Raw genomic sequence first — 72089 nt, 5'->3', positions numbered from 1 at the left:
CATGACCTGCAAACTAGCATGACACGCCAGGTCAGTACATTGAATGTACTTGCAAGCTCACAATAACTAGAAGCATTCAAGACAAACAACAGCTTGGCAATTATAGATTAAGCAGGAATTTATCATGAGATCATCAGAATAACATGGCATGAACCACATGAACATGATACAGCTGGAACAATATGAGCATGGCATGAACATATAAATCTGACGATACTAGCATGCAACATGATGACACTATATGCACCATTTATTTTGCTCGGGTTACCTTGTAACCATCACACGCATCACTTAACAACCTCGAACATCACATGATCATCTCAGGGTCAAATCAAGCTTGGTATAAACAATACCATAGTAATCATTAAATGACCACAAGGAGCTTGATCTTTACCCGTGATTCTCGCACAACATCACGAATATCCAACAAATCGGTATCCTCGATACCATGGTGATCATCTCATGATCACGAACGGAACCACTCTTGGTTCAATGGGTTACCTCGGAACCAAACGGTGACCATTCAGGATCACAAACGGAACCACTCTGGCTCAACGGGTTACCTCGTAACCAAACGGTGATCATTCATGGATCACAAACAGAACCACTCTGGGCTCAATGGGTTACCTTGTAACCAAACGGTGATCATTCACGGATCACATAACCAACTTATCTCATCATCGAACCGTGGTTGTTATTAAGCACATCATTAATATTATTACTGTTGACTCATAGTGTGACCGACACGAACTGGGCCCTTATTTGCGGGCACGACTATCGATAGATTTAATATACACTCTACAGAGGTTAGTACATTGTACCCACACTATGGAACCCATGGCCTCGCACTCCCATTCGGGTGGACCAACGGCGTTCCGAAAAAACCTTCATACTGCCATGACACTCTCCCGGCCACTCCGACCAACTCCCCTTTGGGCTAAGTCCCGGGTGGCCCCGTACCTACCGAAGACACCAACAACCGCCGTCATGGCAAAACAGCCACCATCATTACAAAACGGTCCCAAACAGGGACAAGGATCCATACAACAACAACGGGCACACAAGGCTTATGTCCGCCTACCTGATCAGGGTAGCGCGCGCCTATAACCTTCCCTCATTGGAGGCACCTGCGAGAGGCACGACAATAGACCCAGTTAGGACCTTCCCATAAAGGTAAGCGTGGTTGCACTGGTCAGCTCGATATGGTGGCACCATGACTCAGCCAACAGTTGTTCAAGTTCAATTTAATCCGGTTAAACTTGAATGCAATATGCTGAGCCATGATAAAATAACATGATGCAATTACAATGCATGAGCATGATATCAACATAAGCATTGGGTGCAACATAACTATCCACCATATCAACAATGAATCCTCTCCAACTTAGCCTAACATAATACCGAGCATGAATATTACAAGTAAAACACTACTCATAGCATAACATGACCATTATCATCAGCAATAAGTACCATGCAAGAACACATCAATAACATAACCGAGTAAAGACTTAACCAGCTAATAGCAAGGAACAAAACATATTAATGGTGTTCGATAACTGACGCTAGTCATGCACCGAAGAACATGACCAAGACAACATGTATTACTACCAAGCATGGCCAATATGAAAGTAATACTAGCAGGTAGAAGGTGATAACAAAGTGCAAGAAAGCATAGCATGATGATAACCACCGATCCATAAGCATAACCGAAATAACGGCCGCAGTAGCAAAACAATCATACAGTTATTAAAGATTCAAGTTGAAAACCAATGCTACTTCATGTCTATCATGCAAATGGTGGTTGTGGCTTGCCTGAGGTGGAAGAAATCACCAGGAAGAAGTGCGAGAAGCTCGCGGAAAGAATCGTCGGAAAACGTTCTCTCTCAAAGGGGCTGATTAAGCGCAAGGGCAAAATGGTCATTTTCATAATGTTAAAACATAGTGAGAATTATACCAACAGAACGGGCTCGATGCAATGAAGAAGTGGGCATTGGAATCACCTCATTTGGAGTTGGGCGTAAAAAGATATTAGGGTTTTCTGCCAGGGACCTATCTGTAAAGAAATCATCACAAACAGGCCCTCGGCTGGAAAACTAAAAGCGCCTTCTCAGGAAATACGTTTTCCAGAACGGAAGACGTAATTTGGACTGAGGGAGAGGACGAATACACTTTCGTGGATGGGAAGGAGGCATCTTGGTGCTCGCTTGAGGGGTTGAGGAGGACTGAGGGAGTGAGGTGAAGAGCTTGGCGCGGTCAGGAGGCCTCGGGGCTGCTTAAATAGCCGAGGGGAGGGGGAGCCATGCTGCCGTCGCCACGGACGAGTGGTCGGCGTCGCGGACGCATGTGCACGCGCATGAGCTCGGAGGCAGGCGACGAGGGAGGAACAGGAGAGAGCTCATGGGGAGGAGGAGGCCAAAGGAGCGCAGGGAGGAAGAGATGAGGAGGAAGACGACGGTCGGTGCACTGTGCTCCCGTGGGCATTCGGCAGCGAGCGTCGGTGAGGAAGCGGATGGAGGGGGTGAGCTGTCCAGGGGGTGGCGACGATGAGGTGAAGACGTTGGACATGGTCACGCACGCGAAGGCGACGAGAGGAGGAGGTGTCGAAGCACAAACGGCCACTAGACGCAGCCACTACACACAGAGCGCGTGCACAGGCTCGCCATCGTCGCGGTCACCGCGTGCACTGGCATGTAGCGGGGGAAATGAGCTGGAACCTGTTGTCTAGTGGTAAGTTCATCCTGGGGAGGCTTCAACTGAGGTGGTAGATCGATGAAAACTGCTCTGGTTAAATGGTAATCATCATCTGAAGTTTACTGCAGTAGACTTGGCCGAGAACTGCTGATCAACAGGAAGGGGATTGGAGCCAGAGAGTTTGTCTGGGGTGATCAGCTTAGGAAGGACTATAATCCTGTTAATTTTGAGATGATTTGGACCAAGATACACCATAGTTGCTTCACAACTGCATATTTAGTCCAGAAACAAGATCAGGATGGTGCACTCACCTGGAGCATCAACTTGAGCTGGAATATGCACTACTAGGGAAAACCTTATGCACAGAATCTTAGCAGCAGCGCGGCATAAAAACAGGCGCTGCTGCTAAGTAGTAGCAGCGCGGCTACGGAAACCTCGCTACTGGTGCAAACTTAGCAGTAGCGCGTGACGCTTAAACCGCGCAGCTACAAAAATCCTTCGACAGTACACAACGACATAAGTTTACCAGTAGCGCGGAGCCATGGAGCACGCTGCTGCTAATGCCATAGTAGCAGCGCGCTTTTTTGTCACCTCGCTGCTGCTAATTTTGAAATTGTGCACATGGGTTGGCCCGTTTAGCAGTAGCGCGTGACAGGAAAGCGCGCTGTTGCTACGCTGTTAGCAGCAGCGCGCTTTCTCTCCCGCGCTACTGCTAAGACGCAGCACCCACCACCTTTTCCACCTCCCCTCCCCATCTCCTCTCCTCCCTTTCCCCTACCTCCCACATCCTCCCTCTCTCACTCTTCTTCTTCCTCAATACTTCTCCCCCCATTACTCTCCCTCTTCTACCTACATTTCTCTCTCTTCATTACTCCTAGCTATAACTACACCACCTCCATTAATTCATCTCCTTTCTCTTTTTCCTCCCCCCTCCACTAGTTGAAGTTGTCTCCTCCCAAATTAGCTAGCTAGGTAGATGTAGCATTTAGTTAAGTGACCTATTTGCCCCCTAACTAGATCTTTCTTTGTCAATAAGAGCTTTGTGCACTTTTGACCTCCCTACATCATCATCTCCACCGTGTGCTCGATCTCGAGATAGAGGTGTGATTAATATTTCATGCTTTTGCAAAATGGAAATATATGTTCCTATTTTGTATACACACTTAATTAGTCATTATTATGCATGGGTCCAATGATGTAATATATATATATATGTTCCTATTTTGTATACACACTTAGCCATTATTATCCAAGGGTCCAATGATGTAATATATATGTTCCTATTATGCTGAGGAAAACAAAAAAGGGAAACTGGTTATAGCAGTAGCGCTTTAGTGAAAAAGAGCTACAGCTAGTCAAGTTAGCAGTAGCGGTTTCTCCAGAAAATCGCTATAGCTGCTCGTAATAGTAGTAGCGCGTTTCGTGTAAACGCGCTACTGCTACGTCCACTTAACCCAAAATTCTCCCTCTCCCTGCTTCATCCCGCCTCTTTTCCCCCAAATCCCCACTCTCTCTTCCCCGGCCCCGTCGCACCGCCGCGCCTGCCCCCGACCTCGGCGCGCTCGCCCCCGACCCCGGCGCGCTCGCCCCTGACCCCGCCGCGCCCGACCCCGGCGCGCTCGCCTACGACCCCGCCGCCCCCGACCCAGGCGCGCTCGCCCCCGGCGCCGGCGCTCGCCCCCGACCCGTCGGCCCTCGCCTCCCTCCTCTGCTTCCTCCCCTCCCAACCTCGGCCGTCGTCGGGCCTGCCTCCTCGCCCTGCACCCTCTGTAAACCACCCCCCCTCTCTCTTTGCTAGCTAGGGTTAATTTACTTAGGTTTTAGTTATGTTAATTAGGTTATCTATTTAGTTATGAATTTAGATAGGTTTCAAAATTTGCTGAATTTATATGCAAATTTGAACTGGACATGTGATATGTGGATATGTCATGTTTTGGACATGTCATGTTTTGGTAAATGATCCGAGTTGCCTATGTTACGCTGGAATGTTGATTCATTTCCGTTCCGATGAATTTCAGGCACTCGATATGTCCATTTTTTAGCAAAGGTCATGCCGAAATTTCCCGTGAATAAAGGCATGATTTGTGCTACATAGTTGGCATATCGAGTGCTGGCACATAGATTTCTTTTTTATCTCATTTCTCATTTATTCATACTTTTAGAAATAAATGAGGACACTTAATCATAGGAAACATGTCGAACAACGAAGAAACTGGGCCTTCTGACCAAGATGCAGACGAGATGGATTATGAGGGTGAACAACACTACCTCGACTTTTTGACTGCTAAGCAAGGTTTGCAGGTCCGCCTCGATGATGGTACTAACGCCGACACCGACACCGACGGCGCCGGCATCGATGGTGGCGCCGAGACCGGTGGGGAAGGTACCGCCGGGGAAGATACCGGCGTCAATGCCGGTACCTAAAAGAGGCATAAGAAGCAGAGGATACGAAAACCTAACAAACTAGGGATTGGACGACTTGTGATCACAAAGATGGCACCTGGCAAGTTTGAGCCGTTGGAGCCGGAAGAACCTCGCAAGTGCTATGGGAACCAAGTAGGATGCATCCTACAGGAATGCGTGAGCATCAATGACGATGACTTAAGGAGTAAAGAACATTTGACGCAGTTGCTCCTAACGAAGTTGCACAAGAGATTCAAGTTCCCCGATCGGGATGATAACATAGAACAACCGTGGGATGATCCGAAGATGGAAAAGATTAACAATCACGCCATGGGCATGTTCAGCAATGATTTGGCTTCCTGGAAATCGAGGGTGAAACGAGCTATTGAGGCTGAGGAATCCCTGTCCAAGATTCTAGAGGAAAATCCGACACTTACGGAAGAGGAGTTCGAAAAGTTCAAGGACACTTGCGCTACCGAGGACGCCAAGGCTAAGGCTGCGAAATTCAAGAGCCTTCAGCAAAGGAACACGGGAAAGCATCGCCTCGGAAGCCGTGGCTACCTCGGTAAAAGGCCCATATGGGATAAGGAGGACGCGGAACGTGAAGCCGCGGGTCTCCCAGACCCCTTCATGAAGTTCACCAACCCCTTGGAGCATGACTTCATCAGGGCCCGCTACAAGTGGGACTAGGAGAAAAAGGTTTTTTACATGGACAAGATCACGAGGAAATTGATTAGACTACTAGAGAAGCAACACCAGCTTGCAGCCGAAAACCCTACTTCTCCGATGAGGCCCAAGTGGGACACCCCTCTCAACCGGGCCTTGAACGAACTTAAGGGACTCCCTTTGGGCCAGCGGCCGCAATATGGTCATGTGCACGGCGCTGGAGATGGCGCCATGTGGAAGGTGTTTTACAACGAGGGCCTGGAGGCCAAGAAGCAGAAAAAGAAGTTTAGTCATGCGGACATCGACGCGAAGGTGAAGCTTGCGGTCGAGAAAAAAGCAACTGAGGACGCGAAAAAAGCAGCCGAGGACAAATATGAGTTGCTACAGCAGGCAGTCAATGTAGCTGTAACTGCCTGCAGACATGATTTTGCTACTAACTTGGTTCCAGTTATCATCAAGTGGACGAAGGAAAATCCAGACAAGACGGTACATGATTTCCCGTTGCCCAGTTTCGTCGGGAGCAACTCCATCAACAACAACACCATCGCACCATCACTTGCTCACGCAACTGGGCCTCCTCTCACAGCCGCTCCCGCTCATAGCAGCCCGTCCTCAGTCTCTGGCGCACTTGGTGGGCCTTCGTCTTTGGTTGAGCTCGACGCCGTCACGGTAATTACATGTCGCACCAACATATGTATATATAAATATAATATTCCATTTTTGTTGCCTTTCGGATGTTTTATGCCACAGACATATGTGTTAGCAGGCGAAAGAAACCCCGTGCACCATACTCTACTTGATCAAAGGCCAGAAGGTGGACGTGGGAAAGGGGATGATAATGGACCCCTTGCAACCCACGTTCCACAACCAGCTGATCCCTGCTGGGCACTTCAGGGTTAGCTTGTCCAGTGTGAAATCGGGGCACGAGGATTTGCCTCCTCCAGTACAGCATGTGGGAGCGGACAACGAGACACCGCTGCGGATTGGAAGCTGCAAGGGTTGGGTGCTGCTATGGCCGAAGAATCTTAATCGTCTGGAGCCGGCCGAGAGCACACCAATAACCACACATCAACAAGCATGTGCGGAGACCACCACCCTGCCTACGCAATTACCAGCTCCTGTAGTGCCGGGTGAGAGCGGTGGACGATATGATGAAGGGGGTGCAATAGTGCTGGCTGATGTAATTTGTCCTGTAGAACAGAGAATGGATGATGAGACGGAGGTCGACCCTATGGATTTCCTCAATACAAACGCGTATGACTGTGACATAGAATTGATGAGTCAACCATATGACGAATCGGGCTATCATCTTGCTAATGAGGATATGGATGATATGCCCGGGCAGGAAGGTCGTAGCAAGGATTGCAAAAAGTCTCTCTTCATGAAATCCTCACAGGACACGCCTGAAGATGCCGGCTCAACACAAGCTCAACTATCTCAGCGCGAGGGTCGTACAGTACTTAGCCCGGGAACACTGGGGTAGGGGTTAAGGAAGGGTCTAGAAGGTGTGCCCAAGAAAAAGGAGAGAAAGAGATCGGGGAAGATAGCTTCCTCCAAACAAGCCAGAGCACATAGCAGCCAAATGATGCATTTTGAAGAGCGTGTACCCGTGAAAGGTGCGGCCATGTTCCATCTCATGGGCGAGCCGATGCTACCGCCGAAACCGCTGGAGGCACTACCAGGGGATCTCAGGAGACTGCACGACCATGTGCTGTCGACTGAGAAAAGCCTACTAGCCTCAAAGGATCCAGGATATCCGACATACGCGGCTCGTGTGCCTGAGGGGAAGTGCTACGTCGAGACACGGCCCGCGGAGGTGTTCTTCCTGCGGTTTGACCATATCTTTGAGATGTTTCTGACAAGGCGGCTCGATTTTACAATCTTCCGCCTTTTTGCGCTACATATGAGCTCTGTCATGAACAGTGAAGAAGTCTCGCAAATCTGTGTGGCGGATCCGTACTACATGCACGAGTCTTTCTTGAGTCTCGGCGACTTTGAGCGTGAAACTGCTAGGGACTACCTCCAAAACTTCATGGTACAGAATAAGGACCGGGAAATTGTCCTCGTGCCTTATCATCCAAAGTAAGTCAGTTTCGAACAACCCTTTCATACATTTCAATCATTCCTTCTCTCTCTATGGGGAATAATTTGAGGTGTCTTTTCCCCGCAGCAACGGGCGCGCCGTCCTTATCGTTCTTTATCCGCAAGTCTCCCACGCCGTGTATTTTGACCCTTCCAGAGACTACGAGAAAAAAGACTACACCCACATAATGAATATTCAAGATGATGCTCTCCAAGGCTTCAGCTTTAGAGGTGGCCACATGCAGATCAGGAAACAAAGGAACAAGAAGATGGGTTTCGCGCATAAAACTAACTTCTCCTGCATCCAAGTCCCAAAACCAAGCAAGAAGGATGGATTGTACATCCTCCATCTCATGATTCAGTTCAACACGGATCACCAAAAGCTTCGCATGAGAAGCAGAAATGATGATCATATCCACAAGTGGCTAGAATCTCATGGAGAAGCGGATTATAAACTTAGAGATGACTTCTTTCGCATCCAAAGCGACATTGCGACGATCATCATGAAAGAAGTCATCGATGAGAAGGGGATGTTCCACCACGGCCCTATATCGCGAGCTGACGTCCGAACTCGCATAGGCATGCAACGTCTAGACCTCACGCCGTTCAAGAAGCTAGGGTCCATCCTCGATGATATGGAAGGATGGAACTTCTAGTGATTTATGATGCCGATGATGATGATATGTGTCGGTTGAACTTGTATACTATTTGTGGCGATGCAACTTTGTGATGTCCATGATCCCTGCCGAACTTGCATAACGCTACTTTGTTAGTTTGCGTATGATGACCTGCGTACCTCTAGTTAATTAATTTGCGTACTGTATGTTGCATCTAGTTGCTAACCCTTTCTTTTTCGGTGTTCTCTAGTATATTTTGTTGCATATATATGATTGTACATCCTCTTCATGAACATGCATCTCTAACAGGTACCTAGTTTCTTGATGGCGAGATGGAACTGCTATGTCGTGTACAAAGGGAAGGTTCCGGGGGTGTACAACGAGTGGCATGAGTGTCAGGCGCAAGTGAATGGGTTCTCAGACGCCAGCCATAAAGGCTTCAAAAGCAGACAAGAAGGAGAAGCTAGTTACTTAAGGTTCACGCTAGCGCGAGAGAGGACTCGTAACCGCCATCTCATGTACTCCATAGTTCCGCTCTCACTCATAGTGATAGCTCTTCTCGCGTATACCTTTGTTTAGATGGATGACGTTGTAGTTGCAAGTATTCGAGACTTGCATGTATCGCTATTTTCGAGATGATGACAAGATACCACTTTGTGTTGGATGATGATTATGACGAGACTATTTGTATGTATATGATATGATTACATTTGTGGTCCCGCGGGAATTTGTATGTGTATCATGATGACATTTGTATGTGCTAAAGATTCTTCTATAAAGCATGTTCAAATACAAAACAAATATGCCGAAAAAAACAAAAAACTACTAAAATTAGCAGTAGCGAGTGGAGAAAAGTTAGCAGCAACGCGGTTGTAGCAGTAGCGCGCACAGGGGAAGCGCGCTATAGCTATTAGCAGCAGCGAGGTTCCTTTAAGCGCGCTGCTGCAACACTTGTGTAGCAGTAGCGCGGGTGGACCGGCGCTACTGCTATACGTTAGCTGTAGCGCCTTGCTAAGGCCTAATGATTTGGTCATAGTAAGATGCTGTAAAAATTTCATACCAGTTGGACAGTCCAAAATGGTACTTGCTTCACAAACATCTCCTCTGGATAGAAACGTGCAAAAATTCTAGAGGAGTATTGGCTTGATGGATTGGTCCTAAATTTTGTGGAGAGAAGTTATATAGGCAGGAGCATGATCTGGTAATTTATCAGGATTTTTGAAGCAATATAAAATGCACTTGCTTCACAACCTGAAAATATTGCCAGAATGAAAGATTTGATGTTGTGCTCACATAGATGATTGGATGGGGCTGAACATGGGTCGAGGGGGTTAATATGAGTACTTGAAGGAGTGTGCAAAATTTCAACTCATTTGGATAACCCTAGCTAGTACTTCCGTCAGAGTGGCTTCTATTTGACAAAAACTTTGAAAAATCACTGAGGAAGATTGGCTAGGCAAATAAAGTTGAATTTTGGCATGTGGAAATTATTTGGACATAAAAGAATTCCCAACAAGTTTGGGAGCAAACAAGATAAGATAAATGACACTTCATTCACAAAGTGCCACTCTGGACAGAAAGGAAGAATAATTATTGGGGAATTATTCTTGGGCTAGGACAGGAATGTTTGGGCATATTTGAGCAATATATGACCCAAAGAAATTATAAGATTTATTTAGGAATTCTTGGATGGACAGAAATATAGGTTGCTTCACAACCTAGCGCAGACAGGGTTATTCCTTTAATAGGAAAAGGAATATTCCTGAGAAAATGAAATTAGGGTTTGGTCAAGAAGTGGAGTGACATGATCTTGGCAAGGTTTTGATGATCATGAGTCACTTGGGAGAGGAAATGAAGATGATTTTCCCAGGTGGCAAGGCCACATAACCACTCCAAAAAGAAAAACAGAGCAAAAACCAATAAACCAAAAAGAAAAAGAAAAGGGCCAAAAACCAGGTTGTTACAAACCTTCCCCCCTTAAAGAAATCTCGTCCTCGAGATTTGGTTGCTCAGGGCCCGAAAAAGTATGACTTGAGGACACCGTTTCCAGCTTGGGTATCCTTTTTCCTTTATTTATTGTTACCCCAAGAATTTCAGATGATTAACTTACCTTGCCTTGGGGTGGCTTGCTTCACCTTTCCCAGATTCTAATGGGTCTTTGCTCATGTACCAATTCTTTTTTTACTGACGTTGATTCTCCATACCTGTGGTGATATCCAAGGGATCTGAGCATAAATTTTCTTTTGGTCATGAAAACCTTTTTACATCTATCATGAGGTTGCTTCAAATAAATACAAGTCTTATGGTTTCAATAAATGCTGAGAATTCATCATGGCCATCTTCTGACAGACTCTAACTGGCCATAAGTGGTACCGATTTATTTTGAAAGATTCCTTTTTGGCTCGAGCATGAGATATGTACCAAAGATTCGACTGCCTCTTTTTTTTCATGAGAAATATGGCGGGGTATCGAGTTATAGCTGTGTCATACCTCAAATATTTACATGTTGAGACTGGCCTGACAGGGGCTGACAGACAATTTCTTTTTTTCCTGACCGACCGACCGTGTACTTGATTCTGTCGGTGAGTATACCGGGTCGTCTGAGCTGATTGTTCGACTTTTGACTTTGTCATTTTGTCGGTATACCTATTTGGATTTTCCATATTAACCATTCCCAGCGGGTCAGTGGGATATGAGATCCTTGTAAAATAGATTATGCCTTTGTGGATCCATATGGAATTATGACCTCCAACTGATTTGGGTATCCGGACCCTGATGGTCATGCAAAAATCATCATATCGTTGCTATCAGCCTCATCCTTTTGATGGTCATGATTTTCTTTGTTGGGATACCTTATTGGAATAACTTGGCCACACATGTCCTTGATTCTTCGTATGACCAGGGACGTGATTAATGCAATATTTTTGACATTATTCCCTTGTGCCTGTTTTTTGACCTGGGTCCACACATATATGACATATAATCGGGACTTGTAGCGGTACAGAGCTCGTTGTTGATGCCAATCATACAAGAAGGTGACAAGGTTTTAAGGCATCTCCTTGTCAGTTGCGGGAATAACGACCTTGATGACCATTTTCAAGACTGTTGATTCGGTGATGTCATCCCCAGATCTTGTCAATTCTTGTAATTTATGGGACGTATCTCTGCTTATTTTGCTTTGCCTGACTCGTGAGGTTGTGGGATCCTCACTTTCCTTAGGTATATCAGCTGGATCCTTGCCGCAATCTCGTATGAGTGACTAATATGACTGGGGATACATGCTCACCATATATAAGAATCACATGCAACCAAACACTGGCTTTCCGAAGAAGACACATGCCCTGCCGGATTTGTGCTTCCGACAAAATGTTGCGAGTCTAATTCTTGAGCGGTACTGCTTATCATATAACCTCTGAGGATGGTGTATTAGTATGATACTGACGCAAACTGAATGGCTTACGAGAGAAGTCATCCGAGTAGCTTGCTAAGGAAGACTTGATATCATCTGCTCAAATCTTTTGTCTGGGTATCGTGCAGAAGAAGGCTCTATAGCTTACACACGAAGCTTGGTCTGATTATTTTGCTGGAGAAGCCTGAGTTCCGTACTTGAGAAGCTTCTCCTCAGGTTTGCTTGTTGAGAAAAATTCATTTTCGTCTGTCTAAAGCTTTTATCGAGGTATCTTGCTGAGAAAGATCGGGTATCTTGGACCGGAAATTTTTCACATCTCATGCTGAGGAAATTTGAGGAGCCTTTCATCATAAATTTCTTCTGATAACGTGTGGAAGAAGACTAAGTTTATTACATCCCAAGCTTCATACTAATGTTCAGACTGAAATCTACACACACGCCCATAATATTCTGGGGCTGATTATTTGCATGAGAAAATTTGTTTGATTGTCTGCCTTGAGCATATCACATTCTGACTTTATTTCGGATGATAACATATTTCAAGCATCATGCACTGCTGAGCCAAAATTTTGTATATGATCCATACATTTGACTGAAAATGTACCGTTGATCTTGTACCTGACTTGTCTTGCTGCTGACTTGATCATTACTGCTGTGAGGATTTTGTACTGATGTAGACTTGAGTTATCAATACTTTTGTGAGGAGTGCACACTAATGCAAAATTGATTATTAGCCTCAAAATCAGATATTCCCCATTTCACTGCTATCGGCTGAGAATTCCATTCTGTTTAGCTGAGTTTCCAAATATTTGAACTCCTTGCTGATTCTTTGGGTCCGGTGGCGGTTGATGAGCAACTTTTTATAGGGGGAAAATAATGTAACACCGGGGCCCAAAAGAAAGAAGCAAAAGAAAAATCAACTAAACAAAAGCACACAACAACAATCAATTCACACACAGTCAATGTCACATATTACTACTAGTCACACAATATGCATGCCTACTTAAGCACACAAATCTCGCGGGATCTCCAGTTCTACGATCTAGCATGTTGTGACGAGGTGCCCGAGGACGAATAAATGTGTGGAAGAATTGGTGTAAACAGTGCTACACCAAGTGCTAGCTTAGCCAAGTAGCAACCTGGACTAGCTTGGAGGCGAGGACGCACTCGATAAACCTGTAATGGGACATGAAGGTCGCAACCACATTATTATTAAGCGGATGGAAAAAGATCCGTACTCGTCCAAGGAATAGGATAGTGGGGGAAAACTGAGGCTGCTGACATTGCCCTTTCTTGATAACTAAGATCATTAAGGGTTTCCAACATGACAAAATGAAGAGCAATTCGGGATAAAAGCATGTCTATCACCGAAACGATAGGCGGGGCTGAAAGGAGGATATCGGCGAGATACCTGAGCACTAGTTTTGCAAACGGTGTCGGGATCACTTGGCATCACTCTGCTGGGACAGAAATGACACCAAACACCAAAGAACGAGCAAGAAAAGAAAACTGGAGAAATGCAAAGGCTGAGCTGTAGTGGATCCGAACCGATGCCAGCTACACTCACCAGATAAAATGTTAGCAACAAATACTAAGGCTATATGCATGCTATGCAACAAACAAATGCAGCAACCAAAAGCAATAAACAACCTGGACTTTAAACTACCGATTTCTACCGATTTCTACCGCTCACACTGACTAGGGCATCCTATAGCCAGACCTACTCTGATACCAAGCGTTGTGGCACCCTGGCTCGGAGAAACCAAAACGCCCCGTATTCTAGCCCAGAGATCGAGGAGAAGTCTTCTGGAATACGGCACTGCTTAGCATAGAACAAACCAGCTTTCTATTATTACACGAATATGAATACAAGGTCTCCAATATTACAATGAATAACATCGGTACGGCGACACTACGCCATCCTCAGTTGCTCTATGCGAGCAGCAGAACAACTCGAAGCAGCGGAAAAACTTCTAGCAGCGGAATAGCGACGACGGTGATGAACTCCACTCTGCAGGGACTCTGGATGGAATGCTTATCCTAGCTAGCACGAACGGAAACCACGATAAGCAATCAAGCAATCACGGCATGATGTGCAAACTGGCATGACACGCCAGGTCAGTACATTGAATGTACTTGCAAGCTCACAATAACCAGAAGCATTCAAGACAAACAACAGCTTGGCAATTACAGATTAAGCAGGAATTTATCATGAGATCATCAGAATAACATGTCATGAACCACATGAACATGATACAGCTGGAACAATATGAGCATGGCATGAACATATAAATCTAACGATACTAGCATGCAACATGATGACACTATATGCACCATTCTGCTCGGGTTACCTCGTAACCATCACAGGCATCACTTACCAACCTCAGACATCACACGATCATCTCAGGATCAAATCAAGCTTGGTTTAAACAATATCATAGTAATCATTAAATGAGCACAAGGAGCTTGATCTTTACCCACGATTCCCGCACAACATCACGAATATCCAACAACTCGGTATCCTCGATACCACGGTGATCATCTCATGATCACGAATGGAACCACTCTTGGTTCAACGGGTTACCTCGTAACCAAACGGTGATAATTCACGGATCACAAACGGAACCACTCTGGCTCAACAGGTTACCTCGTAACCAAACGGTGATCATTCACAGATCACAAACAGAACCACTCTAGGCTCAACGAGTTACCTCGTAACCAAACGGTGATCATTCACGGATCACATAACCAACTTATCTCATCATCGAACCGTGGTTGTTATTAAGCACATCATTAATATTATTACTGTTGACTCATAGTGTGACCGACACAAACTGGTCCCTAATCCGTGGGCACGGCTATTGATAGATTTAATATACACTCTGTAGAGGTTAGTACACTGTACCCACACTACGGAACCCATGGCCTCGCACTCCCATTCGGGTGGACCAACGGCGTTCCGACAAAACCGTCATACTGCCATGACACTCTCCCGGCCACTCCGACCAACTCCCCTTTGGGCTAAGTCCTGGGTGTCCCCGTGCCTACCAAAGGCACCAATGGCCACCGTCATGGAAAAACGGCCGCCATCATGGCAAAACGGTCCCAAACGGGGACAAGGATCCATACAACAATAACGGGCACACAAGGCTTATGTCCGCCTACCTAATTAGGGTAGCGCGCGCCCATAACCTTCCCTCCTTGGAGGCACCGGTGAGAGGCACGACAATAGACCCAGTTAGGACCTTCCCATAAAGGTAAGCGTGGTTGCACTGGTCAGCTCGATATGGTGGCACCATGACTCAGCCAACAGTTGTTCAAGTTCAATTTAATCCGGTTAAACTTGAATGCAATATGCTGAGCCATGATAAAATAACATGATGCAATTACAATGCATGAGCATGATATCAACATAAGCACGGGGTGCAACATAACTATCCACCATATCAACAATGAATCCTCTCCAACTGAGCCTAACATAATACCGAGCATGAATATGACAAGTAAAACACTACTCATAGCATAACATGACCATTAACATCAGCAATAAGTACCATGCAAGAACACATTAATAACATAACCGAGTAAACACTTAACCAGCTAACAGCAAGGAACAAAACATATTAATGGTATTCGGTAACTGACGCTAGTCATGCACCGAAGAACATGATCAAGCCAACATGTATTACTACCAAGCATGGCCAATATGAAAGTAATACTAGCAGGTAGAACGTGATAACAATGTGCAAGAAATCATAGCATGATGATAACCACCGATCCATAAGCATAACCGAAATAATGACTGCAGTAGCAAAATAATCATACAGTTATTAAAGATTCAAGTTGAAAACCAATGCTACTACATGGCTATCATGCAAATGGTGGTTGTGGCTTGCCTGGGGTGGAACAAATCACCGGGAAGAAGTGCAAGAAGCTCGCAGAAAGAATCGCCGGAAAATGTTCTCTCTCAGAGGGGATGATTAAGCGCAAGGGAAAAATGGTCATTTTCAGAATGTTAAAACATAGTGAGAATTATACCAATAGAACGGGCTCGACGAAACGAAGAAGTGGTCTTTGGAATCACCTCATTTTGAGTTGGGAGTAAAGAGATATAAGGGTTTTTCTGCTAGGGACTTGTCTGTAAAGAAATCATCACAAACAGGCCCTCGGCTGGAAAACTGAAAGCGCCTTCTCAGGAAATACGTTTTCCAGAACGAAAAACGTATTCTGGCCCGAGGGAGAGGACGAATACGCTTTCATGGAGGGGAACGTGGGCATTCGGCGATGAGCGTCGGTGAGGAAGCGGACGGAGGGGGTGAGCTGTCCAGGGGGTGGCGACGATGAGGTGAAGACGTTGGACACGGGCATGCACGCGAAGGCGATGAGAGGAGGAGGTGCTGAAGCACAAACGGCCACTAGACGCAGCCACTACACACAGAGCACGTGCACAGGCTCGCCATCGTCGCGGTCACCGCGTGCACTGGCATGTAGCGGGGGAAATGAGCTAGAACTTGTTGTCTAGTGGTAAGTTCATCCTGGGGAGGCTTCAACTGAGGTGGTAGATCGATGAAAACTACTCTGGTTAAATGGTAATCATCCTCTAAAGTTTACTGCGGTAAACTTGGCCGAGAACTGATGATCAATAGGAAGGGGATTGGAGCCAGAGAGTTTGTCTGGGGTGATCAGCTTAGGAAGGACTATAATCCTGTTAATTTTGAGATGATTTGGACCAAGATACACCATAGTTGCTTTACAACTGCATATTTAGTCCAAAATCAAGATCAGGATGGTGCACTCACCTGGAGCATCAACTTGAGCTGGAATTTGGTAAGGCCTAATGATTTGGTCATAGTAAGATGCTGTAAAAATTCCATACCAATTGGACAAGCCAAAATGGTACTTGCTTCACAAAAATATCCTTTGGACAGAAACTTACAAAAATTCGAGAGGAGTATTGGCTTGATGGATTGGTCCCAAATTTGGTGGAGAGAAGTTATACAGGTAGGAGCATGATCTGGTAATTTATCAGGATTTTTGAAGCAATATAAAATGCACTTGCTTCACAACCTGGAAAATATTGCCAGAATGAAAGATTTGATATTGTGCTCACATAGATGACTGGATGGGGCTGAACATGGGTGGAGGGTGTTAATATGAGGACATGAAGGAGTGTGCAAAATTTCAACTCATTTGGATAACCCTAGGTAGTACTTCCTTCATAGTGGCTTCTGTTTGACAGAAACTTTGAAACATCACTGAGGAAGATTGGCTAGGCAAATAAAGTTGAATTTTGTCATGTGGCAATTATTTGGACATAAAAGAATGCCCAACAAGTTTGGGAGCAAACAAGATAAGATAAATGACACTTCATTCACAAAGTGCCACTCTGGACAGAAAGGAAGAATAATTATTGGGGAATTATTCTTGGGCTAGGACAGGAAAGTTTGGGCATATTTGAGCAATATATGACCCAAAGAAATTATGAGATTTATTTGGGAATTCTTGGATGGACAGAAATATAGGTTGCTTCACAACCTAGGGCAGACAGGGTTATTCCTTTAATAGGAAAAGGAATATTCCTGAGAAAAAGAAATTAGGGTTTGGTCAAGCAGTGGAGTGACATGATCTTGGCAAGGTTTTGATGATCATGAGTCACTTGGGAGAGGAAATGAAGATGATTTCCCAGGTGGCAAAGCCACAGAACCACTCCAAAAAGAAAAACAGAGCAAAAACCAATAAATCAAAAAGAAAAAGAAAAGGGCCAAAAACCAGGCTGTTACATTTCACAACAACTAAAAGTGGCTTGGACACAGACACAAAACCAGGAACTTTCACAAAAATTACTCAAATCTACCCATTGGAGCCAGCAAAAATTGCAAAGATATACTGATTGATACCAATTAATAGGGACCATAGAAGTTACAAAGATCGATCGGTATCTTCATGTACTGGCCGGATTCACCAAGATGGGCACCTGGTAGCCATTAAGGAGCTAGAGGTTGAGGACCCGTATGATGGGCGTCCGGTCGACTCGTTGGATGGGTCCTGCATGTACTGGTCGGCATTTCTCTCTCGCTCTAAAAAGTATAAAACTGCAGGACCATGAGACTCTCCCGCAGAAGCATTTGGTGGTGACTGCTACGTTACCTCTACTTGCTTGGCCATGCTTTGCCGAGCGAGGTTGGAGCCATGGAGACGGCATGCGTGCGTGTAGTGCATGAATGCATGCAGCTACATGTTGAGGAACCCAGCTGCGTCCAGATCTCTAATGATAGAAAAACTTTATTGCATGTTTTTATGAAGTAACCAATTATCAATCGAAATGTGGCCAGAGTAACCTGCAAAACACCTAGGTGCTTACTGAAATATGCCTGAAGTAACCAGAAACCAAAGCAGAAGAACTGCCCCTGAAGCAAATCAACATCACATAAGATTTTGTCAGGCGCAAAAATGGCCTGCAGCATAGGTCAGACAATATGCTTTACCTGAAAGCTCGTGAATCATGACGAGTTGATGATCACCAATTTGTCCATTCAAAAAACATGGTAGCAACAACCTGTAGAACACACACGGGCTTACCCGCTAAGAGGACACCAAATAGAAACAAGGTTCCAACCAGCTCAACTGGAGATAAACAGCATCAGTATATACAGGTAGAACGTGATAAGGCAGGAGTAAACGTTGATTTCTTGTACACAGCACTACATATGTTACATGCTCATCAATAGGCAAATTTCTACTTCTCTATCCTATATGTGCAATAATATAAAATGGGACTTCCATATATGGTAAGTCTGACCAGACATCACAATTATTATGCCCTAATTTTCCGCATTAACTGGGTGTTAGAACCTTAACTTTGAGCATTAGTATGAATTCAAACACACATGTTAGAACATCAGAAGCTTTCAATTTCACTTGAATTAAATTTGCTAACACAAAAGTATCATGATACATCGAATCATTTACAGTGAAAAGTAAATGGTTAGACATGTAAATAATTGCACACAAGACATCAAACTGTAAATACTCACCATATATGTATGTTGCTGAAACATCTATGGACATATTACATCAAGCACTTCCAATGCAATTTTTAGAAATACCCATTTTTACATACACTGTTGGAGGTGCCAAAATTCTACAAGGAATACCAATAGCCTAGTATGTAAAACCCTAAACAAGAATACAATTGCCAAACCTGAGTTCTAGAGACCCAAGACATCTAAAAATACAAATACTAAAATATGTAAAAAAAAGTGGTGCACGGGTATAAAGGAACCCTACATTTTCTATGTTGGTGACTAGATTAATAAGCATAGACATGTGGTTGTATAGTAGAGGTACAAAGGAACCCTACATTTCCTTGGCGCAGATGTGATTGCCTGATATGCTTCATACCATGAAAACATATAGGCAATCCTCATCTATGGGGAACTATGTTCTAACAATAACAAGGTTGAAAGTGGCATTGTACCTTATTTATTTGACGCCACTGAATAATGCAGTCAGGATGGTATGAATGCTTGCAGGGAAGTGCAACCAAGGATTCACCTTTCTCAAATTCCATGCAACAAATTACACGTCTACCAACAATAATTACATGTTAGCATGACACTTTAATAATATATAGTATCGTAAGGCTATAAAACTTAAAAGTATTTGAATGTACTATTCTGTGTTGCCATCTTGCATATATTTTGTGTTGTAAGTTATTGAAGCTAAGGAAGAAAGTGTATCAATAGAGAGACCTCTACTTTCTATACCAACCACTTAACCTAATGCAACTAATTCCTGAAATCATGACTAGAAGTCTAGAACCATTAGCATTGCATCTCGGAAGTTCAGATGTAAGCCCGGGCACCAAAGGGAATAAAGCAAAAACTAACTTTCCTCATAAGAGTACTCATCTGGATAAACCTTGCCATGAGTCTTGTATTTCTTCAGTAACATGTCAATTTGTAAATGTCAGGTACACTTTCAAATTTGGCTGGTTAGTAAGCAAAAACACGATACCACAATTTGATCAAAGATAAAGTTCTCCATGCATAAATTAGACGAATTGGAGGTGCATGCCACAATCCCCAAACAAAACATGGCAGGAGGTAAATGTTACCAATTATAGCATACTATCTACATCATAAGTTGCTTTTGGCTTTCATTGCTATATCAGAGAATAATTTAGCTCTACCAAGGAATTGTGCCACAACTTCAGTTAAAATAAATAAGTACTCCTACTACAGTACTGTATGTCACACACATTAACATAATAAGAATTGATGTCTATCCAAGGTCATTTAATCAAAACTTTAGTGCTCCCAACTTCCAACTTCAAATACAAAAATTAAATCCATCCAAGAAAAGGAAACATAAATCACTACCTGTGCAGCGTTTATGTGATAATCAACTTGCTCCTCTGCCCGCCCTGCAAAGCAAAAGTACATCTGCACATCAGCAGCCCACGCGGAATGTGAAATGAGTTTAGAAACAAAACATACTCACAATCGTTGATCCCAGTGAGGGGCATAAGCCATGTGACAACCTGTACGCTGCATGGTCTAGTGCTGGCTCCACGTCCTGCACCTCCTCATCCTAATCGAACCCCACCTCTCCAAAGCCTCGGAGAGCTCATCCTCGTAGGTGGCCCTCACCCTCAGCCTTGAGATCATCGTCCCCATCACCATGGACGCCACCCAGGTGCTCCTGGAGGTGGACGCGGTGGTGGTGCTCTAGCTCCTCCTCATGCTCATGCTCGTAGCTCCCGTCCTCTGAGCTCCCATAATCGCTGTCCTCGCCGCCTCCATTCATCTACAAAATCATGAACGCCCTCTCCTGCATCTATACAAAAGGGATGTTATATGTTGGTCGCACCCTCAAAAGAAATTGGAACATCAGGATATCAGTCACGCACCTCGGAACCCTAGGGACGGGGACGGGACAGCCAGGGCCACAAGATCTAGCCAACTTGCCTGCTCCTGGATGTCGACGTGGACAGGGCTGAGGACCGTAAACGAGTGTCGCGCCTCGCCTTGCCATCGGCGCAGCAGCCCCCTCCGGAAGTGTTGGGAGGCAGGTGCTGATTCGGGCTAGGGTTGCGGTCGGCGCCGGGCCTCTCGCCGCCGCTGCACCCTTTTGAATCCTCCTTGGGCGCGATAGTGCAGTACGGGACGAAAGTGATCTGGTATATATATATACTCCCTCCATTTCTAAATATAGGTGTGTCAGATCAGAGTTCTAGAAACCTAGTAAATCATTTCGTACCATCTTCTGGTTTGATCAATAAGGCTAAATAGACGCATAGAATTTTGAGAGGTGCAACAAAACTTTGATAAGGTAACATGTTAAAAAAGTCTATCAAAGCCAAATGTCTTGAGTGGCAGTAATACAAAATGATTTACCTGAAAGCTGAGCCAAGAGAAGTGTCTAGATCAATTTGTCCATTCCAAGAAACACCATAGCGACATGCTGGCCTTCAACCATAAAGAAACCATGAAATATCATATTTAACTAGTCCAACGGGCATGTTCAGGGAGTTGAGTACATTTTTCTCTGCAAAAGAACAGTTTAACCCAGGTATATTTCATTGTTCAAAAACCCAGCGTTTACCCTTAAGGAAGGATGTTGCTACATAGCACAACATGGGGGTATACATGGGGAGTATACTACACGTCACCAGCACAACCTGGGTACATATGGTACACCCTTTTATTTTTTGTATGTGGAACCACCACTATACTTCCTCAGACCGGTAGTTCCCAAATCCCGGCCCAACGCAAGCCATCCCGATGAGTTTGTTTGTCCCTCGAGCCCCGTCGCCGGGGCAACATCCCCTCCGACCAGCTGCCACCCTGGTCTCCTGCAGGTCGTGTGTGCCGTCTCATCTCCATGGCCTACCCATTCGATCTTTTGCCTACACCTTCCGCATCCTCCCCGCGACCACCATTGTCTTAGATTAATGTTCCATTACACTGTGTTGTGTTAAGCAAATCTCTAGAATGGATGCTCATTAATTGGGAGCAATTACTATTGGCTAGCTATGGAAGCAGAAGGATAGAGATAGACGACCCATGAGCGTTACCGTCCTCGTGCTCCACAAAAGGAAGGTGGGCGGGGAGGAAAGGACAGAAGTCAGAGCAAGCATATGTGGCATCATCAGACTGGAACTACTTAGAGAAGTTCCTTTGTAGTTGAGGCTGGTTCCAATTCATAGCATACCTTGGGGGAATTCGGAATATGAAATGGCACCTGGTGCGAAAATTGTCGGAGTAATGGGCCACGGGTAGACCAACCCGAGCCACAGAACCTTTCAAGACATCGGAGCAGGCTGCGCCCCTCAAGACCCCAGGGCGAAGAGCTGCCTTCTAAGGAGTCGACGGCAAGACGACCGACTGCCCACTCATGGCCGAGTCCCAGGGATGACTTCAGGGTAAGCCGACTCCTGACTGGCGACTTCCAGAGAAGCCGGCTTTGGGGAGTCGGCCTGCGACTCCAACAAACTCCATGTCCTCATCGGGAGGGATAGGATCGGGGAGTGGCTACGGTAAAACCCGCTCCCGCCCCTTACCAAGGGCAAGCATGGGCACAGTACGCAGTACCCAGGAAGATCTCCATGCGGCGTGACACTGTTGTCGTGCCGGCCCTGACATCAGCACCGTAGGACCGAATCCAGCGCCCACAACGGCTTGTTTGTACGGCCCGGAGGCAGCAGGTCCCACCAGTCAGTGAGACCCCAGGAGACGGCAAGTGCGCCGCCAGTCGGCCCCCGGAGTCGGCCAAGCACTCCCCTGGGGGCCCATGCTCCATTAATCAGATGTGATGGAGAGTGGCAATAGTGATCGCCCGCCAGGCAGCGGGGCTATTGCCACGACTCCATGATCAAGCCCGCGTCATCAGAAGCACGGCTACAGTAATCAGCAGCCGGCAAGACCCGCCCGCGGCGGACACGGCCTGTCGGCTCCATACCAGACCAGTCGGCGGGGCCCACCAGTCGGCGGGCCCCAGCAATCGGTGGAGAAGACAGCGTGCATGTCTTCGCCTCATCTCGTTTCCAGGCACCGGCGACGTTCTACTCGCCCCCACCATGATAAGCCATCCTTTGGCATATGTCACACCCAACCCCCGACATTTGGCGCCCACCGTGGGGCCTGGTGCACCGTCGTTCGGAGACCTGTTCTAGACGGGAACCCTTTTCCTCCCTGGCGAGCGCAGCCAGCCAGGCACGCCAGACGGAGTTTGTGTCGACGCGCTGCGCGGCCTTGAGATCACCTGCGCAGCCAGTTGCCTCGCCGAACTTGTCGGAGAGGTTCGCCTCTCCGACGAACCTGCATCCAACGCAGGCACGGGCGGCTCCGAGAGCCTCCTCGCGGGCCTCCTCGATCAACTCCACGTTTCCGGCGAGCCTGCCGTAGACTTGGAGTCTGTAGGCTCCACCGACCCGATGCTGGTCGACTCCGACACCGCGTCGCTCGACGCGTTCCCCACTAATGTGGTGGTCTACGACGAACCTCTCCCTCGCGCGGAGAGCGACGGAAGCACCGTCACCGAGGTGCTCGTCATCAGTCATGACGAGCTCCCCGGCGGAGGAGCGCACGACTCACTCGGCGCGGAGCTACAAGACCTAACTGTGCCCATTCTGGAAGACGCTGACGCAGAGATGTTGGAGGTGCGCCGCCTTCAGCTCGTCGAAGGCACGAAGAAGCTGGCCAGCATGAGACGCTTGTCAGAAGCCTACCAGCGGGAGATGGATCGCGTCGTTGGCGGCTCACCGGCCCCGGCAGGGCCCAGCCGCTTTGGCGCGGTCCAGCAGTGCGGCGTAGCCATCGCCAACCTGTTTGGGGCCAGCTGCCCTGTGTACGCTACACCAGTGGAGAACATCCGAGCCGCCCAGGCAGCGGCGGACGAGATGGACAATTTCGAGGGCGAAGAACGCCGCCTGATGATGGAGCAAGTCCAGCGGCTCCTCGACGCGGCTGCCGCGCAGAACAAGGCCGGCTGCCGCACGGAGGCGCCGCAGTGGCAAAACGACAACCTTCGCCGAGATCAAGGCGCGACGTCTCGGACGCCGACTGGCGGTGCCCGAGGAAGAAGAGACAAGGATCCGGCTGTCAACCACAGTCGGACTCACATTACCATAGAGCGCGACCGAGACGGCCGCCCGAGAGCAGTGGAACGACGGGTCGACTGTCCGCCTCCTCCTCCTCGCAAGGAGAGGCGAGTCTCCCCGCCGCCTATTGACCATCCGACTCTCGGCGATCGCCTTGGCCGCCGAGAGGGAGTCGGAGAAAATGACGCCCGCCACCGGATCGACCGACTTCACCTATCCCTAGCATTGGAAGAAGAAGATGAGTTGGGTCCGCCTTGTTTCGGACCCCGCATTCGAGACGAGCCATTTCCCAGAGGGTTCACGCTCCCAAGAGACACGCCCAAGTATGCCGGCTCCGTGAAGCCGGAAGACTGGCTGGTCAACTACTCCACGGCTGTCAATATAGCAAACGGCAACAAGCGTGTCGCCATAAAATACGTTCCGCTCATGCTCCAGGGCACGTCACGGACATGGCTGAACAGCCTGAAGCCCAGCAGCATCAACAGCTGGGTCGACTTCACCGAAGCGTTCGTCCGCAACTTCACCAGCACGTACAAGCGTCCTCCCAAGCCTCGCCAGCTCTCCTTGTGCGTGCAAGGTCCCGACGAGTCGACTCACGACTACCTCACGCGTTGGGCCGAGCTTCGGAACTCCTGCGAGGGCATGCACAAGGTGCAGGCCATCGAGTACTTCACGACCGGGTGCAGAGAAGGCACCCTCCTCAAGCACAAGCTCCTCTGCGACGAGCCAGAAACCCTCGACGAGCTGTTGATCATAGCGGACAAGTACGCCACGGCTGACTCCTCCATGAAGGCGGAGATTCAAGTCAACACAACTGGCAAAGTGGCCCCTCAAGCTCCAAGAACTCCGGCGGGAGACGCCAATCGGCGACAACAGCAGGGCGACCACAAGCGCAAGGCCCCGCTGCCGGCTTCCAGCAGCTGGCAGGTCGCGACCGTTGAAGCCCAGCAGCCGGACGGGCAGCCTCCGCCCAAGCGACAGAAAGGCGGCAAGCCCAATTTGTTGCCGGCCTTCTCCTACGAGAAGACTCTGGATGGACCTTGCAAGTTCCATAGCGGTGCAAAGCCGTCGAATCACACCACCCGGAAGTGCCACTGGCTCACCAGGATCGCCAAGGGAGACGGCCTCCTGCCTCCCCCGCCTGCTGGGCAGCCGCCTCCGCCACCGCCCCAGCAGCCGGCTGTTAGGCCAGTCGGCGCAGTATAAGACAAATACCCTGAAGAACACGGAGCCTACGTGGTGTTTACCAGTATGGCCGATGATCGACGCAACAGGCGGCTGCAGCGACAAGAGGTGAATGCTGTAGCATCAGAGACGCCAGAGTTCATGCACTGGTCCGAGAAGCCCATCAGCTGGAGCAGGGCTGACCACCCAGAGGTGATGCCGAGTCCAGGATCCTATGCCTTGGTCTTGGACGCCACCTTTGCTACGGATAGGCGAGCCGCACGTTTTTCGCGAGTTCTGATAGACGGAGGCAGCAACATCAATATCCTGTACAAGGACACCATGGAGAAGTTACGAATCAAGCAAAGACAGCTTCAGAACAGCCGGACTGTGTTCCATGGCATTGTTCCTGGGCTTTCCTGCTCACCAATCGGCAAGATTTTGATGGACGTCCTCTTCGGAGACAAAGATCACTTCCGCTGAGAGTCGGTTTGGTTTGAGGTGGTGGACCTTGAGAGCCCATACCATGTGCTACTCGGCCGACCCGCCTTGGCCAAGTTCATGGCGGTCCCCCACTACGCCTACCTCAAAATGAAGATGCCCAGTTCCAGGGGAATTCTGACTGTAGCCGGCGACTACCGGAAGTCGTCTGCCTGTGCGGCTGAGAGCAGTCGGCTAGCCGAGTCCCTGGTGATCGCGGCTGAGAAGCGGCTCCTTGAGCGAGTTGTGGCGATGGCCGGCAAGCAGCCAGAGGTATCGCCCAACCCAAAGGAGTCGGAGGCTGAGGGTTCGTTCAAGCCGGCCAAAGAGACAAAGAAGATACCCTTGGATCTGGAGCACCCAGAGAGGTACGCTGTCCTAGGCACAAACCTCGACAGCAAATAGGAAGGCGAGCTCGTCGATTTCCTCCGTGAGAATCGGGACATCTTCGCATGGTCCCCCAAAGGCATGCTAGGTGTACCAACGGAATTCGCCGAGCACAAGTTACATGTCCGATCTAATGCAAAGCCGGTCAGGCAGCCCCTGCGCCGCCTATCAGAAGAGAAGAGAAGAGTTGTCAGAGAAGAGATAGCCCGACTCCTAGTAGCCGGCTTCATTATGGAAGTATTCTTTCCAGAATGGCTAGCAAATCCGGTCCTGGTACTGAAGAAGAACAAGCAGTGGCGAATGTGTATTGACTACAGGAGCCTCAACAAGGCCTGCCCTAAGGACCCGTTTGCTCTACCAAGAATTGATCAGGTGATAGACTCCACAGCCGGATGTGAGCTATTGAGTTTTTTTGATGCATACTCAGGATATCACCAGATCAAGCTGAACCCGGCTGACAGACTGAAGACCGCCTTCATCACGCCGCTTGGAGCCATCTGCTACCTCACCATGACGTTCGGCTTAAGGAATGCTGGCGCCACCTTTCAGCGTTGCATGCAGAAGTGCCTCCTCAAGTAGCTCGGTAGGAACGCCCACGTCTACGTGGACGACATGGTGGTGAAGACAGAAAAGCGTGGAACACTGCTGGAAGACCTCAAGGAGACCTTTGAGAACCTGCGCCGATTCCAGATCAAGCTCAATCCCGAGAAGTGTGTCTTCGGGGTACCAGTCGGCCAGCTCCTTGGCTTCCTGGTATCTGAACGCGGCATAGAGTGCAACCCTGTAAAGATCAAGGCCATTGAGAGAATGGAGGTACCCAGCCGACTGCTGGAAGTGCAAAAGTTCACCGGCTGCTTGGCGTCCATCAGCCGATTCATCAGTTGGCTGGGCGAGAAAGCTCTCCCCTTATACCAACTCATGAAGAAGACCACTTTTTTCGAGTGGAACCATAAGGAGGATGAAGCTTTTCTCCAGTTGAAGAAGATGCTGACTACTCCACCCATCCTTGCGGCTCCGACTCCCAAGGAACCCATGCTCCTGTACATCGCCGCCACCAGCCGGGTAGTCAGCACGGTCATTGTAGTAGAACGAAAGGAGGAAGGCAAGGCACTACCTGTCCAGAGACCAGTATATTACCTGAGCGAAGTACTGTCGACCTCCAAGCAGAACTACCCCCACTACCAGAAGATGTGATGTGGCGTACACTTTACTGCCAAGAAATTGAAGCCTTACTTTCAAGAGAATCCGATCACTATGGTCTGCACGGCCCCACTTGCCGAGATCATCGGAAGCCGAGATGCTTCTGGCCGAGCAGCCAAGTGGGCCATAGAGCTGGCTCCCTACACCATCCACTACCAGCCCCGCACCGCTATCAAGTCACAAGCACTGGCCGACTTCCTCGTCGACTGGGCCGAGACCCAGTACCTACCTCCAGCGCCTGACTCCACCCATTGGCGGATGCATTTCGACGGCTCCAAGATGCGCACCGGCTTGGGAGCCGACGTCGTCTTCACCTCTCCTAAAGGCGACAAGCTCAAATACGCACTGCAAATCCATTTTGCCGCCTCCAACAACGCCGCCGAGTACGAGGCGCTCATTCACGGGCTCCGGCTTGCCAAAGAACTTGGCATCCGCCGGATCTTGTGTTACGGCGACTCGGACTTAGTGGTCCAGCAGTCATCTGGCGACTGGGACGCGAAAGATGCAAACATGGCGAGTTACCGTTTTCTTGTACAGCAACTCAGCGGGTATTTCGAAGGGTGCGAGTTCCTCCATGTGCCAAGAAACGACAACGACCAAGCAGACGCCTTGGCACGAATCGGCTCTACCCGCCAAGCAATACCATCCGGTGTCGCCCTTCAACACCTCCTCAAGCCGTCTGTCAAGCCTTCACCAGAGTCAGACTCCATCTTTGTGCCGGCTCCTCCCGAAGACGTTGGATCCGACTCCCGAGCCCCGGCAGACGGTACGGGGATTTTGGCAGATGGCTCCAAAGCCGCCACAGTCGAACCCGGCCCGGGGACTGCGGCGGCGGACTCGAAGACTCCAGAACTCGACCCATGGGCCGCGCCAGTCGGCCTGGGGACTTCATTAACCCAGCAAGCGGTTGTTGACTCCAACCCGCCGCCTCCCAGCCCAACCGCCCTCTTCCAAGTCGCAGTTCTAGTAGTCAAAGAAATACCAGCACCCTCATGGGCCCAGCCCATCCTCAAATTCCTGGCGAGCAAAGAGCTGCCGACTGATGAGACCTCAGCTTGGCAAGTACAACGCCGGGCGGCAGCCTACACCATAGTCAACAGAGAGCTAGTCAGGCGCAGCGTCACTGGTGTCTACCAGCGCTGCGTAGAGCCAGAGCAAGGCCAAGCAATTCTCAAAGACATCCATCAAGGCGAGTGCGGCCACCATGCGGCTTCAAGAGCACTCATCGCAAAAGCCTTTCGACACGGTTTCTTCTGGTCGACTGCCTTAGAAGAGGCCAAGGAATTGGTCCAAAAATGCAAAGGGTGCCAGAAGTTCAGCTCCAAGCCGCACCAGCCGGCTTCTGCACTCAAGACCATCCCCATTGCCTGGCCTTTCGCAGTTTGGGGTCTAGACATGGTGGGATCATTCAAGACAGCACGAGGTGGCTTAACTCACTTACTCGTCGCAGTGGACAAGTTCACCAAGTGGATAGAAGCAAAGCCAATCAAGAAGCTGAACGGTCCGACTGCCATAACTTTCATCTCCGATATCACAATTCGGTACGGCATACCACACAGCATCATCACCGACAACGGCACAAATTTTAACAAAGGCGGCTTGGCCCGTTTCTGTGCAACACAGGGCATCCGACTGGAGCTAGCGTCCGTCGCCCACCCACAGTCAAACGGCCAGGTGGAGCGAGCAAACGGCCTCATCCTGTCTAGCATCAAACCTCGGCTGATCAAGCCTCTGGAGCGCTCGGCTGGCTGCTGGATCGACGAGCTACCAGCCGTCCTCTGGAGTCTGCGCACGACTCCAAACAAGTCAACTGGCTTCACGCCTTTCTTCCTCGTCTACGGTGCCAAAGCCGTCATCCCAACGGACATAGAGTTCGACTCCCCACGAGTCACCATGTACACCAAGGATGAAGCAGAAGAAGCACGACAAGACGGTGTCGATCTGCTGGAAGAGGGCCGCCTATTGGCACTCAGCCGGTCCAGCATCTACCAGCAGAGCCTGCGCCGATACCACAACAGGAAGGTCAAGCCAAGATCTTTCCAAGAAGGCGACCTTGTGCTCCTGCTGATCCAGCGAACAGCCAGCCAGCACAAGTTGTCGGCGCCTTGGGAAGGCCCTTTCATCATCAGCAAAGTACTGGGCAACGACTCCTACTACCTGATTGACGCTCAGAAGCCCCGAGCACGCAAGAGGGACGACTCCGGCAAGGAGACAGAGCGGCCATGGAATGCAAATCTCCTCCAAAGATTTTACAGTTGATGCAGTATGTACCATGCTACCTTTTGTATTAAAGTACCAAGACTTCGGGGGCCCCGAGACGAGCTCGGGGACTGCCCTCTTTTGTTTGTATGATAAAAATTATGCCTACAAGTATGTTACTCTTTGTTATGCCGCTTGGCACTGGGCTCAACAAGTCGGCCCGGGGACTTGCCGCCTTGCACTATGAAATGCTTCCTGCAGCCGGACAAGTAGTCTGTAACACCTAAACCGTCTCCTGTCAGAAGCCGCAGCTCGCAGAGCGACTGTTCGGTGGGCAGAAGTAAGGTAGAATGGGCGTTCGCATGAAAAATGGCTAAGGACTCAAAGCTACATAGTTCAAGACGGCTTCCAGCCTTTTTTTGCAAACCGACTCTCGAATAGTCGGATTGCCGCCTTCTATTCAACTTGCTCAAAAACTCTTAAAAACGGCTAAGTACTTGCCTTCCCAAAGTAGCCAAGCATTTGACCCAGCGGCAGTCCGCAGAGCGCTGTCCGATTGGCAAGGCAGGCAACTAAGAGAAAGCAGCAAAGGAAAAAAGCCAAAAGAGCAATGAGCAAGAAAAGATAGAACTCGGATAAATATATTTACATAACGTAAGCCCTTGGCCGAATCTTCGAGCAGAAGTTCAAAATACACCCCGCGGGTGGAATTGTGCGAACTAACAAGTTCTTCAAAGACTACTAAAGCAGATAAAATAAAGATAAGGCGGCAGCTTAGGAAGCAGCAGACGGATTCGAAGGGTCGGAGGAGGCGGCAGCGTCGGGGCGGCCGGTTGGGTAGTCTCGGCTTGATCGCCTCCGGCGGCAGTCGACTCGGTCGCACGTGGCTCGTTGCTGGAGGCGCGGTCGAGCTGAAGCTGGCCGTCTGCTCCATCTTCTGGTGCCTCCGTCTCGCCTCCGTCCTCCGCCTCGCCTTCCTCCTCGACGCTGGAGCCAATCACCTCCGCCGAGTCCTCGCCGTAGTCTGGGTTCATCACAAACCACTCCGGCGGTACCTCCTCGCCATCTTCAGACCGCTCGGGAACGAAGATGTTGGTGTCGGTGTACTCGACGATCGCCGCAGCACGCTTGATGAGGGCGTCTTCCGCAGCTGCCAGCTCCGGCTGGGCCTCCGACCGAAGTGTGGCCAGCCGGTCTAGATCCAGCCCCTGATACCATGCCTTGACGAACTCCAAGGCCCGGCGCGCTCCAGCTCGGGCCAAAGAGCCCTTCCAGGCCTCAAGACGACCAGCCGCGACCTCTAGCCAGTCGGCCGTCAGGCTGGGGATGCATGGAGCCTGCATGTCCGGCCACAAGGCGGCAATCGCCTGGGCACCGACACGCTGAAGCCGGCGCAGCATCCGGTGAGTCGGCCGAAGGCGAGCCTCGATGCTTAGGATGTGCTCGTCAAGGGTTCGGGGGGCGTCGGTGGCGATCTCTGCGCCCTCCGCCCTCCGACCTTCACGGTCAGCCTCGATGGCTTGGATGGCGGCCTGCGAGTGCCCAGGAAAGAAGTCTGCCAAGACGGAAGAAATGAAGAAGCAAGTCAAAAACTAGGAGTCGGCACGACTTATAATCGGCAGCTCGAAGAAAGAAAGTAAAGAAACTCACCATCAACGATGTCTTCAATCTCATGGAAGCCGGAGGCCAGCATCGCCTCCTTGTCAGACCAGGAGGAGCGCTCGCTCGCGAACTCGGCCAGGAGGGCGGTTTCCGTCTCTTCCGCCTCCCTCTGTGTCTTCGCAAGCAGCTCCCTCTGCTCTGCCAATTGAGTGGCCAGCAGATCGCGCTCTGTGGCGAGCTTGCTGCACTCCTCCCCTTTGGCGCGCAATGCGGAGTTGGCTTCACTCAGCTGCTGTTGAAGAGCAGCATTGGCTCCTGAAAAGAAGGAAGAAAGAAGGCGTTAAGTCATCAATAAAGAAGGTCGTCGGGGAGATCTGGCCCAACTGCTCAGCAGTCGGCCCGAATCTTGGGAACTATAGCCCGCGGGTGCGCCAGCGCGCCCCCGCAAAGAAGAAAAAGGACTTACTCCGGCTCTCCGACAAATCGGCGGTCCGCTTGCCCAGCTCTTCAATGTTACGGTTGAAGACAGTGACGCGGAGGTTGTGGTAATCCTGCGACAAGCGTTTCAGACAAAAAGTTAATGCCCAGAGTTCATCAATTGGAGTTCCGGGCCGCCTGCTCAGCAGCCAGCCCGAAACTCGGGGACTACACCCAGTGGGTGCGCTGGTGCGCCCCCACAGAGAGGAACAAGAAAACAAGGACCAAAGGAAAAAAACATACCCGGACGGATGCCCGCGATGCCAGGTACGCCTTCGTGCAATTCTGGAGAGCGTCGCCCTCAGCACGAAGCTTCGCCTGGATGTCCTGAAGCACCTGGTTCAGTGGCCCTGTGCCGCCTCCTCGCACCCACCCAATGGGCGCGGCGCTCGTCGCTTCGGCGTCTGGGATCGCCGAGCTGGCGGTGCCGGCCTCCAGGGGGCGGGGTGCCGAAGTCGCCTTCTCCAAACGGTGGCGCGTTGGCGAGCCGACTTGGAGGAGTAGCCTCACCACGGCCTGGTCTATGGTCGGCGGCACCAGAGGGTCCGCTGGCTATTTGCCTTGCGGGCTCCCAGACGGCGGCGGAGGCGGTGGCAGAACGATCACGTCCGGTGTAGAGGAGTCATCTCCTTCCCTCTCCATGACGGGGTTCTCGCCGCCGGCTTCCCCAGTCTGCCCCGTGAACTCCGGAGGCGGCGGCGCGGAGTTCAGCGGGGTGACGAACACCGCCGATTGGTGGCACGCGGCCTCCTCAGCCTACCGCTTCATCGCGGCGACGGCTTCGGCCTCCGCCAGTTTCTTCTTGGCGGAGGCCTCCGCCTTCTCCAGGCGAGCGGCCTCTTCTTAGTTGCGCTTCTCCTGCGCATTTTGCTCTGTTGCCTCCCGGAGGTCAGCAGTGGGGTCAATCCGCCGGGTGGTGGCGGACGTCTCCGCTGACCCCATGACGGAGGCGGCGGTGACCCTCTCAAGAGTGAGGGGAGCCCTGAAGCAAGGGAAGCAAGCAAAAGACTCAGACAAAGCCACAAAGAAAGAATAAAGCGTTGAGACAGAATACTCACGCGGAGACCAGCGGCGGCTTCTTCACTTCCTTACGGAAGCGGATGGCCTTCGCAGCCGCCTCGTCCCGCCGGGTCGCCGCGGCCGAACCCTTGGGTTTCTTCGGCCGACTGCCGAACAAAGTCGGCACGGCCCTACGCTTCTTCCCACCGTCCGGAGTGCCTGGCGCGGCAGAAGAGCCCGCGCCAGGCTGGCTGGCTCCTGGCCGATGGCGGGGGGCGACTTCCCCCTCGGCATCGTTGTCAGGCCAGTCGGCGAAAGTGGCCGAAGGCCTGGAGCCTCCTGCTGCTCCTCCTCCTCCCTCGACGTCGTCCTCTAGAGCCGCCGCCCCCAGATCAGGGTCGTCAACGTCGCTCTCCGCCCGGTCGGCAAGGAACTCGTGGGCCGGCCCCGAGGTGCCAGCTGGTGGATGGAGGAGGGGATTCTGACCAAAGCCAACTGGTCAAAACAAACTCGGCAAGAAAGAAGACAATCAAAGAAAGAAAGAAAAGGCAACTCACCACGGGCGGGGGGTTGGCACGGGAGTACGGCTCCTTACCGAACCGCCAATCCTCTAGGAGCTTGCTGTCCGAGAGGTAGTTCACCATGTAGGCCACCTCCTCGTGAGGCATGTCTTTGGTGCACATCCGACTCGGGTCGTGGCGCCCGCTCATTTGGCATATCATGTGGGGGCGACCTTGGAGCGGGAGAACTCGACGCGCCACGAAGGCGGCCAGCAAGTCTGGACCAGTCAAGCCCTCCGACTGCGTCAGCACTCGGAGTCGCGCGACGGTGCCGGCTCCCGCAGGCGTCAGTGACTTGGCCCGGTACGACCAGTTGGGCAGCCTCCCAGCCGGCGGGCCGGCTTCGAAAGCCGGCAGGTTGACCCAGTCGCCCCTCGTGGAGACGCTCCTGACATAGAAGTACGATCTCTGCCACATCTTCACCGACTTAATCAGCGAGATGGTGGGGAAGGGGTTGTCGGCCCCCAACCTTCGCACGGCGATGAAAGCGCCGCATTGAGCCGGCACGCCTGCAGCCTGGGTGCTGAGCTTGGAGAAGAAGAACTCCCCCCAGAGCTCGAGGGTGGGGAGGACTCCGAGGAAGCCTTCGCACAAGGCCACGAAGGCGGACAGCAGCACCACCGTGTTGGGGGTGAGGTGGCGCGGCTGGAGGCCGTAGAACTCCAGGAAGGAGCGGAAGAAACTGCTCGCCGGCAGCCCCAACCCGCGCAAGCAGTGCGAGCGGAAGATGACCCGCTCGCCCTCCTGCGGCGCGGGGGAAATCTCCCCCTTCGGCGCAAGACGCACCCGCACGTGATCCTCGCCGGGAAGCCGACGAGTCTTGCGGAGGAACTCGATGTGGTCGTCGTGAACTTCGGAGCCGTCCCAAGTGTCGGAGCGCACCGGGGGAGGCGCGGCGGCAGAGGAAGAACTCATCGCGAGCTGGTCGCCGCAGCGTTCGTCGAAGCTTGGGCGCGCGGCGGAGCGAAGAAGAAGGAGGAGGAGAGCGAGGAGCAGTGAGAAGGAGGAGAGCGAGGAGTAGTGGGAAGGAGAGGCGCGCGTGCCCCCCTCTTTCCCCTACTTATAGCCTCATGGGCTGCGAAGCCAAGGGGGCGGTCGTGGGATTTACTGCGCCCACGGCCCCACGACCCCCATGTTCCACGACAAAGTTACTGTGCGCAGTAACTCCATGGGAATCCCAACAGTCCGCTGGGGCTGCAGCGGATCCGCTCGGGCGCCGAGGCGCGGTAGTGGCGGGCCCTGCCTATGGGCCTGTCCCGTCGCGCACGTAGGCTGGCAGAATGGCCCAGCCACGTGTCATCGCATGACAGGCCTAGAACGGGCGGCGGCCTGGAGGCTTAGCTAGCACGCTACTTGGATCCCGCCGCGACATTCGAAATATTGTGCGAGTCAGAGTTGGGCGAGTCCGACTCCTTCTAGCCGGCCCGGCAGAAGTCAACCAAGAACCATGTGTTGAGCACCCGGAAAGAGAAACTGCTGAGGCTTCTCGGTCGATTGTCCGCGGCGCCTCACCAGCTTCGGGGACTACTGTCGGAGTAATGGGCCACGGGTAGGCCAACCCGAGCCCTAGAACCTTTCAAGACATCGGGGCAGGCTGCGCCCCTCAAGACCCCAGGGCGAAGAGCCACCTTCTAAGGAGTCGACGACAAGAGGGCCGACTGCCCACTCACGGCCGAGTCCCAGGGACGACTTCAGGGTAAGCTGAGTCCTGACTGGCGACTTCCAGAGAAGCCAGCTTTGGGGAGTCGGCCTGCGACTCCAACAAACCCCATGTCCTCATCGGGAGGGACAGGATCGGGGAGTGGCTACAGTAAAACCCGCTCCCGCCCCTTACCAAGGGCAGGCATGGGCACAGTACGCCGTACCCAGGAAGATCTCCGTGCGGCGTGACACTGTTGCCGTGCCGGCCCTGACATCAGCACCGCAGGACCGAATCCAGCGCCCACGACGGCTTGTCTGTATGGCCCGGAGGCAGCAGGTCCCACCAGTCAGTGAGACCCTAGGAGACGGCAAGTGCGCCGCCAGTCGGCCCCCGGAGTCGGCCAAGCACTCCCCCGGGGGCCCATGCGCCATTAATCAGATGTGATGGAGAGTGGCAATAGTGATCGCCCGCCAGGCGGCGGGGCTGTTGCCACGACTCCATGATCAAGCCCGCGTCATCAGAAGCACGGCTACAGTAATCAGTAGCCGGCAAGACCCGCCCGCGGCGGACACGGCCTGTCGGCTCCATACCAGACCAGTCGGCGAGGCCCACTAGTCAGCGGGCCCCAGCATCGGTGGAGAAGACGGAGGCCAGAGGCACTGACGGCTGGGCCCGTGTCCAGCCGGATTACCATTGTACCCCTGGGGGGTAGGCCTATATAAACCCCCCAGGGCACCCATGCAAAGGGTTGGAATCCATTAGCTCTAGACCAGATCATATAGGAGGGAGAGAGCTTGCCCTGCCCTCTCCTACCTCCAGGAAACAGCTCAAGGAGCAATCGTGTAAGCACTTTGCCATAGTGATCATGCGGAGACCCCGGAGAGCAGCAGTAGGGGTATTATCTCCCCAGAGAGCCCTGAAGCTGGGTAAGATTCGCCGGCGTGCATGTCTTCGCCTCATCCCATTTCCAGGCACCAGCGACGTTCTACTCGCCCCCACCATGATAAGCCATCCTTTGGCATATGTCGCACCCAACCCCCGACAAAAATCGCATCATTTCCTCCGTCGGAATGCCCCCGCTCTTTGTTGGGTCAGAAAGTGGCTTCAACACAGACACAAAACTAGGAATTTTCACAAAAATTAAAAGTGGCTTGAACACAAACACCAAACCAGGAACTTTCAAAAAAATTACTCAGATCTACCCATTGGGGCTAGCAAAAATTGCAAAGATATACCGACTGATGCCAATTAGTAGGGACCATAGAAGTTACAAAGATCAATCGCTAACTTCATATACTGGCCAGATGCAGCTAAATGGGCGTCCGGTAGCCATTAAGGAGATAGAGGTTGAGGGCGCCAGATGATGGGTGTCCGGTCGACTCAATGGATGGGTCCTCCACGTACTGGCCGGCATCTCTTTCTCTCTCTCTCTCTCTCTCTAAAAAGTAAAAACCTGTGGAACCATGAGACTCTCCCGCAGAAGCGTTTGGCGGCGAGTGCTACATTACCTCTGATTGCTTAGCCATGCATTGACGAGCAAGGTTGGAGCCTTGGAGACAGCGTACGTGCATGCAGTGCATGAATGCATGCAGCTACAAGTTGAGGAGGCCAGCTACGTCCAGATCTGTAATGATAGAAAAACTTTATTGCATGTTTTATTTACAAAGTAACCTATTATCAATTGAAATGCGGCCAGAGTAACCTGCAAAACACCTAGGTGTCTACTGAAATATGCCTGGAGTAACCAGAAACCTAAGCAGAAGAACTGCCCGTGAAGCAAATCAACATCACGCAAGATTTTATCAGGCGCAACAATGGCCTGCAGCGACGGACAGACATGATGCTTTGCCTGAAAGCTCCTGAATAATGATGAGTTGATGATCACCAATTTGTCCATTTGAAAAACATGGCAGCAACAGCCTGTAGAACACACACAGGATTACCCTCTAAGAGGACACCATAAAGAAACAAGGTTACAACCAACTCAGCAGGAGATAAACAACATGAGTATATATAGGTAGAAGGTGATAAGGCAGGAGTAAACGTCGATTTCTTGTACACAACACTACATAAGTTACATGCTTATCCATTTGCATATTTCTACTTATCTATACTATATGTGCAATAATATAAAATGGGATTCCATATATGGTATATTGAAGTCGCATCAGACATCACAATTTTTATGTGCTAATTTTCAGCATTAACTGGGTGTTATAACCTTAACTTTGAGCATTAGTATGATTTCATACACACTTGTTAGCAACATGAGAAGCTTTCAATTTAACTTGATTTTGAATAAAAATTTGCTAAAACAAAAGTATCATGATACATCGGATCGTTTACAGTGAAAAGTAAATGGTCATGACATGTAAATAATTGCACACAAGACATCATACTGTAAATACTCACCATATATGTATGGTGCTAAAACATCTATGGACGTACCTCATTAAGCACTTTAAATGCAATTTTTAGAAATACCCATTTTTAATTACACTGTTGGAGGTGCAGAAATTCTACAAGGAATACCAATAGCCCAGTATATAAAACACCAAACAAACATACAGTCGCCAAACCTGAGTTCTAGAGACCCAAGACATCTAAAAATACAAATACCAAAATGTGTATAAAAAAGTGGTGCACGGGTACAAAGGAACCCTACATTTTCTATGCTGGTGACTAGATTAATAAGCATAGCCGTTTGGTTGTATAGTAGAGGTACAAAGGAACCCTACATTTCCATGTCACAGGTGTGATTGCCCGATATGCTTCATACCATGAAAACATAAGCAATCCTCATCTATGGGTAACTATATGTTCTAACAATAACTAGGTTGAAAGTGGCATTGTATCTTATTTATTTGATGCCACTGAATAATGCAGTCAAGATGGTATGAATGCTTGTAGGGAAGTGCAACCAAGGATTCACCTTTCTCAAAATTCCTGCGAAAAATTACACATCTACCAACAATAATTACATGTTAGCATGCCACTTTAATAATATATATTATTGTAAGGCTATGAAACTGAAAAGTATTTGAACGTACTGTTCTGTCTTGCCATATTGCATATCTTTTGTGTTGTAAGTTACTAAAGCTAAGGAAGAAAGTGTATCAGTAGAGAGACATCTACTTTCTGTACTAACCACTTAACCCAATGCAACTAATTCCTGAAATCATGATTAAAAGTCTAGAACCATTAGCATTGCATCTTGGAACTTCAGATGTAAGCCCGCGCACCAAAGGGAATAAAGCAAAAATAACTTGGATCATAAGAGTACTCATCTAGATAAACCTTGCCATGAATCATGTATTTCTTCAGTAACATGCCGATTTGTAAATGTGAGGTACTCTGTCAAATTTGGCTGGTTAGTAAGCAAAAACACGATACCACAATTTGAACAAAGATAAAGTTCTCCATGCATAAATTAGACGAATTGGAGGTGCATGCCACAATCCCTGGAGAAAACATGGCAGGAGGTAAATGTTACCACTTATAGCATACTATCTACATCATAAGTTGCTTTTGGCTTTGATTGCTATATTTTGGCTTTGATTGTTATATCAGAGAATAATTTAGCTCTACCAAGGAATTATGCCATTGCTTCATTTAAAATAAATAAGTACTCCTACTTCACTATATGTCACACGCATTAACAAAATAAGCGTTGTTGTCGGTCCAAGGTCATTTAATCAAAACTTGAGTGCTCCCAACTTCCGACTTCAAATAAAAAATTAAATCCATCCAAGAAAAGGAAACATAAATCACTACCTGCACAGCGTTTATGTGATAATCAACATGCTCCTCTGCCCACCCTACAAAGCAAAAGTAAAGCTGCACATCAGCAACCCACGCGAAATGTGAAATGAGCTGAAAAACAAAACATACTCACAATCGCTGATCCCAGCGAGGGGCATAATCCATGTGATAACCTGTACTCTGTAGGGTCTAGTGCTGGCTCCATGTCCTGCACCTCCCCATCCTAATCGAACCCCTCCTCTCCAAAGCCTCGGAGAGCTCGTCCTCGCCTTCATCCTCGCAGGTAGCCCTCACCCTCAGCCTTGAGTGTAACGCCCATGATGCGGCTATATCTCCCACGTGTCGGGGCACGACTTAGAGGCATAACCGCATTGTGGTTTTGTCGCAAGAAGGGTCATCTTCACACAATCCCATGTAATGAACAAGAAAGGCATAAATAGAGTTGGCTTACAGTCACCACGTCACACAAATATCAAATAATTCATACATCATTCAAAGTACACACATAGTCTGACTACGGACAAATCCAAATGAAAAGATGATAAACCCAACTGCTAGATCCTCGATCGTCCCAACTGGGCACCACTACTGATCATCGGGAAAAGAAACGTAGTAACGACTAAGGTCCTCGTTTAACTCCCACTTGAGTTTGATAGCATCACCTGCACTGGTATCATCGGCACCTGCAACTGTTTTGGTAGTATCTGTGAGTCACGAGGACTAAACAATCTCAAAACCCGCGAGATCAAGACTATTTAAGCTTATAGGTAGGATAAGGTAATAAGGTGGAGTTGCAGCAAGCGCTAAGCAAATATGATGGCTAACATACGAGTACAAGAGTAAGATGAGAAACTATGCAACGGACGTGAAGCTAGAAGTGATCAAGAAGTGATGTTGAACTACTTACATTCAAACATAACCCAAACCGTGTTCACTTCCCGGACTCCGCCGAAAAAATACCATCACGACTACACACGCGGTTGATTCATTTTAATTAAGGCAAGTGTCAAGTTTTCTACAACCGGATATTAACAAATTCCCATCTGCCACATAACCGTGGGCACGGCTCTCGAAAGTTTATACCCTGCAGGGGTGTCCCAACTTAGCCCATCACAAGCTCCCACGATCAACGAAGGATATTCCTTCTCCTGAAAAGACCCGATCAGTCTCAGAATCCTGGTTACAAGACATTTCGACAATGGTAAAACAAGACCAGCAAGACCGCCCGATGTGCCGATAAATCCCGATAGGAGTCACACATATCTCATTCTCAGGGCACACCGGATGGGCCAGACATCGGGTTAGCTGAGACCCTGGTTGCCCAGGGGGCGCCGGACATCGCCCAAGTTGGACCAGCACTCAGAGGAACACTGGCCCAGTGGGTTAAATAAAGATGACCCTCGGGTTTGGAACTCCTTAGGGAAAAGTTTAGGTTGTTGTTAGGCAAAATGTTAAAACCAAGGTTGGGCCTTGCTGGAGGAGTTTTATTCAAAGCGAACTGTTAAGGGGGTCCCATAACCCCAACCACATAAGTAACGCAAAAATCAAGGAACATAACACCGGTATGAAGGAAACTAGGGCGGCAAGAGTGGAACAAAACACTGAGCAAAAGGCCAAGCCTTCCACCCTTTGCCAAGTATATAGATGCATTAATTAAAATAAGAGATATTGTGATATCCCAACATATCCATGTTCCAACATGGAACAACCTGCAAGGCACCTACAACTAGCAACGCTATAAGAGGGGCTTAGCAAAAGCGGTAACTTAGCCAAACAACGGTTTGCTAGGAAGGTGGGTTAAAGGCTTGACATGGTAATATGGGAGGCATGATAAACAAGTGGTAGGTAGCGCGACATGGCAATAGAATGAACAACTAGCAAGCAAAGATAGAAGTAATATCGAGGGTAATGGTCATCTTGCCTGCAGAGTTCTCAGAGTTGTCGAAAGCTTGCTCCTTGTTAGTGTACTCAACAGGTACCTCGTTCACGAACTCGTCTCCCGGCTCTACCCAAAGCAAGAACACAAGCAATGGAACAACAATCAATCACGGTGCAATGCACAAGCAACATGATGCAAGACATGACATGGAATGCAAGGTATGATGTGCAATGCATATGGGTACTCCGGAAGGAAAAGGATGATCAAGGCATCAACTTGGCAAACCAAGTATGCTGCTGGAAAGATGAGGTGATTTCGGTCAAAATCGATATAAGGATCACCGGAAATAGATGCATGGTTTGCAAATGACAAGCAAAACAAGAATGATACAAATCTACGCTTAACAGCATCATAGCACTTAAGATGCAACAAGAAACTATGCTACAACACTCCAACATAGTAACAAAGCACATGGCATTAAAGTACATGTGAAGCTCTACAAATCATGAACACTGAGCTCCTGCTAGAACTCACTAGAACAAGCTTAAAATGGCATGGCAAAAATGCAAATGATAACAGCTTCACGGACTTGGAGAAAATACTAAACATGTCAAAAAAGCATCAGGTAGCAATGTTTAGAGCTAGCAAACAACATGCTACAGGAACATATCATGGCAAACAAAGGCATGGCATGCTAGTACTAAAGGCATAGAACAAAACTTCCTTACTGAACTTTAACCAAAGATGCATGGACAAGATGGTAGCATCAATGCAAACATGGCGAATGGTATGATCAGTTTCAGACTTGGAAGAAAAACAAAGCATGGCAGAAACAGATTCATGATGGCAACTTTGCAAGCTCATGCCACTCACCACAAAGCATTTCATTGTATAACAAGGTAACCAACAGTAAGTAGACATATTCATGAAGCTAAGCATGGCAAGAGCAAGTTCATAGGGTACTTGTATCACTAGCAAAACACATGGAAAAACTGAACCTCATGTTACCAATCTGCTAGCAACAATATTTAGCAAAAGTAGAGCATGGTAATGACAAGTTATAGTACTCCATAATTGCAACCAGAGGCATAAATGGATAGAGCATAATCATATCTTCAAAACAGTCTTACTGAACTACCTCAAAATGTGCATGGATCTACTGGTAGCAACAAGTTTACATAGCATCAAAATATAACAGAAAAAAGACTTAGCAAAATCACTAAGTGTCTGAAATCAGCAACATCACAGCATAGCTAACTTTGCATGCTTGTGCTAGTCACCACAGAGCTCATAAAACTACAAGGCTTGCACCATTGTAAATATGGCATGATGGATCTGATAAAACATGTAGACATCATGCTCATAGCATGCACACACAAAATGCAACGAAAATGACAAATCAGCAAGTTATGTTGAATTCCAGCAGACAACATCATATAGCACTTTTGCAACGAATGTTAGGGCATCAATATGGACATTAACATGCATGAAAATGACACTAACATGAATAGCATCATGAGATGAACATTTTGATATATCATATGCACAAAACGGAGCTATGAGCATGGAGATATGGCATGATGAACATGGGCACATGATGCAAGATTTTCAGGACTTGGAATTATATTCGACCTCTAGATCTAGGGTTTCGGCGCGGAAACCGAGGCGAGGCCGGAGCAGCTCGCCGAAGCTGCAGGGGAGGCGGCGACCGGAGCTCGTAGAGGCCGCCAGCGAGGTGGAGGTCGTCGGATCCGGCATCGGGCGGCGCGGATCTGGTGGTGGCGCGGCAGATCCAGCCGGTCGGCAATGGTGGAGGAAGGCGGCGAGGCAAGGACTTGGCGGCGGCGTCTCGCCGCGGACGATGGCGGAGACGGCGAAGGATGGCGGCACCGGCGGGAAGGGAGCGGGCGGCGGCAGAATCGGGCGGGGGCGCGGGCCAAGCAGGCCGGAGGGGGCGGCTGCGGGCCTCGCCGGGCCAAGGCGGCGATGGGAGCGAGGCGAAACATGTCGGCTCGTGAGTGGTGCGAGGCGCGGCGGCGGACGCCTCCGACGCCGTCCAAACGTGTCCGACGCGGAGAGGGGAGGTGGCTAGGGTTTGGATCCGAGATTTTGGACGGGGAAGGCATATTTATAGGTAGGGGGGCTAGGAGTGTCTAAATGAGGTGCGGTTTTCGCCCACACGATCGTGATCCAACAACGGAGAGCATGGAGGGGGTTTAGATAGGTTAGTGGGCTGTTTTGGAGGGTTGTTGGGCTGCAACAAGAGAGGGGCTTTTATGGTTACCCGGTTAACCGTTGGGGCATCAAACGACCTCCAAATGGAACGAAATTTGAAAGGCGGCCTACGGGTGACGTACCAAGGCCACTCGACAAATCTCGGCCCATTCCGAGAATGTTTTTCTCCCGCGGGTGCAATGGGTGCATGTGGGAGTGTCGGATCGCGAAACGGACAACGGGGAAAATGACCAGATGCATGAGACGAACTCGAATAGAAAAGAGATGCACATGATGCCATGAAATGAGATGCATGACATGAACAAAATGCAAAAGGAAAGACAAAAACCCAACCACGGAGGGAATATCATATCACATAGCCGGAAATGGCAAGAGTTGGAGTTACAAATATGGAAAGTTACATCCGGGGCGTTACATTGAGATCATCATCCCCATCACCATGGACACCGCCCATGTGCTCCTAGAGGTGGGCGCGGTGGTGGTGCTCTAGCTCCTCATCATGCTCATGCTCGTAGCTCCCCTCCTCTGAGCTCCCATAATCCCTGCACTCGCCGGCTCCATTCATCCGCAACATCATGTACACCCTCTCTTGCATCTATCCAAAAGGGATGTTATATGTTGGTCACACCCTAAAAAAATTAGAACATCGGGATATCAGTCGCACACCTCGGAACCCTAGGGATGGGGACGGGACAGCCAGGGCCGCGAGATCTAGCCAACTTGATGCTCCTGGATTTCGGTGTGGACCTGGCTGAGGGCCGTAAACGAGTGCCGCGCCGCGCATCGCCGTCGGCCTCGACCGTCACAGCGGCTTCCTCCGGAAGCGTCGGTCGACGGGTGCTGATTCTGGTTGGGGTTGCGGTCGGCGCCGGGCCTCTCGCCGCTTGTAACGCCCTCGATGCGGCTATATCTCCTATGTGTCGAAGCACGACTTAGAGGCATAATCGCATTGAAAGCAATGTCGCAAGTGAGGTAATCTTCACAACAACCCATGTAAATAAATAAAGGGGAAAGGTACATAGTTGGCTTACACTCGCCATGTCACACAAATACATAAATAAGTCATTACATTCATCCAATACACTCAGGGCCCGACTACGGTACCAAAATAAAGATCAACCCCCAAATGCGACAAATCCCCGATTACCCCAACTGGGCACCACTACTGATCATCTGGGAAAGACACATAATAACGACGAGAGTCTTCATCGAACTCCCACTTGAGCTCGGTCATATCATCTGGAGCGACATCATCGGTCCCTGCATCTGGTTTTGGAAGTAATCTGTGAGTCACGGGGACTCAGCAATCTCACACCCTCGCGATCAATACTATTTAAGCTTATAGGTAAGGTAAGGTATGATGTGGAGCTGCAGCAAGCGACTAGCATATATGGTGGCTAACAAGCGCAAATGAGAGCGAGAAGAGAAGGAAAAAGCACGGTCGAACAACTATGATCAAGATGTGATCCTAGAACAACCTACGTCAAGCATTACTCCAACACTGTGTTCACTTCCCGGACTCCGCCGAGAAGAGACCATCACGGTTACACACGCGGTGGATGCATTTTAATTAAGTTAAGTTTCATGTTATCTACAACCTGACATTAACAAATTCCCATCTGCCCATAACCGCGGGCACGGCTTTCGAAAGTTCAAATCCCTGCAGGGGAGTCCCAACTTAGCCCATCACAAGCTCTCACGGTCAACGAAGGATATACCTTCTCCCAAGACAAACCGATCAGACTCGGCATCCCGGTTACAAGACATCCTCGACAATGGTAAAACAAGTCCAGCAACACCGCGCGAATGTGTCGACAAATCCCGATAGGAGCTGCACATATCTCGTTCTCAGGGCACACTCAGATGAGACTAGCTACAAGTAAAACCAACCCTCAAGTTTCCCCGAGGTGGCCCCGCAGGCAGCTCAGTCGGACCAACACTCAGAGGAGGACTGGCCCAGGGGGGTTTAAATAAAGATGACCCTCGGGCTCCGGAAACCCAAGGGAAAAAGAGGCTAGGTGGTGGTTGGGCATTGCTGGAGGAGTTTTATTCAAGGCGAAATGTCAAGGGGTTCCCATTATAACCCAATCGTGTAAGGAACGCAAAATCCGGGAACATAACATCGATATGACGGAAACTAGGGCGGCAAGAGTGGAACAAAACACCAGGCATAAGGCCGAGCCTTCCACCCTTTACCAAGTATATAGGTGCATTAAGATAAACAAGATAATGTTATGATATCCCAACAAATAAACATGTTCCAACAAGGAACGATCTCCAATCTTCACCTGCAACTAGCAACGCTATAAGAGGGGCTGAGCAAAGAGGTAACATAGCCAAACAACGGTTTGCTAGGACATGGTGGGTTAGAGGTTTGACATGGCAATTTGGGAGGCATGATAAGCAAGTGGTAGGTATCGTAGCATAGGAATAGCAAAAGAGCGAGCATCTAGCAAGCAAAGATAGAAGTGATTTCGAGGGTATGGTCATCTTGCCTGCAAAGTTTTCAGAGTTGCCTTGATCCTCGTAAGCAAACTCAACGGGCTCCTCATTCACGAACGCGTCTCCCGGCTCTACCCAAACAAGAACACCAAGCAAAAGGAGCACAATCAACCACGTGCAATGCTCAAGCAACATGATGCCAACATGGTATGATATGCGAGATGCGGTATGTGATGCATATGCAAGATTTGCAAAGGAATGATTGAACCTGGCCTCAACTTGGAAATCCAAGAGTGCCACTGGAAAGGTGAGATGATTTCGGTCGAAATCGATATAAAGATCACCGGAATCGGATGCACGGTTTGGAAACGGCAAGCAAAACAAAAATGGCACCCTGCGATAATCAGCAAGTGACCATCTAAATGCATCAAGATAAATATGCTACAACACTCAAACATGATAACAAAATACATGGCAGGGATCCACTCATGATGCTTGACAAAAGATGAACACTGAGCTACGGCTAATTCATCCATTAACAGGTTCAAACAAGCATGGCAAAAGTGCAAAAGATTACTGATTTCAGACTTAGTGAAATTAACAACAAATCAGGAATTTATCATCAGGAATCAATCTTTAGAGCACGAAAACTACAAGTTACAGGAACATATAATGGCAAATCAAGGCATGTCATGAAGCTACTCTAAGCATATAACAAAAGTCCCTGAGTGACCTTGAGCCAAAAGGGATCAGAAAATACAATTGCAAGCATGTGAACATAGCAAAAACATAAACAGATTCAGACTTGGTGAAAAACTGGAGCATGGAAAACAGATTAACAAGTAGGCATGTTTACGAGCTCGATGCACTCACTACAGAGCATGGCATGACAAACTAAGCATACACCCATCAAGAAGACATGGCATAGAAGCTAGAAATGGCAAGAACAACATCATAGAATGCACGGATCAATAACAACAAGCTCGGCAAAATCGCTAAACAGGTTAACAATCTGCCAGGAACATTTTATAGCAAAAGTAGAGCTTGATTGACTCAAGCTAGGGTGCTCCATAATTTCAAACAAAGACATGGATGGATAGAGCACAACAATATTAACAAAACATCCTTACTGATCATCCTCAAAAGAGGCACGGATCACTAGGAAATAACATGAACATATGGCATAAAAACAATATCAGGACAAGGACTTAGTGAAATTCTAAGTCCCTGAAATCAGCATCATTGAGTAGGCTACTTTGCATGCTTGTGCTAGTCACCATAAAGATCACAAAAATACATGGCGACACCCCTGTAAAGATGGCATGGCATTCTACAAAACACATGTAGAGCTCAGGATCATAGCATGCACACATTAATCATGGCAAAAATGACAAAAGGCCATTTGCTGAAACAGATCTGAAATATTCCTCACATAGCCCTCTTCCAACAGCATTTCGGGTATCAAGATGAAATGATGTACTCGTCAAGACGAACATTTTGATATGCTACACACACGAATCGGAGCTACGGATGCAGAGTTATGGCATGTCAAACTATGCAAAAATAATAATAGGAGGAGAGGGAAAAGTCAACCCTCAAGAACAGATCTAGGGTTCCTGTAGCTTCACGCAATCCGAGGATCGCCGGCGAGGTTGCAGCGGCTCCGGCGAGGAAGGAGATGCGACGGGGAGGCGAGGGAGAGGCTGATCCGGGCTCTCCTCACCGAATCCGGGCGGCGGCGCTGACGAGGGCGGCGCGCGGCGGGGAGGGCCGGCCGGTGGTGCGGCGAGCTCCGCAGGGCGGCACGGCGAGCTCCGGCCACCGGAGCTGGGCGGCGCGGCGGAGGAACAGGCGCGGGCGGCGGCGCGAGGTCGGGGATGAAGGGGCGCGGCGCGGGCGCCTCTGGCCCAGGCGCGGCGCGGGCGGCGGCGGGAGGCGGCGAAGTGGGGCTCGTGCGCCACGTGGCGGCTCGGGACTGGCGGCGTGATTGTGTCCGGCACGTCCGGACGTGTCCGGCGCTGAGGACGAATGGACTAGGGTTAGGGTAGGATTTGACCTGGAATTTTCGGGGGAGATCTAGTTTTATAGGTATAGGAGCTAGGAAGCTCCAAATGAGGTGCGGTTTGCAGCCACGCGATCATGATCGAACGCTCTAGATGATAGAAGGGGTTTTGCTGGGTTTTGGGCCACTTTGGAGAGGTGTTGGGCTGCAACACACACGAGGCCTTTTCGGTCCCTCGGTTAACCGTTATAGTATCAAACGAAGTCCAAATGGCACGAAACTTGACAGGCGGTCTACCGATAGTAAACCAAGGCCGCATGACAAGTCTCGGTCCAATCCGAAAACGTTTAACACCCACACACGAAAAGAGGTAGAAAGGGACACCGGAGGACATAGGAGCGCCGGAATGCAAAACGGACAACGGGGAAAAAGCTCGGATGCATGAGACGAACACGTATGCAAATGTAATGCACATGATGACATGATATGAGATGCATGACAAAGACAAAACACACGAAGACAAAACCCCAAAAACGAGGAAATAAAATAACTTAGTGCCGAAAACGGCAAGAGTTGGAGTACAAATAAGGTAAATTACAGCTGGGGTGTTACACCGCTGCTGCTCCCTTTTGAATCCTCCTTGGGCGCGATAGTGCGGTGCGGGGTGAAAGGGATCTGGTATATATATACTCCCTCCGTTTCTAAATATAGGTGTGTCAGATCAGAGTTCTAGAAACCTAGTAATTCATTTCTTATCATCATCTGGTTTGATCGATAAGGCTAAATAGACACATAGAATTTTCACAGGTGCAACAAAATTTTGATAAGTTAACATGTTAAAAAGGTCTATCAAAGCCAAATGTCTTGAGTGCCAGTAAGACAAAATGATTTACCTGAAAGCTGAGCCAAGAGAAGTGTCTAGATCAATTTGTCCATTCCAAGAAACACCATAGTGACATGCTTGGCTGCAACCATAAAGAAACCATGAAATATCATATTTAACTAGTCCAACAGGTATGGCCATGGAGTTGAGTACATTTTTCTCTGCAAAAGAACAATTTAACCTAGGTATATTTCATTGTTCAAAACCCAGCGTTTACCCTTAAACAAGGATGCTGCTACATAACACAACATGGAGGTATACATGGGGAGTATACTACAGGTCACCAGCACAACCTGGGTACATATGGTACACCCTTTTTATTTTTTGCGTGTGGAACCACCACTGTACTTCCTAAGACCAGAAGTGCCCAAAGCCCGGCCCACCGCAAGCCATCCCGATGAGTTTGTTTGTCCCTCGAGCCCTGGGCAACATCCCCTCCAACAAGCTGCCACGCTGGTCTCCTACAGGTCGTGTGTGTCGTCTCATCTCCACGGCCTACCCATTCAATCTTATGCCTACAGCTTCCAAATCCTCCCCGCAGCCACCACTGTCCTGGATTAATGTTCCATTACACTGTGCCGTGTTAAGAAAATCTTTGGAATGGATGCTCATTAATTGGGAGCACTTACTGTTGGCCAGCTATGGAAGGAGAGGGATAGAGATAGACGATCGAGGAGCGTTACCGTCTTCGTGCTCCACGAAAGGAAGGTGGGCGGGGAGGAAAGGACAGAAGTCAGAAGCATATGTGGCATCATCAGACTGGAACTACTTGGAGAAGTTCCGTTGTAGTTGAGGCTGGATCCAATTCATAGCATACCTTCGGGGAGTTCTGGATATGAAATGGCACCTAGTGCGAAAACTGCATCATTTACTCCCTCGGAATCCTCCTGCTCTTTGCTGGGCCAGAAAGTGGCTTCAACACAGACACAAAACCAGGTATTTTCACAACAATTAAAAGTGGCTTGAACACAGACACAAAACCAGGAACTTTCACAAAAATTACTCAGATCTACCCATTGGAGCCAGCAAATATTGCAAAGATATACCGATTGATACCAATTAATAGGGACCATAGAAGTTACAAAGATCGATCCGTAACTTCATATACTGGCCGGATGCAGCCAGATGGGCGTCCGGTAGCCATTAAGGAGCTAGAGGTTGAGGACGCCACATGATGGGCGTCCGGTCGACTCATTGGATGGGTCCTCCACGTACTGGCCGACATCTCTATCTCTCTCTCTCTAAAAAGTAAAAACCTGCGTAGCCATGAGACTCTCCCGCGGAAGCATTTGGCGGCAAGTGCTACATTACCTCTGCTTGCTTGGCCATGCATTGACGAGCGGGGTTGGAGCCTTGGAGGCGGCGTGCATACGTGTAGTGCATGAATGCATGCAGCTATAGGTTGAGGAGGCTAGCTGCGTCCAGATCTATAATGATAGAAAAACATTATTGCATGTTTTATTTACAAAGTAACCTATTATCAATCGAAATGCGGCCAGAGTAACCTGCAAAACACCCAGGTTCCTATTGAAATATGCCCGAAGTAACCAGAAACTTAAGCAGAAGAACTACCCCCGAAGCAAATCAACATTACAAAAGATTTTATCAGCCGCAACAATAGCATGCAGCGGCGGACAAACAAGATGCTTTATCTGAAAGCTCGTGAATCATGACGAGATGATGATCACCAACTTGTCCATTTGAAAAACATGGCAGCAACAACCTGTAGAACACATACGGGATTACCCGCTAAGAGGACACTATAAAGAAACAAGGTTACAACCAACTCAGCAGGAGATAACAGCATCAGTCCATAAAGGTAGAATGTGATAAGGCAGGAATAAATGTTGATTTCTTGTACACAACACTACATAAGTTGCATGCTCATCCATTTGCATATTTCTACTTCTTTATACTATATGTGAAATAATATAAAATGGGACTTCCATATATGGTATATTCAAGTCTCATCAGACATCACAATTATTATGCCCTAATTTTCAGCATTAACTGGGTGTTAGAACCTTAACTTTGAGCATTAGTATGAATTCAAACACACATGTTAGCAACATCAGAAGCTTTCAATTTAACTTGAATTTGAATAAAAATCTGCTCACACAAAAGTATCATGATACATCAATCATTAAAGTGAAAAGTAAACGGTCATGACATGTAAATAATTGCACACAAGACATCATACTCTAAATACTCACCATATATGTATGCTGCTAAAACATCTATGGACATATTACATTAAGCACTTTCAATGCAATTTTTAGAAATACCCATTTTTACATACACTGTTGGAGGTGCAGAAATTCTACAAGGAATACCAATAGCCCAGTATATAAAAACACTAAACAAACATACAATCGCCAAACCTGAGTTCTAGAGACCAAAGACATCTAAAAATACAAATACTAAAATATGTAAAAAAAAAGTGGTGCACTGGTACAAAGGAACCCTACATTTTCTATGCTGGTGACTAGATTAATAAGCATAGACATGAGGTTGTATAGTAGAGGTACAAAGGAACCCTACATTTCCATGACGCAGGTGTGATTGCCTGATATGCTTCATACCATGAAAACATAGGCAATCCTCATCTATGGGGAACTATATGTTCTAACAATAACTAGGTTGAAAGTGGCATTGTACCTTATTTATTTGACGCCACTGAATAATGCAGTCAGGATGGTATGAATGCTTGCAGGGAAGTGCAACCAAGGATTCACCTTTCTTAAATTCCCTGCAACAAATTACACATCTACCAACAATAATTACACGTTAGCATGCCACTTTAATAATATATATTATTGTAAGGCTATGAAACTTAAAAGTACTTGAACATACTGTTCTGTCTTGCCATCTTGCATATCTTTTGTGTTGTAAGTTACTGAAGCTATGGAAGAAAGTGTATCAGCAGAGATACCTCTACTTTCTGTACTAACCACTTAACCCAATGCAACTAATTCTAGAAATCATGACTAGAAGTCTAGAACCATTAGCATTACATCTTGCAACTTCAGATGTAAGCCCGCGCACCAAAGGGAATAAAGAAAAAATAACTTGCCTCATAAGAGTACTCATCTGGATAAACCTTGCCATGAATCATGTATTTCTTCATTAACATGCCGATTTGTAAATGTCAGGTACTCTGACAAATTTGGCTGGTTAGTAAGCAAAAACATGATACCACAATTTGGACAAAGATGAAGTTCTCCATGCATAAATTAGACGAATTGGAGGTGCATGCCACAATCCTTGAAGAAAACATGGCAAGAGGTAAATGTTACCACTTATAGCATATTATCTACATCATAAGTTGCTTTTGGCTTTGATTGCTATATCAGAGAATAATTTAGCTCTACCAAGGAATTGTGCCACTGCTTCAATTAAAATAAATGTGTACTCGTACTACACTATATGTCACACGCATTAACAAAATAAGCATTGTTGTCGGTCCAAGATCATTTAATCAAAACTTGAGTGCTCCCAACTTCCAACTTCAAATACAGAAAATAAATCCATCCAAGAAAAGGAAACATAATTCACTACCTGCGCAGCGTTTATGTGATAATCAACATGCTCCTCTGCCCGCCCTACAAAGCAGAAGTAAGGTGGCACAACAGCAACCCACGCAAAATGTGAAATGAGCTGAAAAACAAAACATACTCACAATCGTTGATCCCAGCGAGGGGCATAAGCCATGTGACAACCTGTACTCTGCAGGGTCTAGTGCTGGCTCCACGTCCTGCACCTCGTCATCCTAATCGAACTCCTCCTCTCCAAAGCCTCAGGGAGCTCATCCTCGCCTTCATCCTTGCAGGTAGCCCTCACCCTCAGCCTTGAGATCATCATCCCCATCACCATGGACGCCACCCGGGTGCTCCTGGAGGTGGACGCGGTGGTGGTGCTCCAGCTCCTCCTCATGCTCATGCTCGTAGCTCCCGTCCTCTGAGCTCCCATAATCGCTGCACTCGCCGACTCCATTCATCCGCAACATCATGTACATCCTCTCCTGCATCTATCCAAAAGGGATGTTATATGTTGGTCGCACCCTCAAAAAAATAGAACATCGGGATATCAGTCGCGCACCTCGGAACCCTAGGGACGCGCACGGGACAGCCAGGGCCGTGAGATCTAGCCAACTTGCCTGCTCCTGGATTTCGGCATTGACCTGGCTGAGGGCCGTAAACGAGTGCCGCGCCGCACATCGTCGTCGGCCTCGGACGTCGCAGCCAGTGGTGGAGCTTTGTGGAGGGCAACCTGGGCCATCGCCCCCCGCCCCCCCAGCCCATGAGAAAGTTAGCAAATATCCCCTAGTATTCAGCCCATATGTCCAGTTAAAATCAGCCTAAAAGCATATTTCTTGCCCCTCCAGCCCATTTGGCCATGCACAAATTCAGCCCAAGCTCCGCCACTGGTCGAAGCGGCTTCCTCCGGAAGCGTCGGCCGTCAGGTGCTGATTCGGGCTAGGGTTGTGGTCGACGCAGGGCCTCTCGCCGCCGCTGCTCCCTTTTGAATCCTCCTTGGGCGCGATAGTGCGGTGCGGGACGAAAGGGATCTGGTATATATATACTCCCTCCGTTTCTAAATATAGGTGTGTCAGATTAGAGTTCTAGAAACCTAGTAATTCATTTCTTATCATCATCTGGTTTGATCAATAAGGCTAAATAGACGCATAGAATTTTCACAAGTGCAACAAAATTTTGATAAGGTAACATGTTAAAAAGGTCTAACAAAGCCAAATGTCTTGAGTGCCAGTAAGACAAAATGATTTACCTGAACGTTGGGCCAAGAGAAGTGTCTAGATCAATTTGTCCATTCCAAGAAACACTATAGCGATCAATTTGTCCATTCCAAGGAACACTATAGCGACATGCTTGGCTGCAACCATAAAGAAACCATGAAATATCATATTTAACTAGTCCAACAGGCATGTTCAGGGAGTTGAGGACATTTTTCTCTGCAAAAGAACAATTTGACCCAGGTATATTTCATTTTTCAAAAACTCAGCGTTTACCCTTAAACAAGGATGCTGCTACATAACACAACAAGGGGGTATACATGGGGAGTATACTACAGGTCACCAGCACAACCTGGGTACATATGGTACACCCCTTTTATTTTTTGCGCGTGGAACCACCATTTTACTTCCTAAGACCAGTAGTGCCCAAAGCCTGGCCCACCGCAAGCCATCCCGATGAGTTTGTTTGTCCCTCGAGTCCCATCGCCTGGGCAACATCCCCTCCGACAAGCTGCCACGCTGGTCTCCTGCAGGCCGTGTGTGCCGTCTCATCTCCGCGGCCTACCCATTCGATCTTATGCCTACAGCTTCGAGATCCTCCCCGCGACCACAACTGTCCTGGATTAATGTTCCATTACACCGTGCCATGTTAAGCAAATCTTTGGAATGGATGCTCATTAATTGGGAGCACTTACTGTTGGCCAGCTATTGAAGGAGTGGGATAGAGATAGACGACCGAGGAGCGTTACCGTCTTCGTGCTCCACAAAAGAAAGGTGGGCGGGGAGGAATGGACAGAAGTCGGAGCAAGCATATGTGGCATCATCAAACTGGAACTACTTGGAGAAGTTCCTTTGTAGTTGAGGCTGGATCCAATTCATAGCATACCTTGGAGGAGTTCTGGATATGAAATGGCACCTGGTGCGAAAAACACATCATTTACTCCGTCGGAATCCTCCTGCTCTTTGATGGGTCAGAAAGTGGCTTCAACACAGACACAATACCAGGAATTTTCACAACAATTAAAAGTGGCTTGAACATAGATGCAAAATCAGGAACTTTAACAAATTTGAGGGGTGCGACGGGTGCATGTGGGAATGTCGGATTGCGAAACGGACAACGGGGAAATGACTGGACGCATGAGACGAACACGAATACAAAAGAGATGCACATGATGCCATGAGATGAGATGCATGACATGAACAAAATGCAAAAGGAAGGGCAAAAACCCAACCACGGAGGGAATATCATATCACATAGCCAGAAATGGCAAGAGTTGGAGTTACAAATATGGAAAGTTACATCCGAGGCGTTACATTGAGATCATCATCCCCATAGCCATGGATGCCACCCGGGTGCTCCTGGAGGTGGGCGTGGTGGTGGTGCTCTAGCTCCTCCTCATGCTCATGCTCGTAGCTCCCGTCCTCTGAGCTCCCATAATCGCTGCACTCGCCGGCTCCATTCATCCGCAACATCATGTACGCCCTCTCCTGCATCTACCCAAAAGGGATGTTCTTTGTTGGTCGCACCCTAAAAAAATTTGAACATCGGGATATCAGTCGTGCACCTCGGAACCTTAGGGATGGGGACGGGACAGCCAGGGCCGCGAGATCTAGCCAACTTGTCTGCTCCTGGATTTCGGTGTGGACCTGGCTGAGGGCCGTAAACGAGTTTCGAGCCGCGCGTCGCCGTCGGCCTCGGCCCTCACAGCGGCTTCCCCCGGAAGCGTAGGCCGGCGGGTGCTGATTCGGGTTGGGGTTGCGGTCGGCGCCGGGCCTCTCGCCGCCCCTGCTCCCTTTTGAATCCTCCTTGGGCGTGATAGTGCAGTGCGGGGTGAAAGGGATCTGGTATATATATACTTCCTCCGTTTCTAAATATAGATGTGTCAGATCGGAGTTCTAGAAACCTAGTAATTCATTTCTTATCATCATCTGGTTTGATCAATAAGGCTAAATAGACGCATAGAATTTTCACAGGTGCAACAAAATTTTGATAAGTTAACATGTTATAAAAAGTTCTAACAAAGCCAAATGTCTTGAGTGCCAGTAAAACAAAATGATTTACCTGAAAGCTGAGCCAAGAGAAGTGTCTAGATCAATTTGTCCATTCCAAGAAACACCATAGCGACATGCTTTGCTGCAACCATAAAGAAACCATGAAATATCATATTTAACTAGTCCAACAGGCATGTCCATGGAGTAGAGTACATTTTTCTCTGCAAAAGAACAATTTAACAAAGGTATATTTCATTGTTCAAAAACCCAGCGTTTACCCTTAAATAAAGGATGCTGCTACATAACACAACATGGACGTATACATGGGGAGTATACTACAGGTCACCAGCACAACCTGGGTACATATGGTACACCCTTTTTATTTTTTGCGTGTGGAACCACCACTGTACTTCCACCACTGTGCCCAAAGCCCGGCCCACCGCAAGCCATCCCGATGAGTTTGTTTGTCCCTCGAGCCCCGTCGCCTGGGAAACATCCCCTCCGACAAGCTGCCACGCTGGTCTCCTACAGGCCGTGTGTGACGCCTCATCTCCGCGGCCTACCCATTCGATCTTATGCCTACAGCTTCCAAATCCTCCATGCGGCTACCACTGTCCTGGATTAATATTCCATTGCACCGTGCCGTGTTAAGAAAATCTTTGGAATGGATGCTCATTAATTAGGAGCACTTACTGTTGGCCAACTATGGAAGGAGAGGGATAGAGATAGACGATCAAGGAGCGTTACAGTCTTCGTGCTCCACAAAAGAAAGGTGGGCGGGGAGGAAAGGACAAAAGTCAGAAGCATATGTGGCATCATCAGACTGGAACTACTTGGAGAAGTTCCGTTGTAGTTGAGGATGGATCCAATTCATAGCATACCTTGGGGGAGTTCTGGATATGAAATGGCACCTGGTGCGAAAGCCGCATCATTTACTCCATCGGAATCCTCCTGCTCTTTGCTGGGTCAGAAAGTGGCTTCAACACAGACACAAAACCAGGAATTTTCACAACAATTAAAAGTGGCTTGAACACAGACACAAAGCCAGGAACTTTCACAAAAATTACTCAGATCTACCCATTGGAGCCAGCAAAAATTGCAAAGATATACCGATTGATACCAATTAATAGGGACCATAGAAGTTACAAAGATCGATCGGTAACTTCATATACTGGTCGGATGCAGCCAGATGGGCGTCCGGTAGCCATTAAGGAGCTAGAGGTTGAGGACGCCACATGATGGGCGTACGGTCGACTCATTGGATGGGTCCTCCACGTACAGGCCGGCATCTCTCTCTCTCTCTCTCTCTCTCTCTCTAAAAAGTAAAAAACCTGCGTGGCCATGAGACTCTCCCGCGGAAGCGTTTGGCGGCGAGTGCTACATTACCTCTGCTTGCTTGGCCATGCATTAACGAGCGAGGTTGGAGCCTTGGAGGCGGCGTGCGTACGTGCAGTGCATGAATGCACGCAGCTACAGGTTGAGGAGGCCAGCTGCGTCCAGATCTATAACGATAGAAAAACTTTATTGCATGTTTTATTTACAAAGTAACCTATTATCAATCAAAATGCGGCCAGAGTAACCTGCAAAACACCCAGGTGCCTACTGAAATATGCCCGAAGTAACCAGAAACCTAAGCAGAAGAACTACCCCCGAAGCAAATCAACATCACAAAAGATTTTATCAGGCGCAACAATGGCATGCAGCGGCGGACAAACAAGATGCTTTACCTGAAAGCTCGTGAATCATGACGAGATGATGATCACCAACTTGTCCATTTGAAAAACATGGCAGCAACAACCTGTAGAACACACACGGGATTACCCGCTAAGAGGACACCATAAAGAAACAAGGTTACAACCAACTCAGCAGGAGATAACAGCATCGGTATATAAAGGTAGAATGTGATAAGGCAGGAATAAACGTTGATTTCTTGTACACAACACTACATAAGTTGCATGCTCATCCATTTGCATATTTCTACTTCTCTATACTATATGTCAAATAATATAAAATGGGACTTCCATATATGGTATATTCAAGTCTCATCAGACATCACAATTATTATGCCCTAATTTTTAGCATTAACTGGGTGTTAGAACCTTAACTTTGAGCATTAGTATGAATTCAAACACACATGTTAGCAACATCAGAAGCTTTCAATTTAACTTGAATTTGAATAAAAATCTGCTCACACAAAAGTATCATGATACATCAATCATTAAAGTGAAAAGTAAACGGTCATGACATGTAAATAATTGCACACAAGACATCATACTCTAAATACTCACCATATATGTATGCTGCTAAAACATCTATGGACATATTACATTAAGCACTTTCAATGCAATTTTTAAAAATACCCATTTTTAGATACACTGTTGGAGGTGTAGAAATTCTACAAGGAATACCAATAGCCCAGTATATAAAAACACTAAACAAACATACAAACGCCAAACCTGAGTTCTAGAGACCAAAGACATCTAAAAATACAAATACTAAAACATGTAAAAAAAAAGTGGTGCACTGGTACAAAGGAACCCTACATTTTCTATGCTGGTGACTAGATTAATAAGCATAGACGTGAGGTTGTATAGTAGAGGTACAAAGGAACCCTACATTTCCATGGCGCAGGTGTGATTGCCTGATATGCTTCATACCATGAAAACATAGGCAATCCTCATCTATGGGGAACTATATGTTCTAACAATAACTAGGTTGAAAGTGGCATTGTACCTTATTTATTTGACGGCACTGAATAATGCAGTCAGGATGGTATGAATGCTTGCAGGGAAGTGCAACCACGGATTCACCTTTCTCAAATTCCCTGCGACAAATTACACATCTACCAACAATAATTACACGTTAGCATGCCACTTTAATAATATATATTATTGTAAGGCTATGAAACTTAAAAGTACTTGAACGTAATGTTCTGTCTTGCCATCTTGCATATCTTTTGTGTTGTAAGTTACTGAAGCTAAGGAAGAAAGTGTATCAGCAGAGATACCTCTACTTTCTGTACTAACCACTTAACCCAATGCAACTAATTCTAGAAATCGTGACTAGAAGTCTAGAACCATTAGCATTACATCTTGGAACTTCAGATGTAAGCCCGCGCACCAAAGGGAATAAAGCAAAAATAACTTGCCTCATAAGAGTACTCATCTGGATAAACCTTGCCATGAATCCTGTATTTCTTCATTAACATGCCGATTTGTAAATTCCAGGTACTCTGTTAAATTTGGCTGGTTAGTAAGAAAAACATGATACCACAATTTGAACAAAGATAAAGTTCTCCATGCATAAATTAGACGAATTGGAGGTGCATGCCACAATCCCCGGAGAAAACATGGCAGGAGGTAAATGTTACCACTTATAGCATATTATCTACTCCCTCCATTTCGAATTACTTGTCACATGTATGGATGTATCTAGATGTATTTTAATTGTAGATACATCCATTTCTAAGACGAGTAATTTGGAACGGAGGGAGTACATCATAAGTTGCTTTTGGCTTTGATTGCTATATCAGAGAATAATTTAGCTCTACCAAGGAATTGTGCCACTGCTTCAATTAAAATAAATATTTACTCGTACTACACTATATGTCACACGCATTAACAAAATAAGCATTGTTGTCGGTCCAAGGTCATTTAATCAAAACTTGAGTGCTCCCAACTTCCAACTTCAAATACAGAAAATAAATCCATCCAAGAAAAGGAAACATAAATCACTACCTGCGCAGCGTTTATGTGATAATCAACATGCTCCTCTGCCCGCCCTACAAAGCAGAAGTAAGGCGGCACAACAGCAACCCACGCGAAATGTGAAATGAGCTGAAAAACAAAACATACTCACAATCGTTGATCCCAGCGAGGGGCATAAGCCATGTGACAACCTGTACTCTGCAGGGTCTAGTGCTAGCTCCACGTCCTGCACCTCGTAATCCTAATCGAACTCCTCCTCTCCAAAGCCTCGGAGAGCTCGTCCTCGCCTTCATCCTTGCAGGTAGCCCTCACCCTCAGCCTTGAGATCATCATCCCCATCACCATGGACGCCACCTGGGTGCTCCTGGAGGTGGACGCGGTGGTGGTGCTCTAGCTCCTCCTCATGCTCATGCTCGTAGCTCCCATCCTCTGAGCTCCCATAATCGCTGCACTCGCCGACTCCATTCATCCGCAACATCATGTACGTCCTCTCCTGCATCTATCCAAAAGGGATGTTATATGTTGGTCGCACCCTCAAAAAAATTAGAACATCGGGATATCAGTCGCGCACCTCGGAACCCTAGGGACGGGGACGGGACAGCCAGGGCCACGAGATCTAGCCAACTTGCCCGCTCCTGGATTTCGGCGTTGACCTAGCTGAGGGCCGTAAACGAGTGTCGCGCCGCGCATCGTCGTCGGCCTCGGATGTCGCAGGCTCGCAGCGGCTTCCTCCGGAAGCATCGACCGGCATGTGCTTGGGCTAGGGTTGCGGTCGGTGCAAGGCCTCTCGCCGCCGCTGCTCCCTTTTGAATCCTCCTTGGGCGTGATAGTGCAGTGCGGGACGAAAGTGATCTGGTATATATATACTCCCTCCATTTCTAAATATAGGTGTGTCAGATCAGAGTTCTAGAAACCTAGTAATTCATTTCTTATCATCATCTGGTTTGATAAATAAGGCTAAATAGACGCATAGAATTTTCACATGTGCAACAAAATTTTGATAAGGTAACATGTTAAAAAGGTCTAACAAAGCCAAATGTCTTGAGTGCCAGTAAGACAAAATGATTTACCTGAAAGTTGGGCCAAGAGAAGTGTCTAGATCAATTTGTCCATTCCAAGAAACACTATAGCGATCAATTTGTCCATTCCAAGAAACACTATAGCGACATGCTTGGCTGCAACCATAAAGAAACCATGAAATATCATATTTAACTAGTCCAATAGGCATGTTCAGGGAGTTGAGTACATTTTTCTCTGCAAAAGAACAATTTGACCCAGGTATATTTCATTGTTCAAAAACCCAGCGTTTACCCTTAAACAAGGATGCTGCTACATAACACAACATGGGGGTATACATGGGGAGTATACTACAGGTCACCAGCACAACCTGGGTACATATGGTACACCCCTTTTATTTTTTGCGTATGGAACCACCATTGTACTTCCTAAGACCAGTAGTGCACAAAGCCCGGCCCACCACAAGCCATCCCGATGAGTTTGTTTGTCCCTCGAGCCCCATCGCCTGGGCAACATCCCCTCAAACAAGCTGCCATGCTGGTCTCCTGCAGGACATGTGTGCCGTCTCATCTCCGCGGCCTACCCATTCGATCTTATGCCTACAGCTTCGAGATCCTCCCCGCGGCCACAACTGTCCTGGATTAATGTTCCATTACACCGTTTCGTGTGAAGAAAATCTTTGGAATGGATGCTCATTAATTGGGAGCACTTACTGTTGGCCAGCTATGGAAGGAGAGGGATAGAGATAGACGACCGATGAGTGTTACCTTCTTCGTGCTCCACAAAAGAAAGGTGGGCGGGGAGGAAAGGACAGAAGTCAGAGCAAGCATATGTGGCATCATCAAACTGGAACTACTTGGAGAAGTTCCTTTGTAGTTGAGGCTGGATCCAATTCATAGCATACCTTGGGGGAGTTCTGGATATGAAATGGCACCTGGTGCGAAAAACACATCATTTACTCCGTCAGAATCCTCCTGCTCTTTGTTGGGTCAGAAAGTGGCTTCAACACAGACACAATACCAGGAATTTTCACAACAATTAAAAGTGGCTTGAACACATACACAAAACCAGGAACTTTCACAAAAATTACTCAGATCTATCCATTGGAGCCAGCAAAAATTGCAAAGATATACCGATTGATACCAATTAATAGGGACAATAGTAGAAGTTACAAAGATCGATCGGTATCTTCATGTACTGGCTGGATGCAGCCAGATGGGCGTCTGGTAGCCATTAAGGAGCTAGAGGTTGAGGATGCCGCATGATGGGCATCCGATCGACTCGTTGGATGGGTCCTCCATGTACTGGCCGGCATCTCTCACTCTCTCGATCTCTAAAAAGTATAAACCTGCGGGACCATGAGACTCTCCCGCGGAAGCGTTTGGTGGCGAGTGCTATGTTACCTCTGCTTGCTTGGCCATGCTTTGCCGAGCGAGGTTGGAGCCTTGGAGACGGCGTGCGTGTAGTGCATGAATGCATGCAGCTAGAGGTTGAGGAGGCCAGCTGCGTCCACATCTGTAACGATAGAAAAACTTTATTGCATGTTTTATTTACAAAGTAGCCTGTTATCAATCGAAATGCTGCCAGAGTAACCTGCAAAACACCTAGGTCCCTACTGAAATATGCCCGTAGTAACCAGAAACCTAAGCAGAAGAACTGCCCCCGAAGCAAATCAACATCACACAAGATTTTATCAGGCGCAACAATGGCCTGCTGCGGCAGTCAGACAAGATGCTTTACCTGAAAGCTCGTGAATCATGAAGAGTTGATGATGACCAATTTGTACATTTGAAAAACATGGCAGCAACAGCCTGTATAACTCACAGGGGATTACCCACTAAGAGGACACCATACAGAAACAAGGTTACAACCAGCTCAGCAGGAGATAAACAACATCAGTATATACAGGTAGAAATAAGGTAGGAGTAAACGTTGATTTCTTGTACACAACACTACATAAGTTAAATGCTCGTCGATTTGCATATTTCTACTTCTCTATACTATATGTGCAATAATATAAAATGGGACTTCCATATATGGTATATTCAAGTCTCATGAGACATCACAATCATTACACCCTAATTTTCAGCATTAACTGGGTGTTAGAACCTAAACTTTGAGCATTAGTATGAATTCACACACACATGTTAGCAAGATCAGAAGCTTTCAATTTAACTTGAATTTGAATAAAAAATTTCTAACACAAAAGTAAATGGTCATATGATCATTTAGAGTGAAAAGTAAATGGTCATGACATATAGATAATTGCACACAAGACATCGTGTAAATACTCACCATATATGTATGCTGCTGAAACATCTATGGACAAATTACATTAAGCACTTTCAATTAATTTTTAGAAATGCCCATTTTTACATACACTGTTGGAGGTGCAAAAATTCTACAAGGAATACCAATAGCCTAGTATATAAAACCCTAAACAAAAATACTATCACCAAACCTGAGTTCTAGAGACCCAAGACATCTAAAAATACAAATACTAAAATATGTAAAAAAAAAAGTGGTGCGCAGGTACAAAGGAACCCTACATTTTCTATTCAGGTGACTTGATTAATAAGCATAGACGTGTGGTTGTATAGTAGAGGTACAAAGGAACCCTACATTTTCCATCGCGCAGGTGTGATTGCCTGATATGCTTCATACCATGAAAACATAGGCAATCCTCATCTATGGGGAACTATATGTTCTAACAATAACTAGGTTGAAAGTGGCATTGTACCTTATTTATTTGACGCCACTGAATAATGCAGTCAGGATGGTATGAATGCTTGTAGGGAAGTGCAACCAAGGATTCACCTTTCTCAAATTCCCTGCGACAAATTACACGTCTACCAACAATAATTACACGTTAGCATGCCACTTTAATCATATATATTACTGTAAGGATATTGAAACTTAAAAGTATTTGAACGTACTGTTCTGTGTTGCCATCTTCCATATCTTTTGTGTTGTAGGTTACTGAAGCTAAGGAAGCAAGTGTATCAGCAGAGAGACCTCTACTTTCTGTACCAACCACTTCACCCAATGCAACTAATTCCTGAAATCATGACTAGAAATCTAGAACCATTAGCATTGCATCTTGGAACTTCAGATGCAAGCCCGGGCACCAAAGGGAATAAAGCAAAAATAACTTGCCTCATAAGAGTATTCATCTGGATAAACCTTGCCATGAATCATGTGTTTCTTCAGTAACATGCCGATTTGTAAATGTCAGGTACTCTGTCAAATTTGGCTGGTTTCAATAAGTAAGCAAAAACACGATACCACAATTCGAACAAAGATAAAGTTCTCCGCGCATAAATTAGACGAATTGGAGATGCATGCCACAATCCCCGGAGAAAACATGGCAGGAGTTAAATGTTACCGCTTATAGCATACTATCTACATCATAAGTTGTTTTTGGCTTTGATTGCTATATCAGAGAATAATTTAGCTCTGCCAAGAAATTATGCAACAGCTTCAATTAAAATAAACAAGTACTCCTACTACACTGTATGTCACACACATTAACAAAATAAGCATTGCTGTCGGTCCAAGGTCATTTAATCAAAACTCGAGTGCTCCCAACTTCCAACTTCAAATACAAAAATTAAATCCATCCAAGAAAAGGAAACATAAACCACTACCTGCACAGCGTTTATGTGATCCTCAACATGCTCCTCTGCCCGCCCTACAAAGCAAAAGCAAAACTGCACATCAGTAGCCCACGCGAAATGTGAAATGAGATGAAAAACAAAACATACTCACAATCGCTGATCCCAGCGAGGGCCATAAGCCATGTGACAACCTGTACTCTGCCGGGTCTAGCGCTGGCTCCACGTCCTGCACCTCCTCATCCTAATCGAACCCCTCCTCTTCAGAGCCTCGGAGAGCTCGTCCTCGCCTTCATTCTTCCAGGTAGCCCTCACCCTCAGCCTTGAGATCATCGTCCCCATCACCATGGACGCCACCCGGGTGCTCCTGGTGGTGGACGCGGTGGTGGTGCTCCAGCTCCTCGTTCTCGTGCTCGTAGCTCCCGGCCTCTGAGCTCCCATAATTGCTGCTCTCGGCGCCTCCGTTCATCCGCAGCATCATGTACGCCCTCTCCTGCATCGATCCAAAAGGTATGTTATATGTTAGTCGCACCCTCAAAAAAAAATTAAAACATCGAGATATTAGTCATGCACCTCGGAACCCTAGGGACGAGGAGGGACGGCCGGGGCCGCGAGATCTAGCCAACTTGCCTGCTCCTGGAGGTCGGCGCGGCCTGGCTGAGGGCCGTGAACGGGCGCCGTGCCATGCCTCGTCGTCGGCCTCGGCGGCCGCAGCAGCACCCTCCGGAAGCTTCGGCCGGCGGGTGCTGATTCGGGCTAGGGTTGCGGTCAGCACCGGGCCTCTCGCCGCCGCTGCTCCCTTTTGAATCCTCCTTGGGCGCGATAGTGCGGTGCGGGACGAAAGGGATCTGGTATATATATACTCCCTCCGTTTCTAAATATAGGTGTCAGATCAGAGTTCTAGAAACCTAGTAAATCATTTCTTATCATCATCTGGTTTGGTCAATAAGGCTAAATAGACGCATAGAATTTTCACAGGTGCAACAAAATTTTGATAAGGTAACATGTTAAAAAGGTCTAACAAAGCCAAATGTCTTGAGTGGCAGTAAGACAAAATGGTTTACCTAAAAGCTGAGCCAAGAGAAGTGTCCAGATCAATTTGTCCATTCCTGTCCGTTCCAAGAAACAACACAGCGACATGCTTGGCTGCAACCATAAAGAAACCATGAAATATCATATTTAACTAGTCCAACAGGCATGTTCAGGGAGTTGAGTACATTTTTCTCCGCAAAAGAACACTTTAACCCAGGTATATTTCATTGTTCAAAAACCCAGCTATGTTTACCCTTAAACAAGGATTCTGCTACATAACACAACATGGGGGTATACATGGGGAGTATACTACAGGTCACCAGCACAACCTGGGAACATATGGTACAGCACTAGACAAACCGTACCACCCAACTAACTCCAGGTTGAAACAAGTGAAAGAAGGAAAAACAGTTAAGCGGGAGCACAGAACAAGCGCATGTGGCATCATCAGACTACTTGAAGAAGTTCCTTTGGAGTTGACCCTGGATCCAATTCATAGCATCCCTTGGGGGAATTGTGAGCTTCTTCACCAGTAAGGATATGAAACGGCACCTGGTGCGAAAACCGCGTCATTTCCTCCTCTGGAATCCTCCTGCTCTTTGCTGGGTCAGAAAGTGGCTTGAACACAGACACAAAGCCAGGCACTTTCTCAATGGGCATGACAGAAAGGCCTTCACTTGGGCTGTAGCTGTCAAGAACCTGCACCAAGTCATACTTGTACATTGTCTCATCAGGTACAAGTTCATCCCAGTCGGCAGACCAGTTCTGGTACAGGGCCCAGATATCACCTTTCCGTGGAAGAATTCTGATGATTCTTCTACCTGGACCTTTCTGACATGCGACAAGATGAGAGAATTTATTCAGCTCGTCAGCATCTTCGGATGCACCAGGCTTGAAATCGCCACAGGTCTTGGAGAATCCACATGAGAGCCAGTTTGAAGCCCCAAACTCGTCGGGATTATCCGCCTTGAGGAATGCAAATGTAACCTTAAAAGGGCGTCTGGAGTGCACTGTCTGGATCAAAGCATAGTAGCGAGGCATGCCATCTTCTTCATCATATGTGGCCCACACTTGATCCTTCTGGAAAGAGTTCCCAGAATGATCACCAAAGGCATAGAAATCTGCATCAGGGACAAGCATTTCATCGGGAGATGGCTCTTGTTCCCTACGGCTTCTCCTGGTGTAAAAAATCCGTATTTCAGGTTTCTTCCACTCCCATGACCCCATTTCTTCTGAACCGGCATGCTTCCTCTTCTCTGCCCTCTTTCTTTCACTGTTCAGTTTCTTCCCATTATCATCTTCTGGATGAACAGAACTACTTCGTTGTGTCCTCTTCATTTTCTTGGCATCAACTGATGTGCTGCATGTGGCCGCTTTGTTTGTTCTCTGACTAGTCTGCATCTTTCGTCCATTCTCCATATCAGCCTTCTTCCTGTTGAACTCCTCTAATTTGTCCCGAAGTTGGAGTTTCATCTTGTTAATTAGTAAGCTTCGCATATCCAACTTCTCCATCTCCTTGATGAAGCTGCTCCCTGCAGATACAGGACAATTAGATGTTTCCTTGCGCCTCTTCGCTCCCGATGCCCGGTCAGTGGAGCGAGCCTTCCTTTTGGCTTTGTTCTGTGAACTTGAGTCGCCATCAAGGCCAGAGCTTGTTGACTGCGGCGCCACTTTCTTGTATCGCTTCTTTGCGGCTTCCTTTTCCTTCCTTGCTGCAGCTTTTCTAGGGATTGATGATCCGGAAGAGCCTGAAACAGTACCATGTGTCTGTTGCACTGAATGTGAAAAAGTGTGTGCACCACCTGCAGATCCCTGAAAAGAGCACCGCTGCTGCATAGGATTATGATGATTCCGGCTACCACTAGCCACTCCTGTTCCTGCCATTCCCTCACCAGGACATGCTGTGCGACCCCTACTACTATTAGTATCCATTGACTTTGGTTGGTAGGTGTGACTTGAAGTAGGCGGAGGAGGAACTTCTTCAGCCTTAAAAGGTTTATGGCACTCTGGGCATATCATATATTGGTTCACGTATTGCCTTGGGTACTCAAAGTTCATGCGACAAGAAATGCAGACTGTCCAAAATGTGCTTAGCTTTGGGATATTTGGAGTAGGCACATTGGGAGGTGAGGCTGGACCAGTATTTTGCCTGCAGAAGCCATTCATACTTGGCATGGATGAACTGGAAGTGTTATCAACACTTACTTGGGAGTTATTCTGAAGGACTCGTAAAGAGCTCATATGCCTCCTCTGATCATGAAGTATTCTCTTGTTTTTGTCAGACAATACATTCCAAGCATCTGAGATGAGATTGAAAGCACTATCAGCACCAACGAAACTGTTCTTGTCTGGATGAGTTTGTAAGGCCAGCTTCTTGTACTGCTTCCTGATAGTCTCCTCATCAGCCCAGGTTGATACTTCTAGGATGCCATACCAGTCATTCTCCCCTTCAAACTTTTTCAGTGACCTTAGGTGGACATCCAAGGCTACAATCATCTGATCGATGCCCTCAAGATCGAAAAGACCCTTTGCTTTCAAGGCAAACTTCCTTGCGCCCGCAAAATCGTTCACCTTGTACTTCCTTTCAGCCATCTCCTTTGATCTGATCGCTTCATCTTTGTTGCACTCCATATCTGTAGAAAATACTGTGTCAGCCTTGTTTCATAAATCAATCATAACGTTCAAATAAGTATTGTGATAAGCTACCATCGTATCAAATTTTAAAATACTTCATTGAGGGAGTGCACAAAATGTGGAGTACACTGCCTGTGCACTCGTCTCTATGGTGTCAAATCCATATCCATATAACACATTTTATTGAAACAAAAGCAAAGAGAGATAACACATGATTGGGTACAGCAGCATTCAAACAGAAGAAAACAAGGGCACTACTATAACACATCAAAATCCATGCATGAAGTGCTATGTTTAGTTTACAACCACGTCCTAATCAAAAGAATTGGACATGCTACTAGAAAACTGGATGCGGTTACTACATTCCAAGTAGTAAGGTCATTAACGAATATGCACTTCCACAATTCCACCATGTGCAATTGAATAAAAATAAACAATCAATCTGAAAGAAGCCGCATTTCGGACCATGGAGTGAGTTTATGGTTGACTGATTACTATTTCAGGGGTTCATACTTGATCTGTACCTTTAAGTCCCTAGTCCAAATTAACTAGTTTCAACCATTGCAGAAATATAGACAGTAATCAATACGAAAACCATGCTAAACAATAAAGAGCAGCATACTCTCCAATCAGCCTAGAGAGATTTTAGCTAGATACAAAAACTACAATAGCGAGGCAAAGTTGATCAAAATGTCTCCAGCAACTCACAGCATGCAAAAGGATTAGTGTTTGGCATACACGCTGTTGGGCGAGTTAATATCTGACTGCTGTTTCCCCAAAGTTGATACTTAATCTAGACCCTAGCAGCCCTAGTAGTCCAGTACTGCCAAATTATGAACTAAAAGCTAAAAAATAAATAATCTTTCCCAAGCAATGCTAAACAGTAGATGAGCAGAACACTTTCCAATCATGGCAGAGAGATCCCACCCCAAAACAGCAAACTGTAGACCTAGACAAACTTGATCAAGCAAAGCATCCCCCCCCACCCCCCAAAAAAACAAAAACAAAAGGAGTGGCGTTTCACTTTCGCGCCATCCAGCGAGTTAATTTCCGCTTGCTGTTCCCAAAGCTGATGCTTAATCGATCATAAAACTGAAGATAAACAGCAATCATGTCGAACCAATGCTAAACAATATTGAGAAGAACACTCTCCAATCATCACAGGGAGATTCTACTTAAACCTACATAGTAGCAAGACAAACCTGATCAAGCGTTTCCCACAATAACAACTCACGGCACCAAAACACGAGTGTGGCAATGTGCAGCTGCTGCTTCTAATCACGGGGAGGAAACGAACCTGTAGAATATTTTGTCAGCCTTGTTTCATAAATCAATCATAACATTCAAGTAAGTATTGTGATAAGGTACCATAGTATCAAATAATACTTCATTGAGGGAGTGCACAAAATGTTGGGTACACTGCCTGTGCACTCGACTCAATGGCGCCAAATCCATATTCATATAGTAAACATTTAACTGGAACAAAATCGAAGAGAGATGACGCATGATTGCAAACAAAAGCATTCCACAAGAAGAAGAAAAAGGGGGACGACTAACACGTCAAAAGCCAACCACATCCTAATTAAAAGAATTAAACATGCTACTAGAAAACTAGACTTGGTTACTATGTTCCCAAACAGTATTAATTCGGTATACTGCATGATTTAAGGGAAAATATTACCATCCTTGCACGCATTCCAAAAGAAGCAAATTAGACTACAACTAGTACAAGAAACTCTGCAGCATTAGCATTTATGTTTAGGTTTCACAGTAATTATTATCTTTAACAGCTATGATGTCCCAGTAGTTGAATTCATCATCAGCTACTATGTTTTCTCAAGACTATGACCATTGATTAACCTGCCTGAAATGTTTAATAACCCTGCACGTGCAGTTATCTCGATCCTGCCAAATCCAGTATTCACACAAAACTACGCATTTCATGGGACACTACCAGGTCCCAACACTTGCACCTTTGTGTTACTGAATAAAATTAATCAAACAAATCAAAAGAAGCCACATTTTGCACCATCTAGTGAGTCAATAGTTGATTGCTTACTATCCCAGTAGTTCATACTTGATCTGTACCCTTAAACCCCTAGTCCAATTTAACTAGTTTCAATCATTACGGAAATCTAGACAGTAATCGTATCAAAGCCATGCTAAACAATAAAGAGCAGCACACTCTCCAATCATCCTAGAGGGATTCTAGTACGAAAACTACGCACAAGGCAATTTGTCGTTTAAAATGTCCTGAACAACTCACAGCATGCAGAAGCATCAGCGCTTTGGTGTACGCCATTGGGTTAGTTAATATCGGTTTGTTGTTCCAAGGTTGATACTTAATCTGAACCTTGCAGTCTAGCACTCTCAATTATAAACTATAAGCTAAACAGTAATCATGCCCAAGCAATTGTAACAGTAATGGGCAGAACACTCTCCAATCATGTCAGAAAGATCCCACCCAAATACAGCAAACTACAGACCAAGCCAAACTTGATCAAGCAAAGCATATCTCAAGAAAAAAAAGGAGCAGCGCTCCGCTCTCACGCCATCGTGCGAGTTAATCGCCGTTAAACGTTTATAAAGCTGATGCTTAATCAGTCATAAAACTGAAGATGAACAGTAATCATGTCAAACCAATGCTAAACACTAATGGGAAGAACACTCTCCAATCATCACAGGGAGATTCTACTTAAACCTACATACCACAAAGAAAAAAAAATCGATCAAGCGTTTACCCCCAAGAACAAGTCAGGAACACGAACGTGGCAATGTGAGGCGCCGCTTCCAATCACGGGGAGGAAACGGAGGTTCCAACCCGCGTATGTGTAGAGCGCACAGGAAACGACGATTCCAACCCGTGTATGTATGTGTAGAGCGCACACACGAAACAAATCGGAGTCCAACCTGGGAACGGCAACCAACCAACCAACCCACGGAGAAGCGCACCCAAACCCCAGGCAGATTGAACCAATGCACCCACCCAAAGCGGCGCCGCCGGGCGTGGCGGCGGAGCCTACGCGATCGCCATCGGTCCACGAACCGGATAGGAGAGCCCCGGAACCCCCGCGCCCGCCGCCGATTCGCGCCGGTGCTCGAAGACGCCGGCCGGTATCTCTGTCTTCCCCTGTATGTAGAAAAAGAGGCCTTTCGTCCCGAAGCAAGTGTCCCGAACCAAACCCAACCCAACCCACCGGAAGTTGCGGGAATCCCACTTCCGCGGCGACGGCGGCCGGCGGCGGCGAGCGAACCAGGCGAGAATCGCGCGGGCGGTTTTGAACGCGTCGCCCAATTTTTGCGCGCAAGTAGAGAGGGAGAGCGAGCAGCGGGCGGAGAGGGGGAGGGAGGGGGGTGGCGCTCACCTCGTTTTCGTCGAGAGGCAGGGACGGGACGGGGGACCCGGCGGGCAGAGAGGGGGCCGGCTCCTCCTCCTCGCTCGGTTCGGTGGATTTGGTTTCTGATTTCTGATGATGGGAAAAATTCTTTGTTTGCGAACAAGATTAAAAATGTATGTTTGGCTGTGGTGTGGGTGAGAAAGGTGACGGCGCAGAAGCCGGAGTAGGAAATCGAATCGGGAGGGGAGTCCGGTTTAAATACGAGACCGGGGGGAGTTTGGAAACGAAACCCTAAGCGAGCGAGAGAGAGAGCAACGGCGAATTGCGAATTTTGGAGACCAAATCGCGGGCGGCGCGTTCGGGAGTTTCGTACCAGCTTTGTTTGTGGTGGCACGGTGAGCGGCGCGTTCCTTCGCTCGGTTTCGGCACGTCACGGCCTCTTGCGTCACACTTGTGGAGCGGTGGGCGGACCCGGCCGGAACAAATATTCGGTGGGTGCCCCGAGTTTGACTTTTTTTTTCTTAAACACAGTACAGACACAGACCTTTATATATACATTCATCCCTATGAACGCACGAACACACACCTTATACCTATGAGCATCTTCGAGAGTCTGAGCTGGCATAACATTTTGAGATTGACGAAGCTATCAACACACATCTTATCCCTATGAGCATCTTCGAGAGTCTGAGCCGGCATAACATTTTGAGATTGACAAAGCTATCAACATAGACCTTATCCCTATGAGCATCTTCGAGAGCCTGAGCCGGCATAACATTTTGAGATTGACAAAGCTATCAACATAGACCTTATCCCTATGAGCATCTTCGAGAGCCTGAGCCGGCATAACATTTTGAGATTGACGAAGCTATCAACACACATCTTATCCCTATGAGCATCTTCGAGAGCCTGAGCCGGCATAACATTTTGAGATTGACGAAGCTATCAACACACATCTTATCCCTATGAGCATCTTCGAGAGCCTGAGCCGGCATAACATTTTGAGATTGACGAAGCTATCAACACACATCTTATCCCTATGAGCATCTTCAAGAGCCTGAGCCGGCATAACAATTTCAGATTGACGAAGCTATCACACATCTTATCCCTATGAACATCTTCGAGAGGCTGAGCCGGCATAACATTTTGAGATTGACGAAGCTATCAACACACATCTTATCCCTATGAGCATCTTCAAGAGTCTGAGCTGGCATAACAATTTGAAATTGACGAAGGTACCGCGGGTGCCTCTGGTTACTCTTGTTGGGGAACGTAGCAGAAATTCAAAAATTTCCTACGTGTCACCAAGATCTATCTATGGAGAGACCAGCAACGAGGGGAAGGAGAGTGCATCTACATACCCTTGTAGATCGCTAAGCGGAAGCATTCAAGTGAACGGGGTTGATGGAGTCGTACTCGTCGTGATTCAAATCACCGATGACTAAGTGCCGAACGCACGGCACCTCCGCGTTCAACACACGTGCAGCCCGGTGACGTCTCCCACGCCTTGATCCAGCAAGGAGAGAGGGAGAGGTTGAGGAAGACTCCATCCAGCAGCAGCACAACGGCGTGGTGGTGATGGAGGAGCGTGGCAATCTTGTAGGGCTTCGCCAAGCACCACAGAAGAGGAGGGAGAGAGAGATGCAGGGCTGCACCAACGAGAGATCGAATCGCATCTTATGGGTAGCCCTATGCCTCATATATATAGGGAAGGGGAGGGGTTGCGCCCCCTCTAGGGTTCCCACCCCTAGGGGGCGGCAGCCCTAGATGGGGAGCAAGGGGGCGGCCAAGAGGGGATGGGAGAGGGAGGCGCACCAATATGGGCCCTAAGGCCCATATCCCATTAGGGTTTGCCCCCTCTCCATCTCTTAGGCGCATGGGCCTTAGTGGGGCTGATGCCCTTGGCCCATGTAGGCCAAGGAACACTCCCTACAGCCCATGTGGCCCCCCGAGGCTGGTGGCCCCACTTGGTGGACCCCCGGGACCCTTCCGGTGGTCCCGGTACGTTACCGATAAACCCCGAAACTCTTCCGGTGACCAAAACAGGACTTCCCATATATAAATCTTTACCTCCGGACCATTCCGGAACTCCTCGTGACGTCCGGGATCTCATCCGGGACT

The 72089-nt window shown here is 47.9% G+C and overlaps 1 pseudogene; it reads right to left on the bottom strand.

The window, feature by feature from the left end:
- Positions 1–20496: 20496 nt before the first annotated feature.
- Positions 20497–66627, bottom strand: LOC125549039 (annotated as a pseudogene).
- Positions 66628–72089: the final 5462 nt, after the last annotated feature.

Source organism: Triticum urartu, chromosome 3 (genome assembly GCF_003073215.2).
Source record: "Triticum urartu cultivar G1812 chromosome 3, Tu2.1, whole genome shotgun sequence".
Classification (NCBI taxonomy): Eukaryota; Viridiplantae; Streptophyta; class Magnoliopsida; order Poales; family Poaceae; genus Triticum; species Triticum urartu.
The sequence above is the reverse complement of the archived record's forward strand: the minus strand, read 5'-3'. Positions and strand labels throughout refer to the sequence as shown.